Source organism: Castanea sativa, chromosome 1 (genome assembly GCF_040712315.1).
Source record: "Castanea sativa cultivar Marrone di Chiusa Pesio chromosome 1, ASM4071231v1".
NCBI classification, from domain to species: domain Eukaryota; kingdom Viridiplantae; phylum Streptophyta; class Magnoliopsida; order Fagales; family Fagaceae; genus Castanea; species Castanea sativa.
The window spans coordinates 20,503,942-20,576,030 of NC_134013.1; the positions used below are offsets into that span (position 1 = coordinate 20,503,942).

The 72,089-nt window shown below is 36.0% G+C and overlaps 3 protein-coding genes across 11 annotated transcripts; 2 read left to right on the forward strand and 1 right to left on the reverse strand.

Moving 5' to 3' along the window:
- The first annotated feature begins 5,726 nt into the window (after positions 1 to 5,726).
- On the forward strand, positions 5,727 to 18,595 carry LOC142621726 (uncharacterized). 2 transcript variants are annotated; one of them, XM_075795076.1, is made up of 19 exons: positions 5,727 to 5,765; positions 5,837 to 6,011; positions 6,103 to 6,283; positions 7,168 to 7,304; positions 7,631 to 7,734; positions 7,875 to 7,970; positions 8,802 to 8,895; positions 10,661 to 10,781; positions 10,884 to 11,083; positions 11,852 to 11,943; positions 12,015 to 12,070; positions 15,568 to 15,657; positions 15,843 to 15,942; positions 16,250 to 16,354; positions 16,444 to 16,516; positions 17,353 to 17,516; positions 17,729 to 17,783; positions 18,072 to 18,178; positions 18,271 to 18,595. In XM_075795076.1, the coding sequence occupies exons 1-18, from the start codon at positions 5,763 to 5,765 to the stop codon at positions 18,125 to 18,127; spliced, it is 1,902 nt and encodes a 633-aa protein (XP_075651191.1). In that variant the 5' UTR covers positions 5,727 to 5,762; the 3' UTR covers positions 18,128 to 18,178; positions 18,271 to 18,595. The 2 variants fall into 2 exon arrangements, with proteins under 2 accessions (XP_075651191.1, XP_075651190.1); XM_075795075.1 differs by lacking the exon at positions 5,727 to 5,765 and having other exon boundaries at positions 5,819 to 6,011.
- Positions 18,596 to 23,173: 4,578 nt separating this feature from the next.
- Positions 23,174 to 29,125, forward strand: LOC142620876 (hydroxyproline O-arabinosyltransferase 1). Of its 2 annotated transcripts, none has more exons than XM_075794178.1 (8): positions 23,174 to 23,909; positions 25,167 to 25,234; positions 25,351 to 25,552; positions 25,642 to 25,739; positions 25,825 to 25,894; positions 26,789 to 26,860; positions 27,108 to 27,221; positions 28,601 to 29,125. In XM_075794178.1, exons 1-8 carry the CDS (start codon positions 23,505 to 23,507, stop codon positions 28,658 to 28,660), a joined length of 1,089 nt encoding a protein of 362 aa, XP_075650293.1. In that variant the 5' UTR covers positions 23,174 to 23,504; the 3' UTR covers positions 28,661 to 29,125. The 2 variants fall into 2 exon arrangements, 1 of the variants encoding a protein (XP_075650293.1); XR_012841652.1 differs by having other exon boundaries at positions 23,228 to 23,909; positions 27,108 to 27,852.
- Positions 29,126 to 35,952: 6,827 nt separating this feature from the next.
- Positions 35,953 to 59,173, reverse strand: LOC142614956 (uncharacterized). Of its 7 annotated transcripts, none has more exons than XM_075787627.1 (20): positions 58,840 to 59,173; positions 56,086 to 56,722; positions 55,903 to 55,991; positions 55,708 to 55,806; positions 53,951 to 54,653; positions 52,770 to 53,822; positions 52,548 to 52,608; positions 49,657 to 51,473; positions 48,870 to 48,999; positions 48,562 to 48,682; positions 48,389 to 48,472; positions 46,930 to 47,394; positions 46,073 to 46,168; positions 44,560 to 44,724; positions 44,220 to 44,399; positions 43,884 to 43,997; positions 43,619 to 43,801; positions 42,880 to 42,924; positions 42,166 to 42,244; positions 35,953 to 36,056 (listed from the first exon to the last, which is right to left on the reverse strand). In XM_075787627.1, the coding sequence occupies exons 1-20, from the start codon at positions 58,921 to 58,923 to the stop codon at positions 36,037 to 36,039; spliced, it is 6,225 nt and encodes a 2,074-aa protein (XP_075643742.1). In that variant the 5' UTR covers positions 58,924 to 59,173; the 3' UTR covers positions 35,953 to 36,036. The 7 variants fall into 7 exon arrangements, with proteins under 7 accessions (XP_075643742.1, XP_075643748.1, XP_075643736.1 ...); XM_075787633.1 differs by lacking the exon at positions 35,953 to 36,056 and adding an exon at positions 37,259 to 37,364; XM_075787621.1 differs by lacking the exon at positions 35,953 to 36,056 and adding an exon at positions 40,240 to 40,289.
- Between the last annotated feature and the right edge of the window lie 12,916 nt (positions 59,174 to 72,089).

Consider the following 72,089-nt stretch of genomic DNA (forward strand, 5'->3'; position numbering starts at 1 on the left):
TATCAGCATAGACGACATCTTCTCGAGGGCATAGCTTGAATCCTCCCGGAAGAGAACGGGTGGTTTCTCCCCGGAGGCTGCTGGACCTTTCATCAAGCCTTTGCCCTTTCCATGCTTGACGCCCATCTTCTCTGCCTCCAAGGCCACGACGGGTTCAGTGGAGGTCTTTTGCTTCTTGGGAGGACGGTCCGTTTTCTCAACTTGAGTCTGTTTTGACGGTACAGGTGGGACCGTCCCCTTTGTTTGACCCCCCTCTTGCTTTTTCTTCGCCGCCTGTTGCTTAATGAATGCTCTCCTCATGGCCGCGTCCATCTCTGCAAATCAAAGACGGATGAGAAAGGAAAGGTAAAAGTAAAACAAGAGAAAAATGAAAGACGGGTATAGTTTTGATGAACTTACGTTTTCGAATTTTGTTATCGTATTGACGGGCAACAGATGAAGGTTCGGGTCTGTCACAATACCAGTGAAGCGTATCGAGTGTGACGAGTTGAGCCCAAGTCCTCTCTTGCAGTTTTGTTTTGTTAAAAATTTTCTCCAGAAAATTCCACTGCTCCAAATCAACCTGAGGACGGTCCCGAGCTGCAATAAAGGACGGTTAGACCTTTAAAAAAAAAAATAAATTATTAACTTCAAAGACTGGACGGAAGCAAAAGGATTACACATACCCGACGGAGGCATTATGCCCCATGTTGTGTCGACGGGCACGTTAGTTACATCTCCTGGACGACACATCCATTCGTCCCCTTCCAAAAAGAAGTAACGACTTTTCCAGTTTCTGTTCGATTTTGGAGTGTCACTGAAGAGCCTCAATAAAGGACTTCTAGCTGCAAAGCTATACATCCCCTTGGACTTGACAATCTCTGTTGGACGGTAACAATGGAAAAATTCTTCCACCGTCAACTTTCGGGAACCATCAGACATTGCCCCATACAAAACCTCAACCCCAATGAACACTCTCTAGGCATTGGGGGAGATTTGGGTGACGGACAGACCAAGGTATTGAAGAAGTCGACGGTGAAGAGAACTTAATGGAAATCTGAGCCCCGCCTTTAAAGCTTGCTCGTAGATCCCAACACCGTCTACTCCCTTGTAGTAGCATTTCTCAAATTTTTTGGGAAGACGTAGACAGATGTTATCTGGTATTTGGTACTTGGTCCTAAGTGTGTTAAGTTGAGATTCAGTCATGGACGACCTAAAATCATTTACTGTCCAGAGAGGCAGCATGACGAACTCCCTAAGGCTATCTGGGCCAATTATTGACTGGACGGGGGGATCCACACCGTCCAAGCTACTGCTGGACGACTCTGAACTCTCCGTCTCTAGACCACCGTCAAGGGAAGAAGAGGTACTTGACGGATTCCTCTCTTCACTTGAAGTGTCAGGATCTCTTGGACCTGAGGGAAACTTTTCATCGTAGCCCGCCCCCTCGCGGACAAACGACTGGTTACTTGACGCACTAGACATTACCTACATTTATGACGGTATAACCTAAGACACCGACGGTTCTAAAGAAAGTGCATATACTTAAAACAATGAAATTCAAAGAAAGACGGAGAAAGGTTTGGAATACATACCGGATCTGCTGAACGACAAGAAGGCACTATAGCTGTGACGGTTGCGCTCTGCTCACAAATTTTTGACAAGAAGAAGAAATGAAGGGAGAAATATCTGGCCTTTTATAGAATAAAGGGCACGGAATACGAAGCGACGCCTCGTTTTGGGGAAATAGCCAATCCACGAGGGCTACGTGCTCTTCGTCAGAAATACAGGCCACGTGTCATCCGTCGTGGTATACCAAGCCCGTTCCCATTTAATACATTGTCTTTAGTCATTCCATGGATCCGTCAGATTATAAGGACGGATCCAAGGACTGAAGGGAGCAACTGAAGGGGATAAAAATAGTAAATGGACGGAGATAATGAGGACGGATGGACACCGTAAGTGACGCGACTATGACGGTCAACTTTTGCTGAGTATCCGTCATATGTGAATTGATTGTAGGTTCCAGGTGGCATGTAATTTGATATGCTCCAGATGAACTTTTGCTTTATCCCCACGCAAACGTGCACACTTGGATTTCTTGCGACACACGTTTGAGAAGACTCCTATATGGAAATAAGCTTGAGAAGGAAGTTGTATCCTAAAAGAAAGGTAATTCCGCTCAATATAAATACCTCAGAAACCCTAAATATGAAGGTACGCATAATATTCTTAACTCTGGCACTCTAGGGTTAAAGGAACAAGATTCTAACTTGACCTTCGGAGGGTATTCGGCCGACACCACACCGGTGCTCTCTCCTAGGTCCTTTGTTTTCTTTTAGCAGGTATTGCTTTCGTTTGAGTAGCGCTTGCAACTCACTGGTGATATTTTCGGCATCATCAGTCTCCATGGCAAATAGAAAAAAAAAAAAGAAAAAAAAAAAGAAAAAAAAAAGAAAAGAAAAAGGAGACATAAATGGAAAAACCATAATTTATTGGAAAGGCCATGGACAAGAAATAAATACTTGTTAAAAAAAGATGGGGGCAAGATTAAAAAAAGAAGCGACATATATTTTTTTTTAAATGTGCACTAATAACTCCCATAAAAAGGATTTTTTTTTTTGCAAAATAAGATTCTAAACAAATCATTGACATATGTTTGATTACGTTCACAGATTTTAGGGATAAAGGCTCTATGACCTGGGCTTTCAAATCTATTGAAGTCAAAGTGGTGCCAACTTTCAGGGAAATTGTTAAAAGAACGGTGTGGAACTCAATTGGCCACAACACACTCCACTAGAAAGGTGCAGGATTTTGTTGGGGAAGTTATGGTTGACTGTTACCTATTTGTATCCTATATGCCATCAACATTGGTGTTAAGCAGAATACCCTAGCTAAGTACATTACAATTTTATTCTCTATCGATATTAATTATTTCAAAAGAGAGCCAAGGATGAGGCCTCTAACTATGAACATTTTCCTATGACCCCGTGACTAGAAATAAATTTTTAAATGGATTTGTTTTTAAAAATATATTAAACATAAACATATGCTGAAAAATAATTTTGCATTCTAAACATATGAAATAGATTAACCTGCAACATACATTCCATATGGGTTCACTTTTTATAATGTAATCCTATAGTATAGTTGCTGAACTTTGGGCCTTGAGGTATAGGCTCATCTTATGTTCTCAACTTCATATCAATACCTAGAAATTGAATTGGAAGCTGCTGTCATTGTTAATATGTTGAGCAGCTCTAGCCTCTAGTAGTATATCTTCTAGATCCTTATCACCTCAAGTACGATTGTGCAGTCCTTCTCGGTAACTTTATTTAGTTCAAAGTGATGCACTGCTTTTGAGAAGCCAACTCTTGTGCAGATACTTTATCAAGGAATGGAATTGATATGCAATAATATTTTGTCTCTTTTGATCATCCTCCTACTTTTATCATGAACTTTGTTAATCTAGACGCTATTGGCTTTGTTTATTTAGGCACTACCGAGGCAGACATAACTTCTTAAATATTTTATATATACCAGTTACTAACCTGTGCTACGCATCGAAGGAGTCTATATTGAGAATGAGATATGATTTAATCTTAGTTTATTTTTCTACAATCTTTATCATATCATTACAGTTTTACAATAGTTTGTTATATCAAAAAATTAAACTTATATTAGAATTTGTTTAGTATTTCCTAAAAACAATGTTTACAGTATTTGATTGCTTTATTCAAATAAAAAACCATTTTAATTTTTTTTATGGGAACAAAATTTCTAATTGGTTTCAAATAACTCTAAAAACTAAAATGTTAATACAATGTTACCAGGAAGTCCTAAAAAGGGAAAACTCTTCTATTTGGAATTCCAAGGATCTTGAGTCCTAGTAAGTCTTATTTGTTGGGCTTTATCTATATTTAATACATACATTAAGTCGGCAATAAAAAAAATTAAACAAACTTATATTAGAAACCAATTTTGCACCTCCTAGATGTTTCTGATTCAATTGTATCTTTTAGTTTCTCCAAGGCTGACACAATGAAACGAATAGTGAGACTACTATTAGCGAACACCTAATGTCATTCTACTTTAGTGACAATAAAAGCATTTTTGAAAATTCAAGATGAAACCAAGCATTCAAGATCTCACAAACTATAGGTCAAAATGGCCAAGTATCACTGTTTGAGAAAATATGTATGGATCTACCACTGTTTGCGAAATAATTAGAAATTTACCACTTTTTTAAAACTCAAGTTTGCTGTATAATTCGAGTTTTCCAAACTCAAGTTCCATAGAAAATTTCTACTAATTTTTTATGTAACTCGAGTTCCATAAAATATAGCACGGCAAATTTGAAGGCTATGTTTTTTTAAAGAACTCAAGTTTTTGAAACTCGAGTTACATAGAAAACTCGAGTTTCAAAAATGTGATAGATTACTAAATATTTCACAAGCAGTAGTATATTGCTAAATATTTTACCAAACAATGGTATGCGGCCATTTTGGCCCAAACTTTGTCTCCATTAGAAATCAGTTTTCACAAATGCAAGGGATAAAAAGAAAATAGTACTGGGAAAAGTGTAATTACATTTTTTTATTGCTTTATTCCAATAAAACAACCGTTCTATTTTTTTTTTTTTTTAATTGGGAACAACAGTTCTAATTAGTTTCCAATAACTCTAACAATTAAAATTTTAATACATGTGAGCAATAGAGGAAGTTCTAAAAATGCAAAACTCTTCTATTTGGAATTCCAAATATTTCAAAGACCTTAAGTTCTAATAAGACTTTTATATATATACAGACACACACACATTTATAAAAGATTAACCATTTCACATCTAAAACTTATTGGGCTACTTTTAATCAGACCAAAATAAAGAAAAATCAGCCAAACATTTATAAAATTGGTCCAAAACAAAGAAAAAATCCGCTTTGGATTGAGTCAATCCAACCTAAAATTTCGAAAAACGTCCTAGTCCAAAACCAATCAAACTATACTGTATCGCACACGTGACCACAAAATTGAAGTATAGTGTGGTGATAAAAATAAACTAAAACCAATCCAAACCGCACTGTGAATACCCCTACACACAATGCTATTTTAATATTCATTTTTTGAATTTAATCTCATCACATTCCTGACTATATTAATAGTTTTAAATACATAATAATAGTAGATTTTAAAAAAAAAAAAATTTTGAGAATCATAATAATAGTAAAATAAACATGTAAACCTCAAATTATGATGAATGAAAAATTATGACAAAAAAAAAAGTTGGGTTTAGAAATCTGTTAGTGTGCGTTTGCGTAGGGATGTTTTTGCGTTTGTGTTTTTTTTGGCTGGCCCCATGTTCATGAACCAGCCAACACCTGAAAAATACGTGAAAAATACGTAAATAGTATTTTGCCCTTTAAAAAAAATTTTGGTACAGTATTTTTAGGAAAAATTTTCCATTTTGAATAAAATGAACAGTATCTAACCCTTAGAGACACTCTTAACGGGAGAGAGCAATCTTTTGGGGTTCCGTTAGTTATTAGCTGAATGGCTGCTGAGGTGGATTTAAAATTGACGTGGCAATCTCTAATTAGACCACCTAGATCATATTGTACAAATTGTATCAAAATCACGAGCCGATTCTCGAACCCTCTGAAGTTTGTTTCTTCAAACAAACTGAACATTAAAGACACTCTAAACGGGAGAAAGCAATCCTTTGGGCTTCCGTTACTTCTTAGCAATCTTTTCTCTTCTCTGCTGACTCTCACAGCTTCTCAGCTTCCATGGTGAGCATCTCTCTCTTCTTTTCTCGCTCTTTTCCATCTGCACTCTCTCATATATGTATCTCTCTGCGCAGGAACAATCACCGTCTCTCGAAGACTGCCTGAAGCTGTTGAAAGGAGAGCGAGATGAGCAGCGCCTCGCTGGTCTCCTTTTGGTCACCAAATTTTGCAAAGGCGACGACCTTAGTTCTCTCCACAGGGTTTACGACGCCGTTGGACTTCACTTCCTCGATCGACTCCTCAGAACTGGTATTTCCTATATCTATCTCCTCTTTCTCTTCCAAGAAAAAAATAAAAATAAATTGTTGAAAACTAGTTCAAATTACTTGTCTTTTTAAAGGAATGGGAAAAGGAAGCAGTAGTGAGAGTGAGAGTGGGAGTCGGAGTAAGGCCAATAATCGCGACGCATACTTGCAGCTATCTGTAACAGTTCTTGCTGCCTTCTGTCGTGTTCCTGAAATCGCCTCTTCAAAAGACATGTCTTTGAAGATTCCTCTCATTCTCGAAATAATGTCCAATCAGTAAGCTCTAATCCATAATTCCTTTCATATGTATCCATGATTCGAAAATAGAAAAAAAAAAAAAAAAAGCTTCTTCTTTTTCTTGATAATATAAATTGGAATATAAGTATATAGCTATCAATTTTTTTGCATTTTGTGGCAGGAACTTTAGTTTTTATTGTAAAGTACTTTGGTGGGAATAGGTGCTTCTAGATTTGGTTAGAAAGCTAATGTGGTTTAGGATATACTGTTTAGCGGTTTTCCTGGTACACCGTGACACTAGATTTTGGGCACTAGTCTTTTAGAGGCCAAAAGATTATATATTTTTCTTTAATAGATGTTTAATATTTCTTAATTTCTTATTAAATGGTTCATACTTTACATTTATATTACAAAAGTGGGGAACAAAGAAACACTTGTGTAAGGAAGTTAGGTTTGTTTACATGGATGTTTGTTTAAAGCAAATTGATTGATCTTGAATGTATGATTTGTTAATCATCATTAGGGTGAGATCAAAGAAAGCTGTCTTACATGGTTACTTAATCATGTGTACAATATATATATATATATATATAATTTAGTAGTATTGAGTAATTTGGCTGATGGGTATTAGAAGAAGGTGAGTGCTAGAAAAAAAAAGTGCATTGTTGAAATAATGCTGAAAAGATGCGGTGTCCTTTGACTTGGACAAAAAATTTAGTGCTGCTTTGTTTGAACTGGTTCAATAGTCAATAGGTTTTCGTAGTCTTGGTAATTGGATTAAGGCTTTGTCAATGCTCATTATTTTCCAAAAGGTTCTATATGAAAGATTAAAAGGTGCCTTCTTGCTTGGTCTAGGAATTGAGTTTTTGATATATACCGTTGAGACATAGTTGATTGTTTTGTGGACTTCCTCCCTTGTTCAGATCAGGCTCATCTGTGCTTGAAGAATGCTATGAATTTCTGTACCTGGTATCAACTGCTTCTGAAGATGGAATTGTGACATTGTATGAATCTGGAGGGATGAAAGTTCTGGCTTCTCAAGTATCTACTTTTCCAGATGGTAATTATTATTAGTATCCTTGAGTCTGGATTGAACTCTACTGATGGCCTGGTAGGAATCATGCTTTTGATTTCTACTCATATTCTGGAGCCAATTTGTATGCAAATTGCTTTGCTGCATACTGAATATGTGTGAAACAGTGAGGTCTGAGTGTGTAGAAACTGCTCTCTTTTGGAGTGTTTTGTCATGATTAACCATTTGCAGTGTTTTGCATCCTCCTTTGTATTTTTTTTATTGGGTAGAATACGTATTAGATGCTTGGGATATGGATTTGTGATCCTTTATTTTAATTTTCAAAAAAGTAATGTGATGCAAATGTTTTGCAGATTCTCATCTAATGGAGATAGCTGTGAAACTTATGCTGTTAATACTAAGTAAGCTGCCTTTGGACAACGTTACTAATGACTATTTATCTGAGCTCTCAGTGATTGTAAGTTTATGTTTTTGATTGCCATTTTAACAGTTTTCAATGTGTTTTTGGTCTACTAAATCTTTTTAGACTTGGTTTCTATGATTAATTTTTTTCTTTTATAAAGGAAGACCAACATTGAAAATCTGTCATTTTTTTAGGTGGTGACAATGGCAAGACCATTTGCCATGTTGCAAAATGCCCTGAAATTTGAAGTGCTCCACCTACTCTCTACTATCCTCTCCTCAAAATATTTGGTATGCAATCATGTTTCCAGTATCATTTTCATCTATACTAGCTTTAATGATACAAGTGTTGTTGCCATTGTTCATAAACTCAGTTACACTCATGAAAGCTCCATTAGTCCAAATTAAATTGCAGGACATTTTATACATTGTTTGGGTAACTGCAGCTGTAACCCTTGACTATATCTAATCTGGTTCTTAGGGTATGACACTAAATTTTAAATTTGAGCGGTTTCCTGAGCTTTGGACTTTAGAGCACTTACTTGATTCAATTCATGATATACTTTTTTTTTTCTTCTTGTTTTTATTGGTAAGTGACACACATACTCAGTGCAGTGGGTCTTGAACCCATGACACAACCTCACCCTTCACCTTGCTCTTACATGGGAAAGAGGTGCCATTTGTGTTAGAGCTCATTGCTTTATGATGCACTCTTATTATTTTTCTCTAATTGGTAAGTTAGATATGCCCAATAGGTTTTGAACCTATGATTTCTCTTAATACCCTTTCTAGGGAGGAAATGCCATTTGAGTTAAAGCTCATTGGATTTAATTCATGATATACTTACTAATAAACCTTAACGTCTGTGATTTTAATCATGAATGTAACATTATTATAGAGTTTTAGGCTAATCCATTAATGCTCCCTGTAGGTGACATTTATAACTACATCAGAATCTATAATTGATCTGTTCCTTTTAGATTCAGATCAGGAAGTTGCAAGAGTCACGTTTATTATCCTTGCATAGTAATATTTTCATCTTTATCATCTTTGTGTTGTCATGTATATGATTTGACTCAACCAACTTTGAAAATGATTATGTTATGTTCTTGGTATCTTCAGGCACCACTTCATGATGCTCTTCGTGTAATGCCAAATGGCAATTGGTCAAATCATATGCGTAATGGTATTGCAGCGATCTTACATAGTCGTGTTGGTATGTTGAACTATTGGTCTTTCATACCCCCCCCCCCTTTATGTAAAATTTGTTAGATTTTTTTTTTTTGGTAATTACATCATTTTATTTAAAAGGGAAGAGAATTCAAATATACAATGTGTAGATTTGAACCACTCCTATATATATATATATATATATATATATATATATATATATATATATATATATATATATTAATGCTCATTATACGTGAGATATGTTCTATAAATTGTATAAAATTTGATGTACTTTTATATTTTAAGAACCATAAAAGGTTTTTGTATGTTACCTCATTTTTTCTGGATGTTGCATTTGAAGAGGCGTTTGCCTGAAGAATATGCTGAGCACACTGCAAGTGGTGTCTAATTTTGTGGCTTATAGCCTTGCTCTGGTTGATAATGTTCTTATCTCTCATGATTGTAATTATTGAATGTTGACTGTACATCAATTTCTGGATTCTGATTGTAGAGTTGACTCAGAGAGTCTTAAAAACTTTGGAAGTCCTTAATTATAAGATCACAAATAGACAATGTTCTAATAACCTTACTCAATATCTTTTTATTAGAAGCGAATTTTGACAAATCCACTATTGGATTACATTTTCTTCTTATATCCTCCATGCTTGCAAAATTCTAGAAAATTAAAGATCAATAGATATGTCATCAATATATTGTTTAAATTGCAAGTTTTTGTAGTTTAAAATTATACATAAAATATAATCTTATAGATTATATAGTAAATAATATCCATTTGGTGCAAAATTTAACATGTGTATTAAAAGCGTAAAAAAAATGCAATCCAACGGTTATATTTTCAAAATATGAAGTAATGTTAATTGTTTTAAAGGAAGTTATAGTCTTAAACCACAACCAATTCTGTAACTTAACTTTGTCCTTTTTTTAAAAAAAAAAATCACACCTCTACTGCCTTTCTATGTGTTAATATGTGGGTCTAAATCTAATATTTGGCAATAAGGTGAAGTTATTGGAAGAGTTAGAAGGTGCTGTCCCGACTTCATTTTTTGATAGCTTTTCTAAGAGTGTCCCTGTAATCAGCTGGCAGTATTGCAGAATGAGCATCTTTAAGCATCATTTGTTCTTTACTCTGAATTAATGCTGTTCAGAAATTAATTATTTTTTTCCTCATTAAGACTCAATGAATAAATTATATTTGTTATGGATTGCTTTATGTGTGGCTGGATTGCCTGCTGTATTGTGTTATGGTTATTTCACTTTTTGGGGTTAGTAGTGTAATTCCAACTTTGGTTGCCAGTAAGTTCTTGAAAAGTTGGCCATTAATGGGTTTGTCTGGTGTAAGGTGCAAATTTGGAATGCAGCACCTCTATGTTTATAAAATTGATATAGATGAACGTTCAGGATGTTAAGATGGAATTACATGGTTGAAAGGATCTGTGTTAATATGTTTCCTTTGTTCCCCCTTTTTGTTTTTGGTGTCAAAAAAGAGGTGTGATAAGATTTCATAGAATGGGTTCTGTAAACAAAGTGAATTCCCCCATTTTAAATTGCAAAAGTAAAATGATAATTTAGAAAATGGAAAAGGTAAATAAGCACATCATATAAGTCTATATATTTTTGATGATTTGATAATTGGTGGTTGGGGGATTTGAACTCTCAATGTCTCCTTTTGAAACACCATGAGGTGCCAGTTGAGATACAAGACTCTATGTACATATATTTGCAGTGTCCACAATTTTTTATTTTCTGGATGTAGCTTGTTGATCTTTATTTTTGTCACTCCTGTGCAGCACCTGCTGAAAGGCTTGAGGCCCTTATGTTGGCTGAGGCTATGGTATCAATACTTGGGGAGCAGTGGTTGATTGGGCAAATAAACTTGCCTGATAAAGAGGATCCCATTCCTGTTGACAGGTAAGCTGTAAATGTAAATACTATGGATTTTAGAGCCATTCATATTAAATGTGCAGGTAGTTCACTTTCAATTTTTTTTTCTTCACCTCATTCTTTTGTCAGGTTTCTGTTGCTTGTGTTGGAGCAATCAAGGGTTGAAGTTGCTGTTTTGCTGAATGAGCTTGCCTACTTGAAATACGAAGCATCTAAGAGTTCTTCATCCACTGCTCAGACAATTCTTTCAAAGCAAAGACATGTGGCTATTGCCTTTTCCTTGATGGAGAAGATCATTAAATTAATATCAAATGCTAGTGAAAATGAAGGTATTTAAGAGATTCTTAGAGTAGCTAGTATGTGATTTCAATCTGCTTTTGATTAGTTACGGGTTTGTGAATATTTAGTGTATTTGCATTCACTTGAGTCAGGCAATCACAATATTTATTTAACATACATGCCCTCACTGATGATTTTTATATTTGTATAAGAAAGATCATTGCATTTCACTAAAAAAATGTTGATATACTGTTATGCTGTTACGCTTCACATATTTCCTCAAAATTTTGCGCCTTTCTTGAAGTTAACGAATTTTATTGTTTTGTCACTTAGTATGATAATAAGCTATTATATGTGACATAAAATGCTGCTGGTGACATGAACTTCTATGATCTTGAGAACTTTTAACCAGTGTTTATGTGCATCTGTGTCTGTAATATATGTACGAGGATAAGTGGTGGTACACTGGTTTGATAGTTTTCCATTTAAACCTAGTTACTGGTGCCAGGCCCATCAACTAGGGTTTTTATTGTAGGTTTCTAGCTTGGCCAACCTTTAGGTCACTTAGGTCAATAGCTTGGCCAACCTTAACTACAGCATGGGTTGGAGCATGGATGTGCACTTTAGGCTACTTAGTGACCCATTATTCATGCTATTTAACTTTCTTCTCAAAATTTTCATTCCCTCTTTCTGGATATGGTGGTTTCTTTACCTTGTTGCTTACACCTCATTTGAGTTGTAAGGGAGCCCTATACTATCAACTGTGTTTTTCTGTTTCTTCTAGGTGATCTCAATTATCTTTGTGGAATCATTCACAGGGGACCTTATTGATGAAAGCACTTTCACAAATGTGATCAGGGCACTTAATGAGACAATTAGTGTTGTCTTAGAGTATTTACAAGATGCGAAGGTATGATAGTGATTTGATAGCATTAAGATTTTATGTGCTGCCTTTGTGAATTCTCTGTTGTGATTATACAGGAACATGGACAAAGGAAAGGAAATGATCTTCTTGCTTCAGTCCGGATTATTGGGAGGTATCTTCTGACCATTATCTCCCTTGGAATAAAGTTTCCAACTTTGTTGATTTCTTAGTAGAAGAGTCTCAACAGACTAGAACAGCATGAAATATCATACATCTTCCTATTTTTAATCTACTTGGTAATATTGAGGGCCATGTTGCTCAGACTACAGGTATGTTTGTAGGGTCTTGACTCCCCTAGTACCTGAAAATTAAGATACGGCCAACACTTTTAGTATAGGTAGAGGTAAATGTATTGCAATAGAGATAGTAGTACATATATGTGCTAGATAATTGAATCAAGCAATCAATATCTAAACAAATAAATAATTAGATTATGAAGTTCAACTAGTTGACACCTCTTGGTGTTTCCAAAGAAGAAATCCAGGGTTGAAAGTTAAAAAGATAATATGATTAAAATAATTGACATAATTGTGCTAATATGCATTATCACATCCTTTGATTGGTAAACCACCCAGATTCATGCCTAACTGTCTGAAATCCTAGCAAAGGGGATTTGTAATTACTTAAGAAATTAATAGTATAACACAGGATTTGGAGAACATTTGGTAAATAGTCCTCTCTTTCTTGTGGAAGAATGCTCACTTTAGTATGGATCATGAGATTTGTGGGTTATTTATAGTATGCGGTTGGGGATGGTACTTGAGCAAGGTTCTTGGGTAAGGTTCTAGCATGATTTTTGGTGTGGGAATCAATTATTGAAAGAAATGTGTTTTGAGTTGTATGCCATTGCAATTGACAGGGATGCTTCAATTACCTCTTACTCGGAGACTCAAAATAAAGAGAGCTACATTCTCATGGAATATTAGGTTTATTTCTGATGTTAATGATTGGGAATTAGTATCAGTTGACTCTAATATCCCAAGTAGTGAGGGTCCTGCTTTCATATGGTTGACGTTGAATGGTAATGGTAGATTTGATGTTCATTCACATTCTGCTCTAAAAGGCTCAAGAGAAGTGATGTTTCCCTGGAAAAGCATTTGGTGTGCAAAGGCTCCAAAAAGGATAGCTTTTTTGTGTGGACAACAACATGGGCCACAGGGGAAGATCTAATAGGCAATAATCTGATTAAAAGAGGAATTACTTTGGTAATATGGTGTTGTATGTGCTGCAGGAGTAACAAGATGATGGACCATTTGCTATAGCATTATGATGTAGCGTATGATTATGGACTTCTATCTTTTATGCATTTGGGGTTCATTGGGTTATGTCCAAGAGTGTTGGTGAGATATTGTCTAGTTTGAGAAATTGGTTTGGTAAACATCCTTCTTTTATTTGGAACCTAGACCATTATGCTTATTGGGGACTTTGTGGAGGTAGAGGAATCAATGTACATTTGAGAGGGTGGTCTAAGTAATTTATCTGAAATTGTCTCTTATTTTCATTGTTTGAATGGTCTTGTGGTTTGGACCCCTACCGAGTTAGAATCTATTGTAAATTTTCAAGATCTTGTTTCATTTAGATTGTAATTCTCATTCTTTGTAGTTTTTTTTATTACTTATTATAAAAAATAAAAATAAAAAAGGCAAAAGGTTGGACACATATTCCATAACCCAGGTTATGTTGTGTCTAAACAAGTATGCCACAGTGCTAGCATATTGCAGTATGAACAACATTGTTTAGGGGATAAAAGAAAGGCGAAACTCTTATGAAGTTAATAGAGAGTATTCAAGCTTCCAACCAAAATATCAATTGACCATACACATGAGCACATGCATTGTGCACACCTGGACACAACTTTCAGGGACCCAATTGCTCACATTGTTTCTTTGATCTTTATTTGATTGGTCGCATGCATGGGGCTTTACTAACAGAGTAACAGTAACTCCATCCCTGAATTTATAAATTCCTGACACGTTAGGCTTCTTTGTGTGCATTACTATGTACATGGAGTAGTCTCTTTTCCAATTAAATTTTATAACTTATATAAATAAAAACTTGTTTAAGCTTTCTGTGCAACAAAGTAGTTCTTTCTTCTTTTCTTTTATTTTTTTCTTTTTTTGAGGAAAAAGTTTATTAACAGTATGACATTCAAACATTTGAAAAAAAGAAGAAACTAGCTATCAACTAGTGGCCCTGTGGTTGAATTGTTATTATGAAATGCCTCATCATGGGAAAAAACATGATTGGGTTTTGCTGTCTTGTCTAATTATTTAGAGATTGTTAATTAGAACTCATAGGAGAAATTCAATATGGCTTTTAGAGTTGTGTGTATGTGTATAATATGCTGTGCTAAGGAGGTAATAGCTATGAAGCACGGGTGTGTTTCCGGATTTGGGTGCAGGTGCAAGACTCGGCAATTTTTGAAAAAGTAGGGTGCGGGTGCGGCGATTAAAAAATCATTCTAAATATTTTTATTTATATTTTCTATATATTACTAAGCATACTTTTTTTTCTATATATTGCTAAACATTATATATTGACAAATATATAATAACAAAATAAACTATCAAACCCAAGTCACAGCTCCCAAGTTCACAACATTACACTATTACAGGCAGTTTATATAAAGAAATATTTAATATTTTTATATGGTCAAACAAGTAATTCACAATTTATTGATGTAATAAAAATAATAATTTCAATAGGGAGTCTAGATCAAAAAAAAAAAGCGAGACCGAGATTTCAATAGGGAGTCTAGATAAAAATATTGTTCACGGAACAGTGTGTGAACTGAATGGTGAGTACAATAAAAAAAAAAGTGTGATAATCATTGTTCTAAAAGGAAGCTTCGATACCTGAGTTGAGAGTTGGGTGACTTGGGTCTGTGAGCTTGGGAGTTGGGAGTTGAAACCAAGTGGACATTTTGAAGCTTGAGTTGAAACTGAGACTGAGATTTTGAAGCTTGAGTTGATTCAGTTGAAACGGTGAGAGAGAGGGGAGTGATGGGTCTGTGAGAGAGAGGGGAGACGGAGACACGACAGAGCCGAGAGGTAGAGAGGGGCTGAGCAAATGATTCACAAATGACTTAGGGTTTTCGGTTTTGAAGGTTAGTTTGAGTTGAAACAGTGCGTTTTGCACTCTTTTTTTTTTTTTTTTTAACTTGAATTTCGGCCTGTATCGTATCGGTCGATATGATCCGATTCGTCCCGAGTCGGCGTGAATCGGCCTGATTCGGCGCAAATCGGCTTGCGTTGGCGCGTATCGCAAATCACAAAAAAAAAAAAAAAAAAAAAAAAAAAAATGGACGCGGTTCGACGCACAGGCAGCGGCGTCCCCATTTAGTGAAAAGGGTATGTTAATGGTTTTTTTCTTTCTTACTTATCAAAAAAAGAAAATATTTAGTGAAAAGGGTTTTGCTTCATACATTCCTTTGATGCCCCTAGAAAGAGAAATTTGTGTCCATACATGTGACAAATTATTCATTTTATGACATCTGACACAGAATATTACAGAAATATACTAAGAACTGGGCCGACTTTCTGGATCCTTTTCGAAGTTGTGATTTAATCCGAAAAGATTCTCCAATAAACTTATATGTGCTTGTATCAGCTATCTTGCAGAAACACCCATTGCATGCGAAGTGAAGGTCAGAGAACTATTAGAGTATATGCTTTCAATTGAAGGTGAAGATGAACAAAGGTTTAACAGCTTTCAAAATATTATTGTTTGATGGACTGATGATTGTTCTTTGGCTTTTGTTTCCTTCTCTCTCTCTCTCTCTCTCTTTTTGGGCAAGTTCATGTGTTGGGTTTTTAGGGGATGAATTCTGGGGTTGTTTCTTTACTTGGAGAATGACCTTTGCTTAAATTATTTCTGAATGGCAGTCCTTTCTACTCCATATGTTTTTTGCTTCCAATGTTGTGTCAAATAACAATGAAGATTGAAGGATGCAAAGCTTTGGCTTCTTCTGGAGGGCATAAAGCTGTAAGTCTCTGCATTATTTTAATTGATGTATTTCTAAGTTGAAAAGAAAGATAGTGCATCCTTGTAACATAAACTGATTGTTGAGGGTGTCCTTCATATTCATGATGGCTTTCTTTTTTGTCTATTATTTTTAATTTCTGTCAATATTTTACGATGGCACCATGAGGACATCCACTAGATGCTCACAATATTCTAAAGTCAAAATTTAGGAAGGTTGAAAAAATGAATATACTTTTACATGTACAGATGCATTTTCATGACTTGATCTGCTAAGTCTACATTTTTAGCATATTAATTTTATGTGCAGGTTATGGAATGCCTCATAAAATTGATTGGACCTAATAATTACGTGGTTGAGAACAGCAGTTGTGTCTTCTTGGCATGTGATACAATCATGAATCTACTATTGAAGGTGGTGTACTGCTGACATCATAGCTAGAAGATGTGTTTTATGATATTGGTATGCAAAAGATTAACAATTTTGCTTCTTTTCGTAAACAGAGAGAGCAAGCACGGTTGTCATTGGATGAATCAACTTTTGTTCATCTTTTGAAAGCATTGGCATATTGGACAGGTACTCTCTTCTCTATACAGTCCCCATGTACAAATCTTCATCAGCATTGGGATCACTATTGTCTGATTCTTCTGTAATTCAGTGGAAGATCAATTCATAGAGCTCAATGTTCTAGGAAATTTAGTTTTTGAGAGCTGTGAGAGCAGGGTGGAACACTTATCACTGTTATTTCATTGGTGAGGAAGTTTGGGGTGCTGGAACTTGTAATAATAATGTTATTTCTATTGCTAAAGGAAGAATGAAACATTCATTTGATAGTGGGCTCTCCCCATTTGGGACTAATGTTCATAAAATCATGTAGTCCAACATTAACCTTCATACATATCAATATTTTCTTGTTCAAACTTATTTTGACTTCTTTTTTCATTTACATAATTAAATCATTGTTCCACTCTAAACAAACCCCATATAGTCTACCTCTTTTTATCTCCTAACTAGAAATTGACTTGAATGATAAAAGTGAATTTGAATCATTTGGAACTCAGAAGCTTATTAAAAATAAAATTAAATACAAAAAAAAAAAAAAACCTTCAATAAAAGAAAACCTAAACGACTTGACTCTTAATCTTATAAACTGGAAACACAGCGTTATCACTAAATTTGAAATAAATAGATCCGAGAGGGAGGGGCTGTTGTGGTCTGACAACTGTGTTGCAAAGTTAACAAGAAGCTGTGTAAGATCCCTTAAATTTATGATGTTTTGTTCTTGCACATACTATTTCTGTCTGTGTTTTAGGCAGAACACCTTATCCTATTTTTTTTGATATTTTTTCCTTTAGAAAGAAATTTTGCAGTCATGTAAGTGTCTTAGTTAAAAATTTTGAACTTGGTTTCAGAGGGTACTGAAGACTCATCAATTCTTATGATGGCTTCGAGCATTTGTGCACTGATATTTGATTTTACATCAGAGGAGGCTCTTCTTAATCATCCAAGCTTTGATACTAGCTCTCTTAACAGTCTGTCTAGGCTCATTGCAAGAAGTTTGGCTTTATATGAGCAGGTAAACTGCGTGGTGTTTCAAGTGTTATTTTAGGCATCATAATTTTTATTTTTTAAATAATAAGTATTGCATGAATTTTTATGCTTAAGATGTGGGGCCCAGGCCTCACAAATTACCAGATCAATGGATTTGGGACATGAATTTGTTATGTGCTGCACAAAAATGGGATTGTGATCCAGCTTATGAATTGTCCCTTATTTAATTAAATGCAGGATATGTGTGATGATGCAAAAGAAGAAGCAGATCTTCATGAGATTGTTACTTCAGGTTTGTTTATTGTTTTACTATTAAGATTATGAATGCATCTGTTAATAATTACCACATCCACTCAGTTCCAAAAAGAAAAAAAGAAAATCTAGACCTGCCTCTTTAAAATTGAAGTGGTCTTCTTCATGAAATGCATGCTATGACTAGGCAGTACAATTAATTACTGAGCTGAGGATTTCTATATTATTGACCTTAAACCAACTTTAAAAAATATTAAACTTTCATCTCTTTATGAACCAACAAATGGCAAGTGGTTTTATGTCGTTTTCTATGCTCAACCTTATGCAGGATACTCTCGATGGGCTCATAGGTTCCCCCATATAAGAGCAGCAGTTGAGAGATAAACTGGTTATGCTTCACTAGAGAAAACTTTATTTTGTTGCAAACTGCTTGGGGTAGGTTGCCTATACTTAGAGAGTTGTTTTTGGTGGTTCTTTAAACACAAATGAAAGAATTTTATAGTTTACTCTTTTGTGGAATTAATCAGATCAATAGAGGAAATCAGGAGGGGATCATCCTTGTTTTTCTACAATCTCTGTGCACGGGATTCAGGATAGCTCACGCTATAACGGTTTTTTTTTTTTTTGGTGCAGCTAACTTTCTATCCACCCTTCATGTAGTCATCGTCTGTTATTATTAGCCTCTTCTTTTTGTTTTCTTTTTTTTCTTTTTCTTTTTTCAAATTTTATGTATGTATGGTTTACTACTAGCTTTTAGATCTTTATATACATTTTTGTTTTATTAATGTCTGTTTTGTGTAGAGTATATTTGTTACAAATGGGAAAAAAAAAAAAAAACAATTTTCTTGCTTACACATTACGGCACAGGGTGCTCTCTCTCTCTCTCTCTCTCTCATGGAGTGTGATTGACTCATCATATATGGATGCATGCGTTGAAAATTATCTTATGTATCTGACATACTCTCTCTCTCTCTCTCTCTCTCTCTCTCTCTCTCTCTCATGGAGTGTGCTCGACTCATCATGTATGGATGCATGCGTTGAGAATTATCTTATATATCTCTCTCACACATCAGATATGGGTATATAAGTATAACCCGTATATGAAATAATTATTGTGTGCTAGAGTTTGTGGTTGTAAAAACATCCTCCGTAATTTCCAAAGTGCACACACAATTAGGTGGAAGTTTTGGTCAATTTTTGTAATAATAAATAAGATTTGGCTCTTCTGGTCTTGACATTCAGTCACACATCTATCTAATCAATGCGACGTGATGTTATCTAGCTACTGACCATAGATCCAATTGGAGATTGGTCCTTTACCTTGAACAAAAGAAGTTTACTTTTAATTTACAATTATAGAGTGGAGTAGATTACATAGGCGTATAAATAAATGAGCTTAATCATTCATTTTAAAAATCTTTTTTTTATAAAAAATTGAAAAAGTTGTAAAAAAGAGTCAATTATTTTTTTATTTTCACATAAAAAAACTTATTAAAATAATTTAATAATGTATGCCTTAAGAGCATACATTAGTAAAATCCCTAGAAAATTTAGGCTCTTAATTGTTGTTTTGCCACAATTTTGAGTGGTTAATTGTGAGTAGTTAAAAAAAAAAAAGTGACTGGGTAATTATCTATAACTCACAATTGTCTGTATTATTAAATTATGACAAAATTTGTGATTAAATTGCTCTAGTATAACATTCCAAAGCATTATATAAGATAACTACTTAACTAGTCGCTAACCCGTGCTATACATGGTAATCTATCCATTTGTGAGGTAGATTAAAATAATTTTATAAAATCTTAAATTGATTAAGAAATTATACCATTATATGATTTGCTTTTGTATGACTTTAATTTGTGTTACAATTTAATGAAGAAGTCATGGTTTACAAAAAATTTGTCAGACAATTTCAAATACTACAAATGATAACTCAAAATTTTAAATATTAAAATTTTTGAAAGACCAAAATATATTAAAGAATCAAATAATTCACTACTTAGAAATTATTGAAACAAAACAAAATATATATGACTAAATATAGAAAAAATATAATAATAACAATAATAATAATAATAATAATAATAATATCAACGTTTGAGTTTGAGTTTAAGTTGGATTTATTAGAGAGATAGAGTTTTACTCCTTGATAAGTTTGGATTAAACAAAAATATTTTTGTTTTAAAAAAATGATAAATTTGAATTTAAGTTGGACTTGCTAAAGAGATAGAGTTTCACTTCTTATTAAATTTGGATTAAATAAAAATAATTTTATTTAGATATTGTACTAATGTGGAAAATTGTGAGAGCTTTATAGGTTTCGGTTTTATATATATATTACAACCCTTTCAACGTTTAGTATGTTTAACTTATTTTTTGTGATGAAAATTCAAGTATTCTTCTTTTTGTTGCAACGCTGAAAATGATCTGAAAAACATTTTCTATAGTTTAGTTCATTGGAAAAGTCATAAGTATTTTCAGTAGCACATAGAGGTGGGGGAGGCTGCAACATAGCACAACCGTGTGGATGGGTAAGAAGGAACCTCTATTGGTTTTTATTTTTTATTTATTTTAGAGAAGATATTTCGTTAATCAAGATAATTTAAGGCACCAAATACCAGAAAAATATAAAAAGCTTTTGGGTAGTTTCTATATAGATGCTATACGAATTGAATTTTGATCCGCAGTGGCCAATTTTTTTATAGAAAAAAAAAATCGAACAAATAGAATATAGGTAATACAATTTTTGTCTATGTGCGATACAATTATGTTCTCTTATTTATATAAGGATCACTTTAGTTATCCATATTACCTTATGCATAGACATCTTAAGTTATATAAAATTAGGATGTAACATGTGTTTACAAGATGAAACATTCAATAGTAATAATGATGAGGAGGTTTTATTTTTATTTATTTATTAATTTTTTTTTTGAGGGGGATGAGGCGGTTATATTTAAGTTTGTGAGGTGCTTATTTTGAATTTTGTACAAAGTATTATAAATGGATCACTTGATATTAAAATTAAGAAAATTAAATTGGACATGTGGTACAAAACTAGGAAGCAATTACAAATTAATTTGGATTCTAATTGTGATTCAAGTTTAATACTCCATATATATATATATATATATATATATTATTTCTTTATAATCATCCTTATTTGAGATTATTTAGTATGGTCAGTTCTATTTTTTGAATTAATATTTAAATTAACAAATTAATTAATGGACATATTAATCTTAAACTAAGATGTTGATTGCAAAAAAAATTGTAATTTAGGTATAAACTACAAATGCCTTCATATTTTTTTTTTTTTGAGAGAGGATTTCAACCTATGGCGTCCGCTATCATTAGACCAAGACACCAATCAGTTTTTCGTGTAGACGGGGATTGAACCCCAGATCTCTTATACAACCATCAGAGATTTTACCAGTTGAGCTAACTAGAATCCACTATGCCTTCATAATTTGGGTGATAGATATCTACTAATTTGTTAATTTAGAAATTAATTTGGTATCCTAAAATGGTATGTCATGAGTTTGAATTTGGGAATCAATCTCTCTAAATATAACTAGAGATGAGGTTGCTATCGATTACCTTTCAAACCCCACAAAAATAAATTGAAGCTTAGTATTGGGTACTACTACAGTATCTTTTATTTGGATGGTTGGATGCAAATTTTAAAATAATCTTCGAATTTTGAAGTATAGATGGTAGCTTACAAAAGTCCTACGTACTATATTTTATGATAGATAGCTAAAGTTTCCTTGTTATTTTATGCGTTTGATATGCTGATCTAAAGGAGTTTTATTCGGATTGATTGGAGGCTGATTTGGTCACTTGGTCAATGAGAGCTATCATTCATTCATAATTTTTTTTTTTTTAAACAAAATTGGGAGCTATCATTCTTATCTTCATGGAGAGAGAGATTATAGTATCAGCTACTAATATTATTTCCGGATTAAGGTGGGCCAAACATAGTGTGAAGTCCAAAAATTAGTCGCGGTACTGTCTTGTGGGTTCAGTTAGCTCAACGTAAATCATTTGTCGAATAATAGATTTAGATTTAGAGTTCAATTCTTGCCTATACCAAAATTCAATTGACGTCTTTATCCAATGATAAAGAGCAATCAACTATCTCCATAAAAAAATTTTAAAATCATTGTAGTGTTTGTGTAATATCATAATCTCTAAGAGCATGTTTGGTAGACTATAATAGGCATAGTAATGTAATAACTATTTATATTATTTAGCTATTCTTTAATTTGGTTATATTTTTATTACACAAAATAATCATTCCTTATAAATAGGTATTCTTTAAAATCACAAATATCTCTATAATAGTTCTTGTGAGGGCCCGAGGACCGAAGATTGGTAGCACTGCTGTAGCCTCCAATTGTTCCTCATGAAGGAGCATCCATGGCCCGAGAAGTGAGATGGTTCGAGGAGAGAGTGGGAAGTGACAGAGCGTCCTTGAGGAATATCAGAGGTGAAGGTGGTGCCTCCGGGGATAAACAAGATATTTGTGGGAGGTTTATTGTAAGTTCTCACCTACTCGTCCGCATTAAAATGACTGACAACAGTTTTATCAGTTGCATTAATGAGGAAGTGACCTGAACAGTAGATACATAGTTCAACAATTCCTTCTACCACCTTCACCAGAAGTCTAATGGGACAAATGTTCTAAGGGGATTTAGGAGGATTGTGGATGAAGGGTTAGGATGCAAAAGACCATGGAGTACATAAAGGAAAGGGATTCTCAGATAAAGGGGATGCCAAAAGAATCAAGAAAAAGAGGTCAGAGCTAGAATAGTAACTGAGAGAAAGAGAATGAACAGTGTACGTAACAACCAAGAACATTGTCCTCGGGCAAGCTTGTAAAGATCCATCTATACATTTAAATCTTAGATTTCTGATTCTTCCTACTCAATTTGTGTTATCAAGCGAAGCCCAAACTTGTTCATCCTACTCTCTTTACAAATATTTATTGATTTGGGCTGGATTTGAAAATATCAATCTCACTATTTTAAGTGGGCTTTGGTAAACTAGATTTCGTGCTCTTAAGTTGTAATAGTTATTACTTAATTTGTGTAATAATTTCTAAAATTAATATATTTTCAAATATAAAAAAATATTTATTTTTAGCAAAATAAAAAAAAACTTTATATATAAACCTAACAATTATAAAAATAAAAATCATCATCTCTCTTATATTTATAGAAAATTATTTTAAGGAAATATAATTATATGTGTAAAATATTTCAAAATGTTACATATTATTACCAAATGGTGAATAGATTTAGTTATATTACAACTTTGTTTGAATTCTGTGTAACAAACATGTCATAATAGCTGGACAGAAAGATCCCATAAAACGAAACAAAAATAAAGAAGATCGGATAATAATTGACAGAAAGATCCCACAAAACAAAGCAAAATAAATAAAGATAATCCGAGAGAAAGAGGAAGAGAATAGTCAGCAACCTGTTTCTCAAATCACAAATCCCGTCAACGACTCTAGCTCAAAGCGACGACTTTTCTAGTTTTCTCTACGACCCATTAATTCCTCTTCCCCGTTTCCTCTCTTTCTGTAAAGTGAGAAATCGCATAATACCCAGAAGCAATAATCTCTTCTACACTGTACACTATTACATAGACAAGTAGAAGAGCTGCTCTGCTTTGCTTTCAGCTCTCAGCTCTCAGCTCTCAGCTCTCTAAAGTAAAAGGAGAGCTGTAGAGAGCAAAAAAATCAAAAATGGGTTGTGGGAATGTGTTCTTCACACTACTCATATCCTTCTCAGTAGCTCTAATCACCTACAACATAATCATCTCATCCAATGCTCCTCTCAAGCAAGAGCTTCCAGGCCCATCTAGATCTTCTTCGTCAATCATTGTGGACCCCATAATCAAGATGCCTGTGGACAAATCCAGAGGTGGGTCCGGTTCGAAGAGGCTGTTCCACACGGCAGTGACTGCCTCGGACTCTGTCTACAACACGTGGCAGTGCAGAGTCATGTACTACTGGTTCAAGAAGATGAAGGAAACACCCAATTCTGATATGGGTGGGTTCACCAGGATCTTGCATTCTGGGAAGGCTGACAAACACATGAATGAGATCCCAACTTTTGTTGCTCAGCCTCTCCCTTCTGGAATGGACCAGGTTCGAAATCTTATCTTATTACAGTCTCTGTCAATTGGGCTTTCTCTTTTCTGTTGTGGGGTCTTAATTTTTTGAGATATCAATGGGTTGGGAAAGCTTGAGGCTTGATTTGGGTTGTTGAAGGAGAAATGTAGGAATTGACAAAAGTTCAAATCTTTGAAGGCTTTTAGATACCATCACACACGCATGTATAGGGATTTTATGCAGTGAAACCTTATGCAAAAGAATGGCTATTGAGTTGGGTTTTTTTTTTTTTTTTTTTAAAAAAAAAAAAAAAATTTATTTATGGCAAAGAAAGATAAGGCTCAGTCACACTTGTGTTGTCATTTCCTTTATTTTCTCCTAATGCTCTTGCAGGAACCAATTAAGGGGTGAAATTTTTTAGTGCGTGTGTTTGTGTGTTGTGGCCTTATCTTGTCTTTTGGATTCATTATGAGCTGTTGAGGGTTCAGGCTAAAGCTTCCCTCTCCCCCAAATTAATTAATTTATCCTGGGAAGAACACCACAAATAACTTTTGAAAAGCATGATTGCATTGTATATAAGCACAGATGCATCTATTTTGATTAGTCGATGGTTGGGGGGTGGGGGATTTGACCTTGGATGTCTCTGTCAAAAACACTAGGAGGTGTCAACTAATTGCTCTACAAGCATAGATAAATATATTCTATACTATGATTTTTCTTCTAAAGGTTTAGAATTCTATGTTAAGTTTATGATTACTTCTATGTGATGCATTCTCTCCATACTGGAACTAGGCAGAAACACTAGATAATGTTTACAAGGAGCAGAAATCTGTTAAAAATTGGACATTTGTAGGTGCGTAATTTATAGAACCATTGGATGAATAGGGTGGTTTATTTTATTCTTAATCCAAAACGTTAGATTAACTTTTAGGCCTTTTTAGCAGTATTTGAAAACCACATCTTGTCCATACGAGAATGAGAGAGAATAAAATCCCTTTGTAATGTCTAACCTTTCTAGTTCTTTGGCGTAGATGTACCCAATCCAACTCATCAGTCTATGAGCCATTCTCTGACCGATTGTTTGATTTAGATAGGTTTTCTCAATAGATGTCAGAGGCAAACTATGAACTTGAAAATAAGGATTAACTTTTTTTTATAGGTAAAAATAAGAATTTACTACTACTTTTTCTTTCTTCTTCTTGTTCACTTTTTTTTCTCCTGTCACCTCTATTCTTTGTGGTTGCTACTAGAACATACCTTCTAAGTTGTGTATTTCATATCTCACAATGACAGGGTTATATAGTCCTCAACAGACCTTGGGCATTTGTGCAATGGCTTCAACAAGCAGACATTAAAGAAGAGTATGAAGTTCATAGCTACCAACCTAATTTAATATATGATGAGTTGATTTCTTCTCCCTTTTTAATTTCTTTGGGTAAATATGACTTTATGTATACTATTCATACCATGTATCCAGCTACATACTGATGTCGGAGCCAGATCATATTATTGTCAAGCCCATACCGAACTTATCAAGAGATGGGCTTGGAGCTGCATTTCCATTCTTTTATATTGAACCTAAGAAGTACGAGTCAGTACTGAGGAAGTATTTTCCTGAGGAGAAGGGACCAATAACTGACATTGACCCAATAGGGAATTCTCCTGTCATAGTTGGGAAGGTGTGTATGTGATTTGGATTCATGAGAGTAATGCCACTCTCTTTTGGTTTATATATGTCATTTTCTTACTTTTTATAAAATATTAATAGGAATCTCTCAAAAAAATAGCTCCCACTTGGATGAATGTTTCCTTAGCAATGAAGAAGGATCCTGAAACTGATAAGGCTTTTGGTTGGGTGCTTGAAATGTAAGCCTTCTCTATTTTAATTCGATATTGTGTTGGTGTTTAGGTACATTACTGACTTCTATATCATATCTTATTATAAATCTAGGTATGCCTATGCTGTTTCATCTGCTCTGCACGGTGTTGGTAACATCTTGTACAAGGACTTCATGATTCAGGTTTGATGGGATTATCATTCCTTTTATTGCCTTGAAGTGTAGAATATATTAATTATGGCAAGTTAATGACTAACTCTAGGATTGGATTTTGTTAGAAGAACATATCCCAGAACAGTTTATGGCAGAACTGGTGTTGTTATAGCCAGACAAAGTTTTCAAAAATATATTTTGAATTTCCTGAAAGTTTGTGTACTGCATATATCGTGTTTTTATCTCTTACACAATTCACCAATCTTCTAGTAATTAGTCTCCTGCAATTAATATTCGGGTAAACATTCTGAGTTATTTGAGAATGGCAACATTTGCTCCTTTAATTCCATTTTTAACGGGTTCTGTTTACCCCAATATTAATCATCTTGAACTTTTCTGAGTTCATTGCTGAATTTGTCATTTTCCAGAATTTGAAATTTATGCCACTTATTGTAAGTTCTGTTTGAGTCCTGATGTTTTTATGGTTCTCTAGTCTGGACCTTTAACTCTAGTGATAATGAAAGTAACCATCCTTTATTTGAATGCATTTCTTGACCACCTAATTGGATAAGGGCTTGTTTGTTTTTAGTCTAAAATCCAGCTTAGTCTCACCGCCAGCTTTTGTACTAGATTTTAAAGCCTCCTTTTCCAATGTAAACAGTACTTTTGCTCAGCCTATTTTTCAAGCAAAATAAGCCAATGAAAATAAGCTTTATCCCAAAAAGACCTGCTAGCATCTTGTGCCATTCTTAATGTTGGACACCTGTCTTCATACTCATAAAATGTAATGAAGTTTTCATAAGGATATATGTGGGGATGTAATTAAAAACATAGTAGAAAAAGATTGCTGTCATAGTATTTCTATATATTTAGTCTGCTACTGTTTAAGTTACTAGCAGTTGCCTGTTTTGTGACTTTTATCAGCCTCCATGGGATACAGAAGTTGGCAAGAAGTTCATAATTCATTATACTTATGGATGTGACTACAATATGAAGGTAGGTTTTCTGTGACTGAGGTTTCTTTTTCTTTTTTCTTTTTTCAGGTTTAACATTTCTTTAGATATAGGAAGTGTAGGATGCTTTATTTTTTCTTTTGGGTTTCAGTTAGGCAGAAGAAAATGATTGTGAGCTTTGGATTTACTGCTATGTAATCTGTTTCCAGTTTATGAGAAAAGAAGATAAATCTTGCTTCCTTGTTTACTCTTTAGCTTATGTTGTCTACCTTGCATGCGCCAATATTCAGGGTGCGTTAACCTATGGAAAGATAGGAGAATGGAGGTTTGATAAAAGGTCTTATGATTCTGTTGCACCGCCAAGAAACCTTCCACTTCCTCCACCAGGTGTTCCTGAAAGTGTGGTATGTTTTATGTCACCATTAAAGTCCCAATCTTATTGCTACTTAATTGGTTATACCAAGAAGATCGAAGATATGTGCTTTTAAAATTCATACCTTGTCTGCCTCTATTTTATTTTTGTTTTCTTGGAACACTTTTGCCGAATTATGGACATAGATTATAGAACTTACTGTACCAAAGTTTTCCCTGGTTAATTGGTCTGAGCAACATTTAGATACGACCATTTTTCCAGGGGCACATCTAGATATTAATTTATAAGCAATTTGTAGCTGAGCTAGATCCTGGGGTAATACTTAAATCTCATTAACGAAGGAACCAACAATCATATCCAAATTTATAAGTAATTTATCACATTTTTTTCCCTCCTTTTTTGTGCTATTCATAGAGGTATATGACTTAGGTTTCTTATTTACATTTTTAACCGTCTGACAATTGGACATGTAGGTGGGCCCTGAGAAACTTACATGAGTCGCAGCCCCTGGGGGTTGGGGGGGGGGGGGGAATTAGTGGTTCACCCTTTTTATTATTAATTTTCCATGATCATAAAAAAGATTATAACAAATTTTGTGCTTCCTGATGGCAGTACATATGGCAAATAGCAAAGAGTAGGATCCCCTGTCTGCAAAAGAGTAGGTAACAATCGTTTTGCACTATTGGATAAGAAATAATGCAATGTAAAATGTCCGCCAAAACAGAAAGGTTAGGCTTGCTTCAAAGGATCAATTTAGGGCTCTTTAGTTAAAAGTAAGTCAATTGTAGTTATTGAGCGCTCCTTTTAAGTTGGATGTGGGATTATACTTGATAGGCTTTATTCACTGATCTCTTTCTTCCAATTACTCGGGGGGGGGGGGGGGGGAAGTTGACTGTAGTTGTTGTGCATAATTCAAGCCAAGCCTTTACTTGTTGCTTTAGGAATTGAGTAACAGCTATTTTATTCACTAGTTTTTTTTTTTTTTTTTTTAAATTACTTTGCACAAAAACAAATCAAAGTGCTAATATCATTGTTGGACATAATTATGCCAAACCTTTATGACTTGTTACTTTAAGAAGGGAGTAAACAATCAATTCATCCCACTAGCCTTTGTTAGAGATGCTAAAACAAAAGTTTAAAAGGATAAAATAGTAATAGAAGGGTAAAATGGTAACTCTCTTGACATCCATGCTTTCTCTCACTTTCCGCCTGATTTGGGTGGATGGTTGGATGGTTTTTGGTGAGCCTAGGTGGAAACAAGATTTTCCATCCTCACCTTTCTATCCTTCATATTTTCCTCCCAACAAACATAGTCAAAATGCTTTCATTCAATTACCACAAGAGAATTCCAAGTAATGATAATATTGTCTCATGATATCATTTCTACTAAAGCAAATTTCTGTATTGCAGGTGACTCTGGTAAAAATGGTCAATGAAGCCACAGCAAATATTCCAAATTGGGGATCGTAGAGAAGAGACCTGGGTCAAGATTGCTTGAGATAATGCTGTGTTTTGGTTCAGGAAGTAGGTGCTTGACACTCAGTACAGATGTCATATATGCGAAAACACTTGTTAAGTTTTAAATCTTCTTAAATTGGATTGCGAACACATGCCCTACTGACCAGTTGGGAGTCCAAAAACTGCAAAAATGTACAATGTTCTGCGTAGCTTTATGTGCAGATGTGCCAAAGTTTGTAATGTGATAACCCGCAATAAATGCGCCCTTCAAGAATTAGGGTTTTTACTATGAAAAATGTAGAGAAGTGAAAGTAGACAAGTTGACGAGATAGAGGTGCCATATATCATTGCCGTTTACTTGAAAATTACAAGAAACCAGTTTATTGCTTTGTTGCTGCCCATTATTGTACACTATTCTACTGCATATTTCTGTTGACTTTTTCAATAAGAAGTTTAGATAAAAGTTTATTCTGCATATTTCTTAGTTCTTTGACTTAATTTTAATACTGAATTCCTTACGAGAGCACAAGCTTGGTACCTAGTTATGTGGTAAAGAATTATATATCTTAGAAGGATGCCAAAAGTGCGTGAGAATACACCTAGGCTCTATTTGCTAATTGCTTTAACATATAAAAAAACATTTTTGGTCTTTTCAGGTGTTTGGAATGATTGAAATTTGAAAACATTTATTTTTATTAATTAGGGTAAAAGGGTTTTAAACGGCTACAAATGTTTTAAGCTGCTAATCAGATAGCATAATACATTTTTAGCCGTCAATAATGGAGAAGCCCCCTTTTCTCTTATGAACTCCCCCTCCCCCCAAAATGTCTCTACTTGCCAAATTAGTTGTCCTAATATTCATTTTACTTGCAATGGATTTTTTGTTTTTTTAATACAAGATAAAAATTCTACTTTAACTTAAAATTGAAATTTTTTCCTTTGTATGGGTTGGTACTACCTCAATTAAGAGTACCTTTTGGATTTAAATAACGTGACACTGTATACATTTTTAAATATCATAAATAAAATCTTAAACTATGGAATGGATTCAATGATTTTCCCCTAATAGAATCTTTGTCAACCTTTATTGCGACCCTCTCGCTCTCTTCTCCCTCTACCTTCCCCAACTGGCCTTCCTCAACCACTGCATCACCTTGCTGATATGGAAGGTTACAAGAGTGACCTGCCAAACTAGTGATATTTGTTCAACGAGATTAATAAGGCCATCACTCTACAACGCAAGGACCTCCTAAGGTTGAATCCGAATAGAAAAGAGAGGAAGGAGGTTGGAGCCTAGGGAGGTCACGGATTTGGAATAGATTTAATTAGCTTCAAAGGCTTACAGTGATTTCTAAGGACTTAGGGCGAAGATTGGTATGTGAGATTTGACGAAGAGGTTAGTAAATTGGATAGAGGCATTCATGGGTTGTAGAACTTCTCGTTTTTGATTGCTCAAATCATGTTTTGCTTTGTTTGTATTTCGAGGAGATGGGTCATTGTGATGGTGTTGTTTTTTTGTTAGTTGTGTGTTTCTAATATAAAAATAATTTTTAAGACCATGTATTGTTTTAAATTTTTACTATAATTATTTGTTCGCATAAAGCTACATGTAGTGCTAGAAAGAATCACAAGTGTGACTTGGTAGCCACAACATGTGAAAGTTTAGTAACCATGCCATGCGTGTCTTGGCAAAAATGCAATTGGAAGACACCTGTCCATCATATGAGAGAATTATAATATTTGTCAAGAGGGTGATATATTGAAAGACATTTATCATATTACATAGAAAATGTGGTAGTTGATTACTACAAATAATCACCCCTCCCCTTACTTTGTCCAGTAGTTTTGGGCTCAAAATAACTAACTACCTTTCATGCTATATAAGAAGGCCTCTGCATGAAGAAAAAGAAACAATCAACCAAACACATCAAAGACAACATGAGATTCTTCAAGGCAACGTGCCTTCTTAGAGATAGGCAGTTCTTCTAAATTTGTTTAGGAGAAATCTTCTTGTAAGCAATTTAGTTATCTTTTATTAATTTCAAGTAAGCCTTCATTAAATAGTGCTCTTTAATTTAGATTAATTTAGTTCAAATAGATTTAATCAAATTCTTAGTTTGTTAATCATAATTCCTCTAAATTGAGGTTGTAACAACACACAAAGTTAGATGCTTGCAAGAATATTCATAAACTAAGAATTTATTATGTTTTAAAGAACTAATTGATGATGCCGAAGATCATTAGTTGAATTTCTCATCTGCACTATTTAGAAGACCAAATGAAACTTGCAATAAGGTAAAGGTCTCGCAAGTAATGACACCAAAGTGGTGCCAGTCAAAAACCTTCTGATGCTAAAATTATACAGATGGGATAGAATCAATGTAATGTCTATTGGATAACTGATATAATAGTTTTCATACATGGTTCTATCATTGGAGGCTTGTATTTATAGCCTTTAGCTCTAGCTGGCAGTTAGAGTTATAATTGTTGTATCTTTACAGTGGTTGCAACTCATGATAGTTAATGATCATTGATGAATTTATAAACGGTCATTCATTTAATATCTTATATCAGTTACAAAAGAGTTAATGATGCTCTTAAATGATGTATCCATCGTCCGTTAAATATTGCACGACGGCTATTATCTTATCCATCAATTGCCCACTTATTCCTTGGTCGTTCTTTTATATTTGAACGATCGAAGGAATATCGAGTTCATCATCTTAGATTGTCCACACCTTTTAGAATTCGTACCCATAGTATTTAAGTCAGCGTGACACTACCCGTCAGATCATGGACATGTGTCGTTCTTTTACCAGTTGGCCATGCAAACAAGTTGGAGGTGTCTCTCTGGCTTCCAACACACAAATTCCCAATTTTTGCTTTCCTCTTTTCCTTCTCTTTCTTTTTCCTTATTTCTTTTTTTTTTTTACACTTCTTCTCCAAGCTTGAGCTGATGCCTCCTCCTAGTAAGATTTCTTTTCCTTTTCTTTCTCCAAATGTTTTATATTAATGGGTGATTACTCTCAGGTTAGGCGTGCTTCTCCTTCTGTTTCCTTTTTCTTTGTTAGAATAGGAGTTTTTCTCGAGTCTTTCCTTGATCCTTCAATTTATCTTCGTTTTACTTAGCAAAAGAAATGGCCGATGAGGAAGGTAGAGCTATTGAGATTAGGTCGAGTGACTTAGAAATAGGCTTATTGTCTAGTGATGACCCTATAAGCATGGAGGTAGATACTGCTACTTCTAAACCCCCGTCCTCCTCTCGACCTAGGACCCTTTATGCTCTTGAAGAGACTTGTAATCTGGAGGAGAAACATATTGCTAGGATTAGAAAAAGATTTCAGTTTTTAGAAGAAATTATAATAGCCTTCCTCATCCAAATGAAAAGGCTTGTACCTTTGCCCATGGTAAAGTGTACTCTAATGAGGCCAATTTTTTGTGTGGTCTCCATTTTCTTGTTCATCCCTTTATCATGGAGCTACTTCATTATCTACAGATAGCCCTTGGACAACTTGTCCCCAATGCTTGGCAGACCAATTTGGGTGTTTATCCATTATTAGGGTAGACGAGTTTGTGTACCTTTACCATCTAATGGACTCCAGGCACCACGGTTATTGGTTACTATGAATTCATGCCTTGAGAGAGTTCATGTCTAAGGAAACGACATGGCAACATCGAAAAATAGGGTACGGCCCACGACACTCACAATGTCTTTACCGTCTAAAGGAGTCCAAGCACCATGGTTAATATGAATTCATGACCTTTGATATTCTTTTGACCATTCAAATATAAAAGAACTACTAAGGTATAAGGGGGCAATTGATGAATAAGATGATAACTGTTATCCAATAATCAATGGACGATGTATGCAGCATTTAAAAGTATCAATAACGCTTCCACAACTGATAGAAGATAACAGATGAATAATTGTTTGTAAAGTCATCGATGACCTTTAACTACCATGAGCATTACAACCACTATAAAGATACAACAATTATGCCTCTAACGGCTTACCATAGCAAAATGCTATAAATACAAGCTTCCAAGTTAGAATCATGAACGAAAACTATTTTATTACTTATTAAGTAGACAATACATTCCATCCCTAGTGTCTAAATTTACCAGCAAAGGGTCCTTGGTCAGCACCACTCCGGTGTCATTAATTTCAAGTCATTTACCTTATTGCAGGTTTCATTTGGTCTTCTAAACAATGTAGACAAGGAATTTAACCGACAATCTCCAGTATCATCACCAATCAATGGCTTGAAAATGTTTTCAAGGAAATTTTCATTTGTTAATATTTGGAAAACCCAAATCCATCTCAAACCCATCTTCTATATATAATGGTTGTAGCTGGTGCATTGCACAATTTTTTAAGTATGTTAACTTATAATTATTAATTAACTAGCATGTAACCCATGCAAACGCATGGATACATTTAAAATTAAACACAATTTTTATTATAAAATATAAATTATTAGTCAAATTATTAAAAAAAAAAATAGCATGTAACACATGTGTACGTATGGATACATTTAAAATTAATCACAATTTTTATTATAAAAATATAAATAATTAGTCAATTTTATTTTAAATAAATGTAATTAGTTACATATTAAAATTCTTACCTAAATTTAATACTATTTATGATCATTTTTTTTCTCTAATTTTTAATAAAATAGAACTTATGGTGATCTTTGTTGTGTGTGTGGGTTCTTATTTTTGACAATACCCAGGCCTTAGGATCTTGGGCCTTTTACTTGTTGGTTGGCCGACTGAGCTTGGTTCACCGTAGTTATATTGGGCTGATTACAAACCAAGTAGTGCACAACGCATGGGCCCTACAACACATACATATCCATACATGCAAACATATACATATTGTAAAATAAATAGCTAAAGAACAGTAACATATACATATACATAAATGAAAACTTTGGTGGCAATATCCATGCCTTACACGTCTGAAAAAATGCACGTAGTTATATTACTTGGTCCATCTCAAGTCATGCTCATGCCAACCACTTACTTCCTTGTTCCATCCACGGCACCACAACACAAAGAAAGAACAATATGGCTTCACTTATGATCGACAATATCTGTATCGATTGAATTGAAGGTATGATTTAACTTTAGGCTAAACGACATCCTATTCACATCTCAGCAGAAACAAGTTTAGGCAAAACAAGTTTCCCAACAATGAGGAAGAAGAAAGACGAAACAATGTGTTATTTTGTTCTAAACTGCTGAGATGTGAATGGAATGTCGTTTAGCCTAAAGTTAAATCATACCTTCGATTCAATCGATACAGATATTGTCAATCATAAGTGAAGCCATATTGTTCTTTCTTTGTGCTGTGGTGCCGTGGACAGAACAAGAAAGTAAGTGGTTGGCATGAGCATGACTTGAGATGAACCAAGTAATATAATTATATGCACTATTTCAGACGTGTAAAGCATGGATATGCCATGAGGTTCAAATAAGTTCAAAAGTCACAAACTTGGATAGCTCTTTGTAGGCTTCTAAGACTTGTGAGGTTTGAATCCCCTTGAATCTAAGTGTATCCTCTGGCACTTATCTCAGGACCCCTCACGACAGTATTTCCCTCTTTTCTTTATTTCTGAGGTTCAAATGAGCCTTTTAAAGGCTCTTTTTGCTCTGATTAAGTGTTGTTGAATGCCTTTTTCTGATGGCTTGATCCTCCTTTTATAGTACCTTCCTAGGGTTTTTCGGTGTGCCATTGATTCCCTCCATTTACTGCCCTGAGTACCAGAACCAATGTTGTGTCAGCAATATTGATGGCTAGTCCTTTCCTTATTTTATCACTACTTTCTTCTTTTGAGATTTCCCCGCAAAAAGTCCCTAGCTGACCTTCCCTTTCTGGGAGGTCCTAAGGGCTGACTTTTAAACTTCTTTTCCCAAAACTTCTAGATGGACCTTTTTTGACCCCTACTCTTAGCTGTTTCATCCTTTGTCCTTATCTCTAAATGGATAGATTCCTTCTTGTCATACTGAAAGATATTCAGCCACCTTCCTTCATTGTTCACCTTCCTGCATTTTTGAGGTGCCAGGTTTCTTTTTATCAAGTGTTGATTCCTAAGTCATCAACTCTAATCTGAGTCATAGGCGGCTGATGGGACATGCCCATCTTCGTTCCCTATGTCTACAAGCATGTTTTCTTGAGTTGTCCAAATCCCAACTGATCATTTCCTGTACTTCCCAAGGATCCCCTTGGTTTTGGCAATTCCAAGGTATCTTGGTCCAGTCCCTTTCTGGGCTCCTCGGGAGCTTTCCTCATAAAGGCATGGCTAAACTCTTTTTTTCCTTTTTTTCTTCCTTTTTTATGGCCTAGAGTTTGCCCACTCCTGGGTTTGAGCTTCCTTTTACTCATTTTAAGTGGGTCTTGGTTGGCGGATTGGATCTTCCCTATCTTTGAGAGCCCTTTAGTTTTAGATTTAACACTTGTAATATTTTGGACCTCAACAGTGTGATAATTTTATTGAGTATATGAGATTGTTTTTTTTTTATTTTTAATTTATAGTTCATCAATATTAGATTCTTAATATTTTGCACTCATTAACATTAGATTCTTAGTATTTTGTACTTATAAACTCAGTTGGCACAAAGATTAAAAAATTTAAGTGGACACATAACACAAATTAAATAGATAATTATGGTGTGATTCTCACATAAATTCAGACACATGGCGCAAAATTGAATTTTAATTTCAAATTCTATTTGAATTTTCTCTCAGTTTTTCCTATTAATATATAGATGTTGTGTATGAAACTTATATGAACTCTTGTTATCTAAAAATATAAATTAGAAACATATAAATAACAAACAAATTCTAATAAAGAAGCAAATACACTTTCAAGCGTTACAAAATTGATAAATAGAAATTAACAGAGATTATCGGAAATCAACTTATATAATAATATTATTTATATAATACTTGAAAGATTACTATATAATTTTTTTGGGGTAAATTATTATAGAAATTTTGGGGCAATATTTTTTTGCTCTATTAAAACTTAGATTATTTTTAACTATGATCTATAACATTTTAGATGTACAATCCAAAAAAATGTGCATTACATTTGATAAAATAAACACAACCCAAAAATAAAAGTAAATTTTGATTACCTAAAATTTCTTTCCGATTATATGAATTAGATATACCAACAACCAAACATAGAAAATTTTAAGTGGAAAGACAAATAAGTACGAAAATGGAGTCACTTCCATATTGGAAACAGTACACAATTTAAGAATCAATGTTAGTCACTAAAGCAAAAGAAAAAAGAAAAAGAAAAGCGAGAAGAAGGAATTAAAATATGTCAATACTCATTCATGTTGATAATAAACTAATGATAGTTATTCTTCTATTATGCAACCACCCTGTGATCTGTCAATAAACAAAACATCAAACACATGATAAGCAAATCATCATTTGACTTTAATATTCAAACTAAAAAGATTGATAATTCAAACAATAAACTAAAAAAGTTCATTGCTGACAAAAATGAAGCAACACTAAACTTTTGCATTTGCCTTTATATTCAGTGGACATTTGCCTATTTCCCATATCGTAGGGTGGCTCATAAACAAATCTATATCTATATCACAATCTACATTATGAGTTTGTTTGGGAACAATTTATTTAGCTGAAACTAAAATCTTTTTGCTGAAAGTACTGTAGGACTCATGAATAGTACTAAAAAATGCAACGAGACTCATAAATAGTAGCAAAAATAAAACTTAAAAAAAAAAACTGGCTTTTTAATTTGGTGCCAAACGCACACTTACATGTCACTAAAATTATCAATGTTCATATTTTAATAGTATAACTTGAAACGTAAAAGGAGAAAGGAAAACAATTAAATTTGATAAGAGAGTACCTGCAGTTATATTTAAGACAATATCATATATGTAGTCCTCATCTGTTTTGGTCCCAAAATGGTAGTCCTACCGGAGAGAGAGAAAGAGACAAAAACTCTCACAATCTTAAATACTACTCCACATGAATTTTAAGGGTAATCTGCAATTCGTGCTCCACTTTACCATTTTGAACACTAAAGAGGCTAGTAATATAGAGTGGTGTTTTACAACAAAGCTTATGGCTTCTCAACTTATATTGCCTTCTATGCGCATCTCTCTCTCTCTCTCTCTCTCTCTCTCTCTGTGGGACAATAAGTTTAGGTGAAAGTGAATCAGTTTTATCCAATCATGTCCCTGTAAGTATGTAACTATCTATTTCCCTCCTTACCACTCATCTTGTAAAGTTGTAACTGATATCTCATTGCTTTTAAAATTTTAATATATTTATTTCGCATTCTGGGTGAAAGTGTTGTTGACTATTGGTTGCCCTAGAGAGAGAGAGAGAGAGGAGTTACATCCTACGGGTGAAACAAAAAAAAGGAAAAAATTTATATGGGCTTATTCTCCATGTAACTATTTTTTCTTTTAAATCAAGATGTAACTTTTTTTTTTTTTTTTGAAAATAGATGTAACTTATTTTTATAATGTCTATTAAATGTTGAAAGATGTAATATATCAACCAAAAAAAAAAAAAGGTGAAAAACTCATTTTAGTCCGTACATTTTCACGCGATTCTCACTTTGGTCCCTAACTTTTTTTTTCACCGCTTTTAGTCCTTATCCTGGAAAACGCGTCTCGTTTTAGTCCTTCCTATCAGTGCCCTAACGGCAAAGTCCTACATGGCAAACGGAACTATTAAGATAATAATAAAAAAAATTATTTTGGCATTAAAAAATGCCACAACATCTAAATTAAAAAAAAATTAACTAAATAAAAAAATTAAAAACCAAAAATCAAATTAATTGAGATCTAAGTGTGTCTTAACAAAAACAACAAGAACACAAACTCATATCTAAGAACACAAATCCATAAATTAAAATCCATAAATTATAAATCTCAAAATCACCATTTTCTCAAACCCAAAAAATAAAATCCAAAAATCACAAACCCAAAAAATAAGAACAAAAAATTAAACATGAAAACAAAATTAAAACAAAAAAGAAAAAACAAAATTAAAATCCAATTCATCTTCAACAAGAACTCTAAAGAACTCAAATTCAGATTTAAACATAAGAACACATGCCCAGATTTTCTAGCATTTTCTTGCCCCTTCTTGTCAACCAAACACAAACACAAACTGATTTCCAACAAGAACAAAAACACAAACACAAACACAAACCTAGCAACAGATCTTCCTTGTCAACCAAACACAAAAGCAACAAACACAAACCCAACAACTGACGACGATGAGGATGAAGACGTGGAGAAGCTTCTAGAGCTGTTCACAAAGGACAAATAAGGAAGAAGCCAGGGATGGCGAGCGTGAGGGACATGCTTGTCCTCCAAGACGGACCCCCACTGGGCGGGTTCACTCCGGTCCGATACGCTTGTTGAATCTCCAGCAATGGTCCCATTGCCATGGCTATCTTCCTCGTCGCCATCGGTGCTTGGTCCTGGGGCATGTACCGGCTTGGCAAGGGCAACAAGATCCGAAGGTCCACAATTTTTCTCAACCTAAATTAATTGATTTCTGTTTGTTCTAGTTTTAGTTTATGGATTTTCTCATCTGGGTTTTCTCTATTTTTTGAAATAGGCTAATGGAACATACATCCTTCTTTTGGTCTGTTGTTTATTTGGTGTTTTTGGATTTTAATTTATGGGTTTGTGTTCTTAGACATGAGTTTGTGTTCTTATTGTTCTTGTTCAAGACACACTTAGATCTCAATTTATATGATTTTTAGAATTTAATTCTGTTTTTAATTTTTTTTATTTAGTTAAAATTAATAAATTAATTTTTTTAATTTAGATACTGACGTAGCATTTTTTAATGCCAAAATAAATTTTTTTTTTTTTATAGTCCCGTCTGCCACGTAGGACTTTGTCGTTAGGGTACTGACGTAATGGACTAAAATGAGATGCGTTTTCCAGAATTGGGACTAAAAGCAATGAAAAAAAAAAAAAGTTAAGGACCAACGTAAGAATCGTGTGAAAATGTAGGGGTTAAAATGGGTCTTTCGCCACAAAAAAAAAAATGTAATATAATTACATTTTGATTTTTTTGGAGTAATTTAAGGATATCTATTTACTATTAAATTAAATACAATTTTTTTTTAGATAAAAGATAGAAAATTAAATACAAATGTTAAAGCAATAAACATATAACCATAATTTATATTGCAATATTTTAGGAGGCTCATTATGACATGTCAAGCATTTATACAAATCTTGGTTTTTCATATAGTGTTGCAAGTTTACATTACTCTAAAAGTTATCAAGTGTCATTATTTTATGCATAACAAAAGAATATATGTCATCAACTTTTGTAAAGCTATAAATGAACCAAGTTGTTCATAAACAGCTCGACTCGTTTCAGGGAGAAAAAAAAAATAATTTATATTCATTTATTTAGAAAATAAGCCAAGTTTAAGCCTTAAGTTTAGGCTCAATTATTGAATGAGTCAAGTTCGGACATTATAATGTAATTGTTGATAATGAAACATTTTAATATTTATGAAGTAGTTTTTTTCACTATTTTTAAAAAACATCAAAATAGTAAAATGTTTTACACTTTGAACTATATGTTTCATTATCCACACCCCCCCCCCCCAACCCTGCACACACAAAATAAACATCAATAATTAATACCACCACATGCGTGAATTTCAATTAACTCAACTGGTAAAATCTTTAATAGTTGAATAAAAGATCTAAGATTCAATCCCCACCTAGACTAAAAACTGATTAGTAACTTGATTTGATGATAAAAAGTGCAATCATCAGAAACAAACTTCATAAATTAAAACTCTACATAAAAATAAAAATAAAACACCACCACATGCTTGCCCACCCATTATTGTCAACCTAGCCATTATCATCGACCACTCTTAGACACCGATTGCCTGTTGTCACCAAGCACCTACCCACCCTCTCCCTAACAAATGAAGAAATCAAACGAAATGTGTTATATAATCTGAAGGGAATGAACATGAGAGTCAAAATTTCTCTTTATGACCACGACCTACTCTGCTCCTCAGTCAAATCCCTTTGTTTTGGCTTACGTTTTGTCAATTTCGCTAGCTATGGTTCTTTTCTTTTTCACTTTATCTTTCAATTTTAACATCTAAATATATATTTTTTTAATTATGGTTAGCCTGCTACATTTCCTAAAGTCGGTAGAATTTTATTTTGTAATTTCTCTAATTTTACTTCTTTTTAAACTATCATTCGTTATAAAATTCTTATTTTCGAGTCAATACCGTGCTTTATTTTGTCAGCCTATTACTTTTTCGAGTCAATACCGTGCCTTGGGATTTCTTTTCTAATTTATATTACATTGTATTTGTAACCAGTAAAGCAATTCGGATTTTTAGATTCTCATTAATAAAATCACTTTTTCTCTTTACTTATTTGTTTTTTTGTTATTTTTTGTTATTATTATTATTATTATTTTTTGTAGATTCAGGGGTTACTATCTTGAAGTAGGTGCGGTTTTGTGTTAGCTTTCTGCCTACAACATTACCAAAAAGAGGGTTAAAGATTCATTATAATATTTCAATTGATTTTCGTCACATTTTATGGATGGCTTGAAACAAGGCCCTACCTTTTAAAAAACATAAAACAAAAAACAAATCATCAGTACCATCCTTTTCTCAAATCTTTCAAAACAAGCACCATTTGTTTCAAGGTAAAATGTTGCTCAAAAATATTTTTCGGTTTTTGGTGCAATTGAAAATGTTGCACAAAAATAGTAAAATGTTTTAAGCTTTTTAAAAAGCATAAGACAGTTTCCAAACAAAGCCTTGGCTTCATCCCAACCCCCTTACCCCTTTCAACTATATGCCGTCACTATCCTCTCCTCCCCTCCCTTCCCTTCCCCAAACCCCCAAACGACAACTACCATCACCTACCTGTCCATCCATTACTCTCTAACCATTATCGTCTACCACTCATTCACAGTCACACCGCTTTGCCTATTGTCATCAGCTATCAATCCATCCTCTCCTCCCTCTCCTCGGCCACAACCATTGCTTGTCCATTGTCAACGGTTAAACAAACAAAAAAATCACTTTACACCAAAATAAATGTAACCCCGACACGTCTACCATACACATTTACCAACCATCGATGAGAAAGTCTTCTATAGATGTATACGGAGAAACAGGCAGGTCCTATATCAAGGATTTGAAAACCCTAACTATCAAAACCCCAACAACATAAAGTCGTAAACTTATTCCAAACCCTAACCCAACCCATTCCCATTTAAATATTCTAAACCCTTATTGCTAGGGTTAAGTTGGGTACCATCCCTACTAATTTCTCCGCTATACAATAATTTGGCACTCAATTGTTCAGAAAACTCATGCATGTCACGTAGATCATTTAATTCCCATAGCATGAAATTTAAGAAAACATATTGATAGATGAACCAGATTTATACAAAAGATACGATTTAGAAAACATCGCTACAACTGAAAATCCAAAGGGTTATCAATATAATGGGCAGAAACCCCTCTATCCATTCAAAGTATTTGACAGGGTATAACATATCTAGCGGGTAGCATGTTTCCAACAACATTTTTACCATATAAAGGGAGTTGACAGGCAAATTTGGAGGGTCATAAGGACCTAGGAGGCTAGGACTGATAAGCTGACATACTTTTTATGCTCGCATTTTTCCACATCTTTTGCCACTTTCTGGATGGTTTCCTTTCAGCAACAAAAGTAACAAAGAATTTGCAGAACTCGCAGTAATGGATTTATTTTTTGGCATCATCTTTCTGTAATATATTTGTTTAACCATCTACATTCTCTTGGGGTGAAATAGAGCAACTTAATATGACAGTGATATAATGTGCATTTAAGCATACTTATCATGGGAATATACAAGCAAATTTCAAGGATCCGGACCTAGGAGGCTAGGACAGATAAACTGAGATTCTTTTTCTGCAAACATTTTTCCATATCTTTCTCCATTTTCTGGATGGTTTCCATAAAGCAACAAAAGTAACAAAAAATTTGTAGTAATGGATTTCTTTTTGGGCCATCTTTCTGTAAAATATCTGTTTAACCATATACATTCTCATGGGGTAAAATAGAGAAACTTAATATGACAGTGATAAAAAATGCCTAAAAGCATACTTGAATTGCATGTGCAACTGTTGCGCAAGCACACACGCACACACTCACACAAGAGAGAGGAAAATCTCAGGGTCATCTACCATCAGATTCCTTCATGGTAGGTAACTTCTGCTTGCACATGTGCATGTTTTCTGGCCAGAGTCAAAATTTCAGGACTATGTCCTCATCCTATTTTATGGCAGTGAAGGCCATAAATCAACAACCCATATAATGGGTTTTTTTTTTTTTTTGGTTTTGTTTTGTAAATGACTTCTTTTTACAAGGAATTGGGTTCATATTATCTCAGTTCAAAAAGCGCCTACAGTTTTTTGATTTGCAAAAACATGGAATCTTCTTACCTTCATCCTCATGGTTAAAATGATAGTCATATGTTATCTCTTCCCCAGGAAATATGTCTCTTTCAGCAAAAAAGACAACCTGCAAACCAAGAAACCATCAAGTAATCCAGTGTTCCAGCATTCCCAAAGCTTCAGAACATCATACAAGTTAAAATGCAAGGGACAATATACACGCAATTTTATGGAATAATGACATGGGATGATCACTACAGTAATTTATAATGGCCAATATGGGACCCACTAATAGATTAATATTACCAACCATGTTTCTGTGGAACTTCAAAAATGAAGTGTAAGTTTGTCTAAAGTGGATAAATCTGGCCATAAATCACATTAACTGGAGGATTATCTTTCAAGTAAGGGAGGGAAGATTTTCTCAGAAAGCAAGTGATGCTATTATTAAAGCACCTGGGTAATAGGGATAATATACAAGATATTAGTGACCTCAAATAAATATGTGCAATAGGTAATGCTGCTTGAAACATGCCCAACCGCATTAAATAAATATAAATGCTAGAAGTAGTTATGTCCCTGTTGCATAGTTTGTAGTCGCATTAACCATGGTATCCAAATTCCAAACCAAACAAATGACTAACTCGCATAAGACAACCAGAAAACACCCTACCATTCTTCTTTCACAGCCATGACCACATAAAATGAACTATAACAACCATGGAGAAAAATAAGGAAGATCAAAACTAAGTTCCAACTTACCTTCTTTTCATTTCTCACAGATATCACTTTGGCGACGCAATTTGGCTGGTTACATCAATTCAAAATCAAGTAAGATAACTGAGTTGAAGCACAGAAGAGTTAGATAACACCACAGAAATAACTTCTTTGCACAAGTTCAGAAAAGCCTTTTTTTATTATTTATTGGTAAGTTACACCTGTACACAACAAGTTTTGAACCCACGACCTCATTCTCTACCTAGAACTTGAAACTTATAAGGGGAGGACGTGCCACTTGAGCTAAAGCTCATTGGCCAGGAAAGCCAATTTTATGGAAGAAAAACCTTCCCTATCAAAATCAGTTCGAGAAGCCAAAAAAACTAACACAAATCTGACTTTTTTTTGTTTTTTTATAAGCATAACACAAATCTGACTATATTCAAACTCAATCTTTTTATTCTTTCTATGCCAATATAATATTTTTTGGGTTAAATTTTCCAAATTTTAATTTAAATATAATAGTAATTCATAACCAGAAGCTTTTTGTGTTTAATTTGCTTTCTTTTGTTACTATTGATTGGGGGCATCAATAGTAGCTGGAACCCAATACAACCAGTCAAGACTAGTATACTATTCAACATAAGTAAATTTAAAAAATCCTTGCTTCAGATACATACTAGAAATTTTAACATTTCCTAAAGTTTTGGAATCATGGTTAATGTTAAATAAATCATTGTCTTATAGCTAAATTCTTAAGCAAGAAAGCCTCAATCACAATTACCAGGCATGAGTGATTCACAAAACGAGCAATCCCCCCTTTGCGGGTAGCATCAATGATATGCTCTTTATCTATCCTGAAGAAGTAGCAAGCACTCTTGTACTGAAGTTTTCTCCCGGACTGATACTCATTTTCTCTTTTATCAGCCACGCGTAGACCCACTATCTCGCCAACATATTCAACAACCTACAAAAGCATGAATTATATATCATGAATCCAATCATAGCAAACCTGCGAATCTAAGTCTTAAGGGGTAAGAAGATCAAACCATTTCACCACGGGAAATGAACCGAGATGTGTAAAGACCAAGGGCATGAATGCCAGACTTGTATACAACCAAGTGTTTCCAACCTTTTGCTTGTTTGTAGCGAGCATATTCCTTCTGCACAGAAACAAGGAAAAGCTATAGTGAGAATCATAATGAGTTAATCATAAATTCATAATCTAATCATCTGGTAAAATTCAGCAACTTGAAAAACACAAATTTCAATTAGCAAATTTGCCAAGAAAAAAAAACAAGGGACTATGAAATGGGAAAAAATACACAATTCTATCTTTTATAAAACAAATGTAATGTAGTACTACATAAGCAACTAGAATGTACCCGACAATCATGCTCAATATCTGATATTGCCAGCTTTGGAAGCCCCTGTGTGCACATCTTCTGCCCATTAATGTGAATCCAAGCATTTAACTGTTCCTGAGGAACAAGGCATCCACCCTTGCCTTTTGATGGACCATAAAGATCATTCTGGGGGTCATCCCTTTTGCGGCCCTTGTAACCCTATGACAGTACAAAAAGTTACATATATGGCTCAAGTCCTCAGAGCAGAATGCCCCCCCCACCCTTTCCCCCCCAAACCCCCTCTATTTCTCTCCCAAATAAAACAAAAACAAAAACAAAAAACCCTCAGAAAGAAAACCTCAATTAATTGGCAGAATACCTCTGTCCTAGTGCAGGCAAACTCTTTTTCTCCCTGACAACCAATCTCACTGTTGATGGGATCACAGGCAGACTCAGTAGTGGGGTATGCAGCATGAAGCACACATCTTCCGTAAAACCCAACACTTTCATTATCAACACCTTCAACCTCACTTTGCAACAGACCCTGTGTAATGTGCACAGAGAAGTGATCAGGACACAAAGAAGAGGAGCAATGACTGTCAACAAAGTCATGTTTCTTTTATTGGGAAATCAATTCTCCTGAATAAACTTAACAAATTAAGTAAAAAACAAGAGTTCAGTAAAAGCACCATGAAACATTCAGACAAAACAAAAGTTTAAAACAAGTGTTCAGACTTCAAGTAAATGGCAGGTCAAAACAAACAAATATCTATGCCCATTGAAAGGACAAGCTATCTCATGTTCCACATAAATCAGAAAATAAACAAGTCAGTTGTATGCCAGGTAAAACCTTTTCCAGGTTATCATGGCTAAATTAAGCATTTAATATACATCTTTTCACAATGTATAACTGAATTAACAAACAAAAAGCACAAAGCCACTTCTGGTAAAAACTATCCTATCAAAAAATATAGACAACTCAGTTGCACAAAGTCCTAATGCCACCTAAGTGAAAATGTGTTAGAGATGTGAAAGGAACCATTTGATTTGAGAGATAACATTACCCTACACATGGCAACCCAATACATTATTTGAGTATTAGCAAGGTATTGACTAAAACATCCATCATGGATAAATCAATGGAATGTTATACATGAGTTGCAAACACAGGAGAAGATCAAAGGGTAGCATACTCAAGGTAGTGTTGATAACATCAAAGGAAAATACCATAGGATCTCAGGAGCATAAGTGTCAGTAGATAATCCGACCTATTAAAGTAGGCAGAAATAACCTAGTAAAGTAGCCTACAAACTAAAGCAAGTAGAGATGTAGTTACATGCAAAGATTTCACAAAACCATTTTTAAGCGAAATGCATTATCTTAGAAATTCCCTTAACCATTCAAGATAAATAAGACAGTCCAATCAACAACAAGAACACAAGTTTCACAGTTCCATATGGATCACAGACACCACATAAGGCTTCACACCTCTTACAAAACCACACCGCAAAAATTTTGTTCATATAGAAGTGTTTTACAGTGTGCAGAAAAAAATATAGTAACTCAAAATTGGAGTCGGGCTTTTTATTACTCGTGAAAAACCAAGTAAAGCATTTCAATCCTTTGCAAAAATTTGGCCTTTTTTAACTCATGAAAATCAAGTTAAGCATTTCAATACTCTGCAGAAAGTTAATATAAAATCAAGAAGTTCCCTAATTAGTGTACTTTAAGGCTTAAATAGACATGCCCAATTAAAGATATTTCAGTAAGGGACACATGAGAAGTATGTACGAAATCAAGACAGCAAAAGGCTCCACGGGAATACTTATGATAAGAAGGATCATAAATGCTGCTAAATGAATTCAAGGTCTAAACTATTGAAGGGTAGAAACCTTTTGATGAGCACACCATGGATGAAATTGAATTGAGCAACTCAAAACCCTGCACTTTATACATGAACCACCTGACCGGTTGCACAAAGAGCAAGCCTGGAAAACAAATGGCAAACATAAAGAACACTACTAGAAATTCTGAACACATAACAACAAAATAGTTTCAAATCATGCAGTCCAAAGCATTATAGTTTTCAGGAATAATATCTTACCAGTCACAAGAATTTCCACCTTTAACTTAAAAAGAATCCAGTAAAACATGCAGGTCAACAAGCTGAACTATATTATTGTATGAAAGAGCATAATGAGCTTTTAGTTCTAATAGGTCCCAAATTTCTAGCACAACAATAAGATTTTAAACTCTGGACTTTCATAGAAAATTCCATGCCTTAGATACTTGTAAAGGCCAGATGGACAACAAATGAGTTAGAGGTCATAAGTTAATAGTATTTTGATTCTGAGCCCTTGTAGAGAAGTAAAATTAACAAGTCTTCAAATGCTACAGTTTCCTTTAAGATAAAAGAGAAAAATTTACAGAATAGTCAAAAACAGCCAGTAGAGCACTTCTTTGTCTCTTACCATGTATTACATCTTATAGTTAGGTACAGTCAAGATAAGCGAAATAGATACATTGGGTTTACATACAAAAAGTACCATTTGTGTATCACAAGATACAGAGAACAGTGCGAAAAATTAGAAATTAAGCTAATTTCCATACGTGCATGAAAATCCACTAACCATAACAATAAACTGCTTGGTTATCATAACAACTATTTCAAAATCCATGTTAACTTCTTAAGTATGTGATAGTATAAGCCATACTCTTGTCTAAAGTGTTCTTAAGCACAATTTCTTACCACATTAGCTCTAGGACTTGAAGCACCAGATACATCAAAAGCACTCATGGTTTCAACATTTGGGCACCGTGTTCCAGGAGTCCAAAGCCCACAAACCATATGAACCCACTGCTTAACTGTTGAATCAAGTACTCCCACTGTTATGCTGTTATGTACCTTTATATTACTAGCACAAGGGGAGTCCTGTTCAACATCCAATTGTTTTTGCGAATCCATTTTCCTCACTGCTATAGCTGACGACTTTATATTTTCAGGTTGTAGAACAGAATATGAATTTCCATCAAGTCCAGAACCTGAGGACTGCAATGCAGTTTGTTCATTTTTTAAAGATTCAGCAGAAGAAATCATATTCTTATGTCTGCAATCTGCTTCACAGTTCCAAGCTTTCAAAATGCTTTTCACAACTGTGCGACTTCGCAATGCTCGAGTCATGGCCCCACCTCCATAGCCACAGAGCACACAAACCTAGGTGGCAATAAACCAAAATAACAAAGGCATTAGGGAATCACAAGATACATATGGCAAAGAAACACAACTAGCTATCTTAAGTCAATGCCAACAATATGCAAAAATATATGTACAAAGAAAACAGTTTATTGGTTTTCATACAATTCATCACAATACCAATATCTGGAAGAAAACCCACGTCCACGGATATACTTATCCTCAGGTCACTAAATTGAATTGTTACATTCAGTAAGCAAGTTCTCATATTTGATTAATATGGAAAGAAGTCTGGAGAACATAGACAAACTACAAGGTTATGCTTATGCCCCTTTAAAGATCTTATAGATCGTCTTGTACATGAATGTAAGAAAGTTGTCATTGAAATAGCCAAGCCCAAACTTATCTCCATTGAGCAGTGTAAGTGACTCATCAAAGTCATCAAATAACTGATGACTAGTTAAAATAATCATTAAAAGAAACCTGTCAAACCCTAGCTAATTTTGAGCTCCAACCTTTTCTTCTAAAAATCTAAACCCTGAATCTACAAATCCTCCTAAACCTTAACCCACTGCAAGCTCACATCAGCAAATCCCTAATTTGTCATACATCACCAATTCACCAATAATCTCAAAATGGAAGCATTCTTGAGCAAGTTCTTGAAGCATTACTGAGACTAAAATTATCATGAAAAGGTGGTTGTGTAAGTGGTAGTATTGGCCAAGAGATGGCAAAAGTGAGACCATGGATGTGCAGTTGTGTGGCAACATAGTGTCAGTGTCTACCATACAGGGCTAGAGTTGACCACTCTGTTGCAGCTTGAATCATGGCAGGAAAGAACCTGAGAATGAGATAACAAACAATACTTCTCTGTCTGTGTGTGTGTATATATAAACTAAGAGCTACAGAGCAAGAGAGAGACTCATATTAGAGAGAGCACAAAAAATAACTGATGACAGCAGTTGACAAGTTGAGTTAGATGACAAATTATATTATGAATATTCAGGTCTCTTACAATATCTTTTGAACTTGTCCTGCACGGTCTGCAATACCAACGACCTTTAGGTACTTTGGAAACACCATAGCAAGCTTGATGCACCTGCTTATCATGACACATCAATATCATTGAATCATTACCAGTAGCACAAAGAAGAAGCTCAAATTGACATGATTTTAGTGGCTACATACCCTGATTAAACATCGACTGCACTCTAATAAGCAATTAATATCATCTTGGTTTGAACTTCCACAAACACAGCAGAATGCAGCTGAACTTGAAGTGGGCAGGCACTTGTGCTCTTGAGTAGATCTGTAACACAAGCATTATGATCAAAATCAATTCATATTAAAATTGCAGCTTGTGAGTAAACTATCCCAAATTATAAATTGGATCCAAAATCACAATCTATTTAAGCTTCCAATTTTCAATGCCATACAAGTATATATAACATAAGTTTGATCAAATTGGTCACAAGGATCAATTTGTGCCTGCTTACTTGTTAGAATAAACTTTGCATAATCCACGCTTGCTATCTTCAGCATTCTTCAAAATTTTCGCCACCTTCATTTCTGGTGTGCAATTTGACATCTTCGAACATGTAAAACTTTTGGAACTGTATTTATTTCCTGATGATGAGCAAAAATATCAATGATGTAACAGACAAATGCCCATGTCAAGAGGTTCAATGTAAAATGGTGATATCATGTGCATATAAGCACAGATTAACAATAAAGCCATTTTTTTCTAGCACAAGGAGCATCAACTGTTAATCCACCAATCAGTAATACACCCTGATCAACCCTCTCAGAAGTATTAGCATCGGAAGCAGGGCTAAGTACAACAGTAGAAGGCAGTCATCATAACAGGTGAAAGCAATGCACTCTGCTAATATGTCAGGTAGCTACAGTCACCCAGCTGTAAAACTTGTTTCTTAAATGGGTTGTCATTATCAACACCCAAAGCCATTCAAAAAAATATAAAGGACATCCATTTTCAAGTATAAAGGCTATCAACGATTCAATAAAAATTGCGATACATTATTCAGCTCTCCAAACTAAAATTGTGATACTGAAAATCTAATATAAAAGTACAACATTAAACTTAGTTGAAGTAATAAATTTGAAGAAATCAAGAAGGTTTAAAACAAGATTCGAGAGTACAAACAGAGTATTCCAATTATATTGGGAGAAAGAAAATAAACCTTAAAATAATAATAATAATAATAATTAATTAATAAAATTATTTATTTTATAAAGAAAAAGCAGTTAACATTCTATTTTTACCTTTAACTGTCAGCTCATAAATGCTGCGTTTGCGAATTTCCTTACACTTAAGCTTTGATTGAGAAGAAGCATTACTGTGTAGAGTAATATAATCTTTCTCTCTTTTATCATCATTCTCTTTCACCAAAGTGGATTTAGCAAATGGCTCATCTTCACTGCACCATGCCTTGTCTGTTTCTTCTGTAGAATTGTCGAGATTTATTTTATCACAAATTGCTACACTGCTTCCATTCTTCAAATCAGTGAATTTATCACAGCATAAATCAATTCTGGTAGAGTTTGCCTTTCTCAACTCCCTCATGGAAGTCGGTCTGGGTTTGCAATTTTTGGGGAGTGTACATCTTCTGGCAGTTTTAAGAATCCTGCTGAGAGGAACAATTTTTGCTGGCTTTGACACATCTTTCCCATTTGATATTTCACCATATTTTCCACATACTACCAGTCTGGCCTTCCCTGAACACAGATTTAATTGTCGACTAGAAGGTGTCCCTACACAACCTACTGAATTGTATTTCTCAGTCCCTTCAGCCTCTTCATGAGTTGATTCTTGCATCTGAAATTTCCTGAAAGTGCCAGATGTGAAACACTTTCTCAACTTCTTTCTGCCTGAAACTTCAGGGTTTTTACAAAAGTCTGCATCACTATTTAATTCTGTTCGATTATCATCTTCCCTCACTCTTTTATGAGAGTGTGTTGTGGCTGAAGAAAATCTATGTTTGGAATTAGGTCGAATGACACAAGACCCAGAAACAAGAGAGGTCCCCTGGTCAGATTGAATAACCAACTGAATATCTTTGGATGAACAGGAGGGCAATTCAGCAGAATTGGGATTTTGATATGGTTTTACGGAATGACCTGCAGAGGGAAATGAGGCACTCAGCATCTTCAATTTTATTGCTCTCTTTCTCTTCCCCGATTTCAGGCCACTAACCATTTTTCGTGATGGATTGCTTTTCTCATAAATTGCAAGCCCAGTATGGATTTGATGCCAACTATGGATTTGATTTCGGTCTTTCTTCCATGTCAAGGAATCCATGAGCTTAAGCTCATCAAGAAGACTACGAGATGATTGATTCTTTCGAACATGGGAGGATCCTTCTTTCCTCAAGTTAGTCCTACAGGTAGAGCCCAGGAAATCAGCACTTCTTTCACTTCCAAGTGCATCATCTGATGACCAGCATTTATCAATGCCTGATCCTTCATCAACTATATCATTGCTTACATATCCAGTATCCCCAGCATCAATAGTAGAAAATTCTATATTGTTAACCTCAATTGATGACTGAGTAACAGCAGGGGCAGAACATCCTGAAGAAACGTTTGAATTTTCTTGCTCTTTTAAGGAGCCAGCATTTTGCACCGCTCCATTGAAGCATTTAGCAGAAGCATCTTTAAGTTGACTACCATCATTTCCTCTTCGATCCAACACATTAGCCAACCGCTCTACAACTATTGCGTTACGAACCCCTTTCACCTTGCTTGGCACATCTCTCCACTCAGATGCATGACAAACTCTGTTTCTATGAAGTTGCCCATTCAACTTCCCACTTCGTTCTAAGGAAACATTTGCATCCCTTAGCAGAAAATGATCTTTAGCAAATTTAGAATTCATAATAATTGAGGCTTCACCACTGCAGGTTCCCATCTGCTCCTTAAAGGCATTGAAAGAGCTACCAACTTGTGAATCAAAATTTCGTCCTAAATTATTTGTGCTCGCTTCACAGCTGCACTTGACCTGACAATTTTTGCGTGGGACTCTCTGAAAGCATATTTCATGCTCACTTGATCTGCTGACATTGTTATCACTTCTGCCAAGTCTAAAAGCAATAAATACCAGAACAAAAGGTTAGCAGAACAGACCTCACACGAGCAAATGAACGGGATCTATATTGTCATTTTTACAAAGCCACTAGAAAATGCAGAAATCAATATTGTCATTTTTGAATGAGAATAATTTATTAGAAAGAAGGGTTGTCCAAATGCAAGTGCCCTTAAAGAATTACAAGCAGACACATTAAAGGGAATACCATCGTGTGTAGCCAGTTCAGATATGGGTTTATATATGAAAAGAGAATGAGCATTGATTCAGTGAATGTAGTTAGTCTGCTAACACAAACCAATCTCATTCATTCCTTCCTCTAGAACGTAGCTTGTTAAAAAGTTAATCATACTAACCGTCTAATTAAATTAACAAAAACTAGCATGGCCTCAGAAAATAGTTAGTCAGATTCTATGATTGGATCTCTTAAAGCTTGGTAATGGCCAATCTCAGCCCCCCACACCCTTCTCCGTCACATGTATACTTACATATGTATATACTAACCTACATATATTTGCAATTTACATCACAAATATCTGCCACCAGCAAATGCTTGATCAATTCATACAGATTGGCTCAGATGGCACCTCCTTCCCTTGTAAGAGCAAGGTGGAGGGTGAGGTCAAGGTTTCAAAACCCACAAGGTATATGTAATTACCAATAAAATATAAAAGATTGGTCCTCTCTACCCCCTTTGAAAGTGCAAGGTGGAGGGTGAGGTCATGGGTTCAAAACCACTAAGGTACAAGTAATTACTAATAAAATAAAATAAAAAAAGATCGGTACCCCCCCCCACCCCCCTTGAAAGAACAAAGTGAAGGGTGAGGTCATGAGTTCGAAACTCACCAAGTGCGTGTATAATTACCAATAAAAAATATGTTTATCCTCTCTCTCTCTCTCTCCATATTTTAACAGATGTACATACATACATTTAATATATGTGAAAAAAAAAATTGCTTTTTACTTGACTTACCAATAAAAAGAACTATGAGATCAATGTCAAAGTAAATATACGTGAAGCAAAATGATAAGACTTTACTTTTTACTTGACTTAATAATATACCAAACTGACCTTAACGAGGGCTGCTCATTTAGACTAGGATCATCAGAAAGTTGACAGTGCACATCAATTCCTTCAGGATGTAACCAAATTCCCAATGTCAATGTTGAGATATTGCAACAGTAGTACAGACATTCATAAACACTATTTTAACTCCGTGCAAGAACAGGAATACTTGGATTCCTGCTTCACCAAACTTTTACATTTACAATTAAAAACAAAATATGCACTTGCCTGTCACAGAAGCCACTTTTTCAATATCATCACCCACCCTGAAAGTGGCAGCAGATTGGAGCAAAATCCTGGAGGGTTCAGAAACGTCTCGTCCACTGGAAAGATTAGGTCTGTGCCTTTGCTCTTGAGAAGTTGAAGGGTCAACAAGAGAATGCTGTACATTAGAAGAGCTACCACATTTCCCTTGTTCTTGGTTCATTAGGGAAGACAATGCATGTTGTTGCTTGGATAAATCCATTATTTGCCTCAACGCTAGCAATCTCAAATTCTCATCAAGCAAATAAGGGCTCACACCAATACTATCCTGCCTCAAGAAAGATGGAATCCCATCCAAAGTAGAAGTTGAAGTAACCAAAGGAAATCCCATTGAGACTCCTTGCGATCGCAAATTCGATCTAAGAGCAACATGATCACCTTGTCCGCTACTTCCAAGACAAGGAACCTTCTCGAGATAGCTAACTAAGTTTCTGGCATCAGACACATCTGGTGGTAAACTAGTCAACTGACATGAATAACAGCTCTTATCATTTACAGCTGCAAAAAAGGGATCACTGCTTCCACCTAAAATTGAATTGTCCACCTGCTTATGATTGCCATATCCTATGTCTGTTGCAACATAGGGGACATCAGCAACACATCCCACCCCCTTACCCTTGTCTATAAATCTTTGAGAACCCAACGCAGGAATATTCAATTGCCTCTCAAAACCATTACCAGCATTCCAGTAAACATTGAATGGATCACACTCGGCAGCATGAGATTCACGATTTAGTGCCCTAGGCATAACATGCTCAGTGCAATTTACCATATTAACATTAGCTTTAAAGTGTAAACTGTCCTTAGTTGGAGTATGAAAGTCTGTACATGGCAAAACCACAGAACTCTTGGGCACATTGCCTTTTAACTTTTCTAGTCTAGCAGAATCCATAGCATTACTAATTCCAAATGTGCGATTCCCATGATTCAACTGGTTTGGTTCTTTTTCTGTGCTGGAATTAAATGGGTCAGCATCACGGTGATGATATCGCCTATCCTCATCGTTATAGTTGGCTGCTGCACCAAAAGTTACAAAAGTAACCATTATATGGTTGCTCAGCTAAAATGGAGAAAATAGGTGGAACAAGAAAATAACACATATACCATAGACAATGAGCAAAGTAAAAAATATATTTATAACAAACCATTATCAATCATCTGCCGATGGAAGCAGGACTTTGGTGGATTGACAAGTTTGTCAAATAGCTGTGGTCCTATAACTGGTAAAACTGAGTTTCCTGAAGTCTGACTGGGTTGGTATGGCTGCCCAAGCCTTAACTCAATGTTTGAAGAAGTAGCATCCCTGCCCACAATCACACTACATTTTACATTTTTAGTTCTGTTAACATCAGAATCTTTACCAAGGTCTCTTACATTCTGCAAAGCAGAGTGTGAGACCGATGAATTTCCATTCTTCATAACAAAATCATTGTAAGCAGAAATGGACTCACAACCACTATCCAGTCCACTACCAACAAACTTTTGCAGGGTCGAACGCCTAGATGTAGGGAACTCCATTATCTGGTTATCCCCAATGGTATGCAAATTGCTCCATGATGCGCCATTCAAGCTCTTTGGAAGAAATTTGTCAACGTCCTGAACATTCCTCTGTTTTTTATTTTGTGAAGCATCAATAAGCAAATCCTGGTCTGTATGAGGGTTCTTTGGAAAGAAAGCATGGTCTAAAGGCTGTCCAGACCTTACTAAACCTCCAGACAAACCAACCGGATGAGGCAAGTCAGGGCTCTTGCACACATTGGGCATAGTCGCACACGATTTGACAAAGCCAGCAGTCACCGATAATCCTTCAGGCCAGTCCCACTCACTCCGATCTTCTGGAACCCTAATCTAAAGCATTATAAAAACATCACCATCCAGTGTTCTCGTTGCTTCAAACACATGCAAATAAGAATACAACTCTCAATTCCAAAGATAAGGAAAAATGAGTGGTTAAAAAACATAACCTACTATCGTAGCAATAAATGCTCAATTCAACCACTTTTTTTTTTATAATCCAATTCAACTACATCATCCTAGTAAAAAGTTAACTTTTAGGAGCAAGCCCATATGCGTATACAGATTTATATTACATACACAAAATATCAAACACCATCTAGTTCAACCACAGTTTAAATGGGATTAGTGTAGTTATTCATACATCAAATGAAACCAACCTATGCTACGAGGCTATCACATCATAATGTTGGCTTGGTACCATAATGAGAGAAAAAGGCCATCAAACTCCTCCCCGACAGGCTTCTAGCTAGAGGCAACTAAATAACTGAAGAAATGCTCCTTAATCTTTAAAAGGCACATGTATTATGCTACCTGTTTCTTTTCTGAATTATATAATCGTTTTTACCATCAGAAGCTATCACATCATACCAAGACACATGCCACCATCATTTACAAATTCACACACTTTAGACAAGCACAGGGCAGCATGTAGGCAATATTCAAGGTTTTGGACAATCATGTGCAAAGATTATATTGAAAAAGGTATGTGTAAATGCTACCTGGTTTACATGGGAAATAAAAAACAATCACCAGTATACCAGAAGAACTTTATGAACAACAAATTAGCCACCTCTGTACTAAACTACTAACATGACTGACTAAAGGCCAACACAAACAAAGACATTTCTTTAAGTTTTGTCCAAGGCAGGGGGTATATTTTTTAACAACTGCATATCAGCAGTCACAAGAAGAAAACTTATGTCACAACAAACAATCAGGAACACAGGATAGCATTACTAATGAGCCTATTCATCTGCAGATACACATAGAAGACGCCTACACATGCATCCACACTCAGGTCTTTTAACACATGCACCTTACCCAAATGTACACACATGCTTGCATATGAAATGAAACAACCACTGAAGTGTTAAGTACATCTTACCTCAAATTTCTGGAAGTAGAGCTTACGCCACTGAGCAATGGTCTCTCCACTGTCCATATGAACAGCATCTCCGGGGTTAACATCACATAATCCTGAATGCTGCAAAATAACAGCAATTAAACCTTTTACTAAGCAAGAAAACATATTAATGGATGCAGATGTGTCTCATAAAAAGGAAGTCAAAGCAGAAGTTACCTCACAAAATTTAGACACGGACATGTGGAAACAATGGCATGAGCATACAATACCAAGAAGTCCTGTATTGCTGAGAAGTAGATGCCCACCTTTTCAAATTAAAAATAAATAATAAGATATGAGCACATACGATGAAAATATAATGAATAATTTAACTAATTATGGGAATCAATATTAACTCACTTGTACCCAAGCAAAATACACGAGGGCATCCACTCATGAAACTAGATGACTGCTTCGAAATAGAAGAGTCTGCCTCTAAAGGCAGCTTTTGTGAACATTGAACATTCATGCTGCCGAGCTTCGCAGGAATTGTATGATGCCATTCTCCACTCAAAGAGTAAGGAACCTTCACTTTCTCATTACCAGGAACTATGTGACTGCTGATAACTGACTTAGCCAAGTCCGATCCCTGAAAATCATGCAAAGCAGAATTGCCACTGCAATTGGAATTCACCACTGCCCTAGTTGAAACAATATGACATAAATCTTCTCCATTTTGCAGGTTTTGATTGCTTAGATATTCTGACTGTAACCCACTGGATATCAGTGGAATACCACTTCCAACAGAATTCACATTGACATTGCTGTGATTAGTAGCAAGTTTACCATAGGAACCAGATGATTTTGGACATGAAAGGTCCTGAAAATCACACTGCAACAAAGATGGTGACCCAGATAGGAGAGCAAGAAAAGAATTTCCCAGGTCTACACTGCCAGGCTTATGGGTAGTGAAATGATCTTGCATCCTTCCAAACACTGTTGATCTCAAATCTGACGCAACATGCGGATAAGAATAGCTGAGCATATTTGTCTCCATCTATATTTAATAAAACAAAAAACAAATTAATGAAAAATTTTCGACAATGATGTCTAGCTCTAACTAATAAAAAAGAACATACATGTATCTAGTATCAACATATTCTAAATCACATAAAATTACATCATCAATAAAGGAGAAACATACACCATAGGCACAAAAGAAGACCAATAACAAGACAACAAGGTCAACAAATTTCAGTGTTCCAATACTCCTCCAAGCTTGTTCAGACTAGTCATAGCCTCCCAACTTTGATTTTAACGAATTATTCATCCCTCATTCTTAAAATTTTGAAGGGAGTAGCTTCCCTTGTTCCTCATATCCATGAATCACTTCCAATTGGCAGTATTGCCAGAAAAATAATTTAACATCACCACATTAAATTTGACAGCTGCTCTTAAACAAAGCCACAACAACAGGGCATCAGATGGATCAAGAAAGACTTTGGTGGCAAGAATCCGCAAGAAAAAGTCTAAATCTTCCTTTTGGATACACTGGTGCGCAGTTGTGAAACTAAATTGGAATTGGGCTTTACAGAGCAAAGCCTATGTACTACAGAATTTCTACTTTCATCTGTAACTGGCAGGGTCTATAATTCCAAACATACTTCTTCAGTATAGAGGCATTGCCCTCTTATACGAAGCATCAGACAGGTGTAGAAAGATTTTGGCCCCAGAACTTATACTATCATCCGTAGCTGGGCAGAGCCTATGTTTCCAAACATACTTCTTTAGCATAGAGGCATTGCCCCCTTAGAGCATCTATTCATAATTGATTCCACCAAATGGCCTCATCTGAGCAACAAGACCACCAGAATTTTGGGCATACTTGAATTGTTTGTACATAATCTCTCTTCAAGCTAACTCAATCCTTTTCCTTACAGTAATTGTAAAATTAGTTTTCAGCATTGCCCAGTTCCTTTTTCTCTGTCATTGAATTTTGTTGATCCACAACTTCACAGAAATATAATTCAGCAGTTTGGATTGGTTTGGAAAGTATTTAGAATTCTAAGCTAAAATGGCAAAACAAAATATAATCTAACTACGTCCTTTCATTCTTTACATATTGCATAATCTATTAATGTTATATAATATTTTTATTATAATCCTATAATGACCTTGTTTTCTTTAATGATACAGTCTATTCACTAGTCATCTAAACATAAAATTTGGCATCAAAACCAGATTTGCTTTGCTTTGCTTTGTGGAGAGAAAGAGTCAAAAGACTTGGCTAGGAATTAAAGATCCAAACAACGGATTTGGAATTGAACCACCCAATTCCAAATTGAAAGCCCAAATCAATGTCAAATCCAAGGGTCCAAACAAACCATAAAATTCAATAAAATTAAAAAATTGTAACCTACCAAAACATCAAATCCTTCTTAAGCTTTGCTTTAGACTACTACTCAATTCCACGCCATAAGATTTTAAACAACATCTTTTTTTAACAGCCCCTGTTGTGTTGTATTTATCTTTCTTTGAATAAAACTTTCCATTTACCAATCCAAAACAAAATAGACTTTAAAAAATATCTCGCAAACATTTGTGCACATTGATTGGTTCCACTACTGTCACAATTTCATGGGCAATGCTCATAATTGATTCCATCAAGGTCATTTCACTTTCAATGTAATTTCCAAGCATCACTTATCACTAATCACACACACACACAAGTTTGTGTAACATTAATTTAAAACAATATAACTTAAACATTTTATTTTATCTTTTTTATAAATGTAACTAAAAACACTTTATAGACCAAACATCTATTGATTTCCCATAATCATGATATTCTGCAAGAATTGAAGGAATAAAGAGACAATGTAATCCATCAATAGATTTCTTTAAAAACTCACCCAATTGAAAGTGACCATTTAAGTGTTCTAACACTAATATTAACAAGAGTTAATGCATACACATCTTAAAGACATAGCCATTATCTAATAATTCTCACACTCACTAACACCAAATTACGAAATATAAATGTTACTAAAAACACATTTGAGCATTAAACATTCACATTCCCAACATCACATTGTACCAAACCAACAAAGCAAAAGCCATTCCCTCTCCCATATCACATTCACATGCAATGCAAAACGGCACCGAATAGCTCACCTGATCCCGAGGCTCCTGTGATGACGACGGCGTCGATGAGGACGGCAATGTCGAACTACATTTGAGCTGCCACAGGCTCTCCATCACTCTAAACAATCAAGAAACCCTAACTTTCCTCCATTGAAACCACCAAAAGAAGCTCAAAGTGAACACTCACAAAAGATCAATCACAGAAAAATGTCCATCCACAGTTTTCAATACGGAGAACATAGACATGTGCAGAATAAAGAGACGAGATCAGAGAAGTGTAACTGTAAAGCAATATGGAAACCCTAGATTATCTAGAGAGAGAGAGTGAGAGAGTTGCAGAGCAGTCAGAAAGAGAGAGAGAGAGAGAGAGAGAGAGTGAGAGCATCTGATTGATGATGGTGTGGTATTTCGAGGCGGAGCTGACCGGACACTGACATTGGCACTGCCACTCTGGTACGTCGCGTGTGTACTGTGTAATTGATTGTCGAATTCAGGCCGTTGGATTGGATAATTTCGTGATTGTAGAAACCGTGATTGAAATGGAGCCGTTGATTTTAATAAAGCTCTGGGGTTGTGGTTTGGTTAGAAAAGTGTCAGAGTATATAGTCAGGACTGTAGCGTCACAAGGGCAAGTAAAGCACGCCAGAGAGGATAGGGGTGGGGTCCAAATGAAAAGGCGAATGGGAGGTTGACACGTGTGGATGGTAGATGGGGGAGACTTGATAATAGGAATGGTAGGGGGAGAGAGGTGGGGCCACCATGATGTTGTGTTTGGATAATGGGAGCATATGCCCTTGCAAGTACAATAATTTATCACCCCCCATATTTTGGGGAAGAAGGAAGAATACTTGTTCTGGATCGTGTTTTTGTTTCCAAATCTACTCACACATTACAAATCCCTCTTTGTACTCAACTATGTAACACTTTTCCTACTATTTTTTTCATTCAATGATTCAATGGTGCAGTTGTAAGGACATTCATGGCAGATCTAGAGTCTCAAAAACTGAATTAATTAGAACAAAAATCTTCATGAATTCATGGTCAAACCTTGAAGTCTGTTGACTTTTATAAAGTTTGAGGAGGTTTGACTATAACTGATCATGATTAATTGATGTTTGATTGAACTTTTTTACCCCAGTCAAATTTCAAGACAAGAAATACTCGCAAATTTAAGGTTAAATCCTACCTTTGACAAAGTTTGGCAAACTTTTGACCGAAAATCTTGTAATTTAACCAGATTAAATGTCGCATTAAATAATTACCATGACATTTCCCAATTATGTGACATTTTATTATCTTAATTTGTGAAGGACAATCAACTTGGATTTGCTCAATTTCCACATTGGGTCATACTCACACAATTTGGGTGGAATTGCGTGCGGTGTGCCTCATGGTGATAATTTGACTAATTATATTTTTTCTCTTATATCGAGAGTTTTTCACGGAGTCTCAATTTATTTTATATAATTAGAAAATGAAAAAGCTATTTGAAGAATTTATCATTTTTATTGATTTGATTAAAAAGATGTATATCAATCTGAACATAACTAAGGCATTACATGAATTTGGTCTTAAATACATTCTTTAAAAATAAAAGCTTGCACGGCCTTGGTTTAAGTTATAATCTTAAAATTAAAAATTACATGGATATGTACTAATCTAATAACTCTCAATCTAAGTTCAAATGCTAAGTTACAAGACGGGAAAAGATTAGACACTCACCTAGATAAATACACTGTGGTGATCAATGGTCATGTAACATCATTTAAATTTTAAACAATCAACATTTTATAAAAATACTCTTATTCTAGCATGTGATCATGTTAGATGAATTTGAAACTAAAGCATGGTGGTTGTGTGTGATTAGTGACAAGAACAGGAAAAAAAAACATTTTTTTGAAATGGAATTCATGGAATTCTAAGGTCGTGTAACATAACCATATGCATTAACATGTGAATAATGCAAGCATGAAAACGTGAAAAACATTAGAACAACATTGCAACAAAGGGTGTGCTTAGATCCTAATCTCTACCATACAATGACACCACACATGTTTATAACACTAAAAACATAACTACACTAATCTGCATTCAAATTAAAAACAAACATGAGGTGGGAGAGTTATCTAAAGTTTTTGAAGAGTGAAACAACAAGTTACTCTACTGCAAATCCGATACTAGGAAAACCGAAATTGGCTCAGCGTGGAATGACAAGGAAAACGGTTCACAAGGTGTCTTTCTTTATTTCCTCTAGAGCTCTAGGGCAGTGGGGTGCTTTCAATTAGAATTGCACCCCTACTTTGTCTACAAATTAGCATATGGAAATCAAATCCACGTGTCGATAGACCCAACACCAGCTACGATTCATTCATTTTTGTCTGATTTGTGCTTAATTTCTTTGATTTTCTTCAATTTTCAACCCGCCTAACCCAATCAAACATTATTAGGTCCTAATTATTGTCAAATTAATTACTAAAAGAATCAAGGATTCATTAATGGTTGATCATGACATGTCATTGATTTAAAATTGAATCCATTTGGGACCAATCAAAATAAATTTTACATAACTATTAGTGATTAGTCTCAATCATGTGAATGCATTTAAGTCATTAAAACTTTTTTTCATAATGTCTTTTCTGATGGTCCAACTAAAGCTCCTTACCCATTGTTTTGATCTTTGTGATTTCGTGATCTGTTTTATGCGAAGTAATTTAAAATCCAAATGAAATTATCCATTTACCTTCCTGATGAGATTAAATGCAGATTGTAAAGTGGGGTATTTATATAATTCACTTAAATTGAGTGAGATATCAAAAGATTGAGGACAAAAATTTCCGAACACTTAGCAATTTTTGCTAGTTGTTGATGTGTTTGACTTAGTTTTGACCCCAGTCAAATGATATTTGATTGACATAAGTGAGAGATTGTCAGAATGCAAATTTGAAAAATTTTAATTTGAGTAGGGTGTAAACAAGCTAAGTATTCTAAGTTTAGACTTGTGTTATTTAATTTTATTTCAAACATGAGCCAAGTTTAAGATCATTACCAACGAGATTATACGTTCAACTTTAGTTCATTTTCGTATCAACACATGCTCAAGTTTGTTCACAAACTACTTGATTAACTTATTCTTTTCCTATATATAGGAAAATCATGACTAAACTTGTTACCCCTTCACAAATCTATAAATTTTTACTACAAATGAATTGTTCATTATTAATAAACTACAAGTAATAATTTGATATCATATAAACTTAATTACAAACTTATATAATCTAATTTAAAGTTTATTCAAGTTTATTTATATATATATATAGTTAAATCGAGTCTTATATTCATAAATACATTATTATGTTTGAACTTAACTCATTTAAAAGTTAAGTTTAAATTCGGCCATATATGGTCTAAAAATCTAATGCACTCTTTTTAATGAAATGGACATGCTTCCCTAAAATTAAAAATATTTCCCCGATAAAAAAAAAATCCCCATGCAAATTCAGGCACAATTCCAAAGAGATTATTGACACCATTTTTTCTGATAAACATAATATTTGTAGATTATCAAATGCATAATATTTTCAAAAAGATTGGATGAGCTTCGCAATAATTTTAAAAAAAAATTAAATAGCACATTTTAATCATTTAAAATCATTTGTTCTCAATAAAAATGGTACACAAGTATCAAGAAAATTAATTTGCGCTTTAAAAAAAAAAAGAAAAAAGAATTGGTGGCTATCCATAATTGTTCTTCAAAACTATTTTATGGTTTTCTATTTCAGTTTCCTTGCACTTGTGGTTAATTGCTTAGGGCTCTAAGTCTCTAACATTTGCATCCCAAAATGAGGTACCATTTTATCATAAAGGCAGAAGATTAAGGTAATGATAAATACATAATATGGTGTCTACATAATAGTCCCATGGGCCACGGTCAACTTTGCCATAATGCAAAGATATATACATAATAAAGTGTCTACAAGTATTATGACAATTTTTTTTTTAGAGAATTTCAATCTATGCCATCTGCTCTTGATGAAATATTATGACAAAGTTGATCGTGGCCCGTGGAGTTACATAGAAATTAAAATTCGTGTGAATTATTTTAAAGCAATTAGAAAATTATCTCTTTTTTTTTTTTGTGCATGCCAACAATGTACAAGATAGGATCATAGGACATATATGATTACCTTTTTTTTAAAAAAAATCATATATAATTACTTAGTATAGCATTTTTTTTAGTAGAGATTGTGGTGTGCCTTTGTTAGAAATTAAAATCACATTCTCTCTTTCTTGTGTGCATTTTTTTTTTTTAAATAATAGCTTCTTCTTTTTTTGGAGGTGGAGAATAACAATTTTGTAATATCTCCACGTTGAGATTTTTCCCTAGTTGGAAGCGAAGCTGGCAGTACTTAATTATGCTATATAATGGAAGAATTTTGAAACAGACAAAGCACTTCTTTAGCAACTGCAAATCAGCATATCTTTGTGGTAAATATATAATGGAGGGACCTAACCTATTCACAGTGGGAATTTCGTATCAAAAGAATCAAAACAAAAGGAAAAGAGAAGCATATATATTAGACACAAAGCTGGACCCAGGGCCAGTATTCCAGTCCAACTCGTATGAAAGGATATCTGATTCACTTGTTCTTTTCACATGAGCCACCAGTTGTTTGGAGGAAAAAACTTAGGAGCTCCGAGAGCAATGCTCCCTCCTTTCACATGAGGGGTGGGTCTCACCATAGGGCCCACCCCTCATATGAGAGGAGGGAGCATTGCTCCTGAAACATGTAAGAATTACCCTTGTTTGGATGTAGTAGTTTAACTATAGCACACAAGGTGTCAATTGTCTCAACACCAACGGTGAGACTTTAGAGGAGATGGACGGTTGGGCCATAAATAGGGGTTTATAAAAAAAAAATTAGGGGTCATTTGATTCATGTGTTTAAACACATGTTTTCAGTTTTTAAACAATATTATACGCATTTTAAAACATTTTTTTATCCACACATATTTCCAAAAAATACAAACTACGTTACTAGAATAACGTTATCAAACGGTCCTTTAAGTACTGTTTTTTAAATTCTAATAAATTTGTAATCTTAAAATCTGACATGTTTATTTATTCTTTTTAATTGTTGACATGGCACTATGTCATATCAATTTGTAAAATTCTTAACACTAATGTTCTCTCTAATGATATTTTTTAATTGATAATTCACTCTTTTATGAATGCTCTATTTGTTTGTACAATTACAACACAGCTGAAGTTCATATTAAACTGAAAAATCGTTTGTTCTTGTTACATATGTTGCCCAATTGGTTTGGGTCTACAAACAAATCAATAACATTTATTAAGGATATCATGATACATTGATACAAGTTTATTTATATAGGATAATTCAAAAAAGCTTTTTGGAACAAGTCACGATACATATATATATATATATATATATATATATTATTTTTTTTTTATACTGATATATAATTGGGGTTGAGGGATTTAAACGGTTATGTTTTTGTTAGAAACGTTTGGAGATTTTTATTTTTTTGTTTTCATAAAAAAGGTCAAAATGACGTTATTGAATGAGAAAAAGGAAGAATTACATCAAATCACAGAAAGTAAGGGGCTCAATGTCATCATCGGGAACTTCTTCTATCAAGCAAGAAAGTCTTCACAGACTTTTCTGCATGCAGTTGAACTATAATAATCTGAGCACATGTCACATTTCGGTTACGTTTGATGTTCATTGAAAAATGTAGTTTTTTTTACTATTTAATTTATTTTTGTTATTATTCAACTTATTTTTGTTACTATTTATAACTCTTATTTTACTTTTTGACATTATTTATGAGTCTCATTATATTATTTCAGCTAGTTTATAATTTTATCTACAATATTTTTTAATTTTAGCAAAATTTTTTCAATTTTAACTAAATAAATTATTTCCAAACTTACGCTTCATATAATATTACAGTTTCAAGCAAAAGGTGTGATGTGGGATGAAAACACTCAAACCACCCAACCCGTCCATGGACGGTCATCACCTCGGAAGCCGTCCAGAAGTTATCCTCAGGACGAGGGTAACGAACAAAGACGTCTAGAGGGCGATAGCGAAGCTACATCCCTCGTCCGTGGGGTGCGCCCCCTGAGAGGACTCGTCCACGTGAAGATCCATGGACTAGGATTTTACACTTGGAATCAGCAGGTGCACTCGACGAAGGAAATTCAGGACGAGGGTACCATACTTGGGAGAATCCCCGAATAAAATGTGACAATCCCTTATCCCACGCATAACGGTCATGTATCCGTTGTGAAATAGAAATGTAACTCCTGGACGGTTATGGCGGTTACGTTTAAAGCCTCATCGAATCCGGGAGAGGTTCCCATTTCGATAGCCGTCATGAAGGCACTGTATAAAAGGCGATTCGGACAAGGCAAAGGTATGTTCGGTTTTACAAAAAGAAAGTTGGAACTCGGATTACTTAGAGGAAAACTAACTTTGCCATCGGAGGATTTTTGGCGGCGGCCCGGTCGCCTTTGATACGCTTTTCTTTCTTTTCGAGCCGTAGAAAGAACCGGTAGTCCTCTCAAGTCGAAGCATCCGGCCTGCGATTTTCTTGGCATCATCGAGTTGGCGCCGTACGTAGGAAACTATACGGTAAACTTGTTATTCTATCCCGGACAAAAAGGTTGAATGGTTCGAACAAGATCAAGGGCTACCGGCCAGGCCACCGGGGGAGAGTAGGGATGCTTCCGGCAATCCCCGCCGTGATCGCGAGATCGGCACACAGCAATGTAACCGCCTTCTATGCGGCACATACAATCCATGGGCGCACGCTATGGCGAGAACTAACGCGTCGGAACCGGGAATTGAATAAGGAGATCAACTTCGGGGAGGCGGCGTCAAGGACACGTGGAGGGAAGGGCCCCAGTCGGGAAGGAGGAGGGGAGAATGTAGAGTCCAGAAGATCAAACAAGGGGTAATGCTTCAAGAAGGGTGCCGCACTTGGAAAAGAAATGGACCGGATGAGAAAAGCCATGGATGAAATGAGGGAAAACATGAGGCGAGCAAACCCGGTGGATGATATGGTCCACCGAACGGACTCCCCTTTCACGGCCTCCATCAACGATCACCCTCTACCCCCGAAGTTCAAAATGCCTTCTCTAGACTCGTACGATGGAAATCGCGACCCCTGCGATCACATTGCAACATTCAAGACGACCATGCACTGCGGGGGTCCCGAGACGAGATCATGTGCGAGCTTTTCCCACCACACTCGAGGACCGGCGCGAGTGTGGTTCGGCAGATTCCCCCAAACTCGGTGGGATCATTTGAAGAGCGAGTAGGCGTTTGTCAACAACTTCATTGGAGGACGGCGTCACAGCGATCCTCCTCTAGCCTACGACCATAGAGCAAGGGGACAATGAGAGTTTGCGATCTTTTATCACCCGGTTTAACGAGAGAAGCCTTAACGGTGGACGAGATGGATGACAAGCTATTGCGGCCGCTTTCCACAATGGGGTCAATTCGGACTTGTTTATTCATAAGCTCTACGAGCGAGGAACCCCGAGACTATGGCCGAGCTTGTCCATTCGGCCCGAGAATTTTTATGAATGCGAAGACGCCATCATAGCCAAGAAAAGAAAAAGGGCGAGAGCGCTCGGAGGTGGGCCACCATCGCTACCGGGACCGGGGACCTCGTCGAAGAAAGTTCGGGCGAGACGAGAGAAAAGATAAGGATGGTAAGAAAGCCGAGTTCCTCGGCAAGGAATCAACAATACACGCCTCGATTATGCCGTTAGAGCGGGTTCTTATGCGGATCAAGGATGATCCGTCCTTGAAGTGGCCGAGACAAAATGAAGGGAGACCCAACAAGCGTAATAGGAGCAAATACGCCGTTTTCATAGGGACCACGGGCATGACACGGACGAGTGCTTTGACTTGAAGCAACGAGATAGAAAATCTCATTAGACGGGGAAATTGAGGAACTTCCTTGGACGGGACGAGAGAGATGAGAAAATGAAGGCCAAGGTGGAAGAATCATCACGCCCCCCACTAGGAGAAATAAGGGTAATTATAGGAGGAAGCACGACGGTGCGGTCGTCCAAATCAAGGAAGACATACTTGAGGGTGGTGCAAGAACATCCAACGGTACGGGACGACCTCCTAGGACGAGGGAGGTAGACCGACGGGCTGTTACTTTCACGGACGAGGAGGCGGGACGAATCCACCATCCACGCGATGACGCGATAGTCATCACCCTACTAAATCTGCGACTACACGACCGGGGAGGGTATTAATAGACAATGGCGGCTACGCGGACATTCTCTACCCCGCGTTCCAACAAATGAAGCTAGGACGAGATCGACTTCGACCGGTGAACTCGTCGTTGGTGGGATTCGGAGGAATGAAGGTGCAACCTGTGGGCACCATCATGTTACCGGTAGTCGTCGGGACGTATCCATGCGATGATAACCAAAGAAGTGAATTTCCTTGTTGTTGATTGTGCATCGTCATACAATGCAATAATTGGAAGGCCAACTTTGAACAGCTGGAAAGCGGTAACCTCTACCTACCACCTGTCCATTAAATTCCCGACCGAGCAAGGAGTAGGCCAGGTACAAGGAGACCAGCTGGCTGCCAGAGAATGCTACCTAGCCATGCTGGCCATGGACGAGCATATGCAGACGATGAGTATAGACGGAAAAAGGGTTGTGGCTGAGCCCACTAAAGCATTAGAGGACATCCCTTTGGACGATGATCAGCCCAAGAAGTCTACCAGAGTTGGGGCGAGCATGGAAGAGGGGGCAAAGCACGCTTTGATCCGGTTTCTGAGGAAAAACCTCGATGTCTTCGCATGGAGTCATGAGGACATGCGGCATTGATCCAAACGTCATTACCCACGGCTTGAATGTGTGTCCCTATTCGAAACCGGTGCGTCGAGAAGAGAAGAGTTTTTGCTCCGAGCGAGATAATGCCGTTAAGGAAGAGGTGCGAAGTTGGTCGCCGCGAAGTTTATCCAGAAGTTCATTACCCCGGTGGTTGGCGAACGTAGTCATGGTCGGAAAAGCCAATGGCAAGTGGCGGATGTGCGTGGACTTCAGTCTCAACAAAGCTTGCCCCAAGGATAGCTACCAGCCACGCATTGACCGGTTAGTGGACTCGACGGCGAGGTCACGGGATACTTAGCTTCATGGACGCTTTCTCGGGGTACAACCGGATTCGGATGAATGAAGCGGATCGGAGAAGACTTCATTCGTCACAAGCCAAGGGTTGTATTGCTACAAGGTTATGCCCTTCGGTTTGAAGAACGCGGGGGCGACCTACCAAAAGGTGGTTAACCATATGTTCGTCCTCAAATCGGGCGAAATGTGGAGGTTTATGTGGACGACATCTTTGGTGAAGAGCCGGGACGAGGGTAAACATCTTGAAGACCTTCAAGAGACTTTTGACACATTGCGGCGATACCACATGAAGTTAAACCCGAGCAAGTGTGCTTTCGGAGTTTCGTCGGGTAAGTTCTTGGGGTTTATGGTGTCGCACAGGGGAATTGAGGCGAATCGGATAAAATCCGGGCGATGCGAACATGGAGCCCGCAGAAATATCAAGGAAGTCCGGTCTCTTTGGACGAATCGCCGCCTCGACGAGGTTTGTATCGAAAGCTGCGACAAATGTTTACCTTTCTTTAAGGTCCTTAGGAAGGCTTTTGAATGGACGGACGAGTGTCAAAAGGCCTTCCAAGACCGAAGGCGTATCTAATGACGGCCCCGTTGTTGAGTCCGTCTATGCACGGGGAAGAGTTGTACTTGTACTTGGCGGTGTCCCCACACGCGGTAAGCTCGGCGTTGATCGAGAGAAGAGGGAAGAGTCCGAGGTCGGTCTATTACACAAGCCACACGATGAGGGGCGAGAAGGACGATACCCGATGATGGAGAAACTAGCCTTCGCGTTAGTCACGGCTTCCGGGCGAGACATTATTTTCGAGCACACGTCATCAACGTCACGACGGACCATCCCATAAAAAAGGCGATGAGCGGGTTGGAAGTGGCCCCGGGACGGCTGGTACGGTGGGCCGTTGAGCTCGGCGAGTTCGATGTCGAGTACCTCCCGAGGAGCACAATAAAAGCGCAAGCGTTGGTAGATTTCATTGCGAATTTACCCCCGGCCCGGGACGACTGAACAAGGACGAAGGAAATGAAACGTGGGTGGTAAATGTAGACGGATCGTCCACGATGTATGCGGGGAGGGATTGGAATTGTACTGAAGTCCCCTGAGGGTGACAAGCTGGAGTATGCGACCCGTCTGCAGTATCCAACTACCAACAACGAGGCTGAGTATGAGGCTCTACTCAAGGGGTTGGAATTGGCCAAGTCCTTAGGGGTGGAGTCGTTTACAATAAAAGGAGACTATCAACTGGTCAACAACCCACTAAAATGGATGTGTGATGTCAATGAGGATCGAATGAAGAAGTAACTTAACAAAGTGAAACGCCTTGCCCGAAAAATTTTCAGCCATAAGTTTTATTCAACTTCCCGGGGAGGAGAATGCGAGAAGCGCCTTGGCAAAAGCCGCCTCGGTAGGGGTCATAGACGAGTTCGACGACATCCGGTACATCATAGAGTATAGACATCACGACATACGAGCGAGATAGGAGGAGGAGAGAATTGGATGAGTCGATAATAATTTACCTCCAAGGATGGGAGGCTTCCGAGAGGACAAGGATGAGGCGAGAAAGTTGAGGTCGGAGTCGGCCAAGTATGTCCTCATTAATGAAGCGTTGTACAAGCGAGGCTTTTCCCAACCCTACTTAAGATGCTTGGCTCCTGACGAGTCAATCTATGTTGTAAGGGAAGTTCATGAAGGGTCGTGTGGAAGTCATTCAGGGGCAAGGTCCCTTGTCCATAAGGTCATCCGTCTTGGCTACTATTGGCCAACAATGCGAGCGGACGCTAAAGCCTATGTCAAGGTATGAGCCCACTGCCAGAGTTATAGCCACGTGCCTACACAACCGTCGTAGTACCAGAACCCACTGACGGCCACATGGCACTTTGCTCAATGGGGCCTGGATATCCTGGGTCCTTTACCCGTAAGGATCCGGCAGATGAAATTTCGGTGGTTGGAATAGATTACTTTACCAAGTGGGTAGAAGCGAGCCTCTTGCGGCAATCACTCGGCGAACGTGAAAAATTTCGTATGGAAGAACATCCTATGCGGGTTCGGAGTACCCGAGGGTATTGGTATCGACAACGGGCGTCAATTTGACAACGCACCCTTCGGGGACTTACGCAATCATTTTGGAATTAAGAATCACTATTCTTCACCCTCCCATCCACAAGCAAATGGGCAAGCGAAGTAGCAAACCGATCCCTGCTTGAAAATCATCAAGACTCGGCTTGAGGGGGCAAAAGGGATATGGCCGGACGAGCTACCGGGTGTTCTTTGGGCCTATAGGACGACCGCACGAACTCCAACGGGAGAGACCCCGTTCAAACTAGCCTATGGGAGTGAAGCTGTCATACCGGCGGAGGTCCACATGGCGAGTCCGCCGTGATGGAGTACCGGGAGAAAGACAACGGGGAACAACTTCGCCTCGACCTCGATCTTATCGATGAGGTAAGAATGGATGCGGAACAACGGACGGCAAGGTACAAAAATCTCATGGCCGGACGACGCATGACGCCATGGTGAAACCCGGACGGTTCGGTGTGGGGGACCTTGTCCTTAAAGGGTCTCCTTGGCGACCGGGAACCCGGCTCATGGGGAAGCTGGGACCCAATTGGGAAGGACCCTACAGGGTGATCAACTGCAAAAGGCAAGGGTCCTACTACCTGGAAGCCCTAGACGGGCGGAAGTTAGAGCATCCTTGGAACGTGGAACATCTGCGAAGGTACTATCAGTGATGAGCGGGGACAAGGGAAGTCAGTGGCAAAATTACAGTTGTGATTTACGTGTTTGCTTATGTTTACTTGTGCTTTTACTACTATTATGGTGTGTTATGAATAAAAGTGCACTAGTTCTTAAACTTTTGCACTACTTACAGACTAGCTTATGAAAGACGATGCTATGTACTTGATATCTTAATAAGGCACTAGCTTGTAAGCGTGTACCAAGTTTGTGAACAATGTTCATGTAATAATATGGTTTGGATTTCTTATGTACTTGAATTCCAGTTTCCTTGATAATATCCACGGACGAGGCAAAAGCCTTAGACAAATAAAATCTCAGGACAAAGGCAAACTCGTCTAAGACTTTTTAAAAAAAAAAAAAAAAAAAGGATAAAGCAAGAGAAAGAAACCAAGGACTTCTCGTCCAAAGCTTTCCTTAAAAAAAAAAAGGATAAAGCAAGAGAAAGAAGCCAAGGACTGCTCGTCCAGAGCTTTCCTTCAAAAAATAAAGCAAAAGGAAGGCCAAGGCCCACTCGTCTAAGGAAGAAAAGTAAGCCTCAAGATATAACATTTCATAGACGAGCACTCGTCAAGACGAGAAAGCATAAACATTATAAATTGCTTTCGAGAAGGCGAAATAATTGCCTAAAGGACAGGCTAAAGTAATGCAGTCATCATCAGTCCTAAGTGGGTCGTCCATAAAAAGATTGTAGACGGTCATTCAACACTTAGAGTATAGTTTAAAGGACAATGACATAAATGATAAACAAACAAAGAAGATATTCTTTAACTTGAAAAGGGTAGACGGCCACCGTCCAAAAACCCTTATAAAATAAACAGTAAAACACATTGTTCATAAGCTCGTCTAGAACACTCTAGACGAGGGAATTGTACTTAATAACATTTCAAGCTCTCAAATACATTTTGAATAAAAAAGAAAAAGAGAAAAAGAAGAAAGCTAAACAACAAATAACAACTTCTTCGGGAGGAAGGGGCGTCAACATTGGGGTCGTCTGAGCGGTTTGGTGGAAGCGTCGTCCTCGATGTTTACATCGTCGAGCACTGTGTGGACGAGGGAACTTGTAGCGACGAGCAAGGTTGAGTTTAATGGTGCTAAAGTCAACTTCGGGGAAAGTTGTCCATAGCATCCATTCTAAAGTCCTCAAACCTGCTGCGTAGTTTGTATCCATCGAATTCGGTGAACTCTTTGGACGCTTTGAATTCTTCCACTTTGCCTCGTCTTTAGCCTTCTTCAAAAGTAGATTCAGCTCGTCGTTCTCCTTTTGAAGAAGTTCAAAGCAACTCGTCTTTCATGGCGGTGTCGGATTTCGGCTCCCCCACCAAAGCCTTGAACTCCTCGGCCTCGTCCTTGGCCTTGTTCGCCACGTACGCC

Excerpts from the sequence above, each read along its gene's own strand:
- LOC142620876 (XM_075794178.1), top strand. The coding sequence starts at position 23,505 with ATGGGTTGTGGGAATGTGTTCTTCACACTACTCATATCCTTCTCAGTA. Across the intron at positions 23,910-25,166 it reads TCCCTTCTGGAATGGACCAG|GGTTATATAGTCCTCAACAG; the intron begins GTTCGAAATCTT and ends TCACAATGACAG. Across the intron at positions 27,222-28,600 it reads CAGGTGTTCCTGAAAGTGTG|GTGACTCTGGTAAAAATGGT; the intron begins GTATGTTTTATG and ends TCTGTATTGCAG.
- LOC142614956 (XM_075787608.1), bottom strand. The coding sequence starts at position 58,923 with ATGGAGAGCCTGTGGCAGCTCAAATGTAGTTCGACATTGCCGTCCTCA. Across the intron at positions 56,723-58,839 it reads CACAGGAGCCTCGGGATCAG|ATGGAGACAAATATGCTCAG; the intron begins GTGAGCTATTCG and ends TATTAAATATAG. Across the intron at positions 48,473-48,561 it reads GCAGTCGATGTTTAATCAGG|GTGCATCAAGCTTGCTATGG; the intron begins GTATGTAGCCAC and ends CATGATAAGCAG.
- LOC142621726 (XM_075795075.1), top strand. The coding sequence starts at position 5,819 with ATGTATCTCTCTGCGCAGGAACAATCACCGTCTCTCGAAGACTGCCTG. Across the intron at positions 7,305-7,630 it reads AGTATCTACTTTTCCAGATG|ATTCTCATCTAATGGAGATA; the intron begins GTAATTATTATT and ends AATGTTTTGCAG. Across the intron at positions 8,896-10,660 it reads GATCTTACATAGTCGTGTTG|CACCTGCTGAAAGGCTTGAG; the intron begins GTATGTTGAACT and ends ACTCCTGTGCAG.